This window comes from Lupinus angustifolius, chromosome LG02 (genome assembly GCF_001865875.1).
Source record: "Lupinus angustifolius cultivar Tanjil chromosome LG02, LupAngTanjil_v1.0, whole genome shotgun sequence".
NCBI classification, from domain to species: Eukaryota; Viridiplantae; Streptophyta; class Magnoliopsida; order Fabales; family Fabaceae; genus Lupinus; species Lupinus angustifolius.
In genome coordinates this window covers 8,792,539-8,860,077 of record NC_032010.1, presented here as the reverse complement: position 1 = coordinate 8,860,077, position 67,539 = coordinate 8,792,539, and the positions used below count along the sequence as shown (strand labels likewise).

General features: G+C 33.4%; 6 protein-coding genes across 10 annotated transcripts; 2 read left to right on the top strand and 4 right to left on the bottom strand.

Annotated features, from left to right (window-relative positions):
- On the top strand, positions 14,623-16,858 carry LOC109335190 (uncharacterized protein At2g39795, mitochondrial). Its single transcript, XM_019571300.1, has 3 exons — positions 14,623-14,892; positions 15,042-15,367; positions 16,048-16,858. Exons 1-3 carry the CDS (start codon positions 14,689-14,691, stop codon positions 16,205-16,207), a joined length of 690 nt encoding a protein of 229 aa, XP_019426845.1. The 5' UTR covers positions 14,623-14,688; the 3' UTR covers positions 16,208-16,858.
- On the bottom strand, positions 18,083-29,769 carry LOC109335198 (nifU-like protein 2, chloroplastic). Its single transcript, XM_019571312.1, has 5 exons — positions 29,757-29,769; positions 20,847-20,995; positions 20,662-20,743; positions 19,453-19,763; positions 18,083-18,500 (listed from the first exon to the last, which is right to left on the bottom strand). The coding sequence occupies exons 2-5, from the start codon at positions 20,913-20,915 to the stop codon at positions 18,312-18,314; spliced, it is 651 nt and encodes a 216-aa protein (XP_019426857.1). The 5' UTR covers positions 20,916-20,995; positions 29,757-29,769; the 3' UTR covers positions 18,083-18,311.
- Positions 22,772-25,839, bottom strand: LOC109335172 (glutamyl-tRNA reductase-binding protein, chloroplastic). The gene is made up of 5 exons (XM_019571276.1): positions 25,393-25,839; positions 25,049-25,129; positions 24,332-24,436; positions 24,034-24,183; positions 22,772-23,126 (listed from the first exon to the last, which is right to left on the bottom strand). Exons 1-5 carry the CDS (start codon positions 25,765-25,767, stop codon positions 22,896-22,898), a joined length of 942 nt encoding a protein of 313 aa, XP_019426821.1. The 5' UTR covers positions 25,768-25,839; the 3' UTR covers positions 22,772-22,895.
- On the top strand, positions 30,040-39,974 carry LOC109335180. Its single transcript, XM_019571289.1, has 8 exons — positions 30,040-30,229; positions 30,319-30,502; positions 31,764-31,826; positions 31,939-32,081; positions 32,557-32,594; positions 32,669-32,714; positions 38,879-39,043; positions 39,440-39,974. The coding sequence occupies exons 1-8, from the start codon at positions 30,112-30,114 to the stop codon at positions 39,610-39,612; spliced, it is 930 nt and encodes a 309-aa protein (XP_019426834.1). The 5' UTR covers positions 30,040-30,111; the 3' UTR covers positions 39,613-39,974.
- Positions 40,913-45,377, bottom strand: LOC109335155 (snRNA-activating protein complex subunit). 3 transcript variants are annotated; one of them, XM_019571246.1, is made up of 7 exons: positions 44,757-45,368; positions 43,628-43,716; positions 43,460-43,547; positions 42,680-42,778; positions 42,448-42,573; positions 42,111-42,371; positions 40,913-41,385 (listed from the first exon to the last, which is right to left on the bottom strand). In XM_019571246.1, exons 1-7 carry the CDS (start codon positions 45,126-45,128, stop codon positions 41,101-41,103), a joined length of 1,320 nt encoding a protein of 439 aa, XP_019426791.1. In that variant the 5' UTR covers positions 45,129-45,368; the 3' UTR covers positions 40,913-41,100. The 3 variants fall into 3 exon arrangements, with proteins under 3 accessions (XP_019426791.1, XP_019426800.1, XP_019426809.1); XM_019571255.1 differs by having other exon boundaries at positions 42,680-42,775; positions 44,757-45,367; XM_019571264.1 differs by lacking the exon at positions 40,913-41,385 and adding an exon at positions 41,503-42,030 and having other exon boundaries at positions 44,757-45,377.
- LOC109335139 (D-3-phosphoglycerate dehydrogenase 2, chloroplastic-like) lies at positions 48,008-52,321 on the bottom strand. 3 transcript variants are annotated; one of them, XR_002106181.1, is made up of 8 exons: positions 51,815-52,321; positions 51,382-51,601; positions 50,399-50,775; positions 49,875-49,985; positions 49,672-49,767; positions 49,208-49,513; positions 48,305-48,730; positions 48,008-48,264 (listed from the first exon to the last, which is right to left on the bottom strand). XR_002106181.1 is itself a non-coding variant. In XM_019571228.1 (7 exons), exons 1-7 carry the CDS (start codon positions 52,208-52,210, stop codon positions 48,365-48,367), a joined length of 1,872 nt encoding a protein of 623 aa, XP_019426773.1. In that variant the 5' UTR covers positions 52,211-52,321; the 3' UTR covers positions 48,008-48,364. The 3 variants fall into 3 exon arrangements, 1 of the variants encoding a protein (XP_019426773.1); XR_002106180.1 differs by having other exon boundaries at positions 48,008-48,249; XM_019571228.1 differs by having other exon boundaries at positions 48,008-48,730.

Here is a 67,539-nt window from a genome sequence, read left to right as displayed (position 1 = left end):
AATTGAGTGTTCACAGCTGCCCCTCTTTACTTATTGCTTACTATATAGCAACCAAACTGAGGTTTGTGTGTTATCATAGTAAGTAACTAGTAAAGAAATGAATGCTAATTTGTCAAGGCCGAGACAAATGATCATAACTCGACCTTAGAAACGAGGACACTGGTCGGGTACTGTCGGAACTCGGAAATTCACATCATGCTCGGGGTCCTGGAAAGATTGATTGAAAGCACATCAGGCTTGGGGTCCTGGTAAGCATAATTTTAAAACGAGAACGCAGGTCGGGTACTGCCAGAACTCGGAAATTCACATCAGGCTCGGGGTCCTGGAAAGATTGATTGAAAGCACATCAGGCTTGGGGTCCTGGTAAGCATAATTTTAAAACGAGAACGCAGGTCGGGTACTGCCGGAACTCGAGACAATAAAAGTAAATGCGATGTCTAAGTCTGACAATATTTTTTTCAAGAACTTTCTAGCGTCTGAGTCTAGCAACGTCATAACATTTCGGCGTTTGAGTCCGACAATGTTTTTTCATTTAAGAACGTTCTAGCGTCTGAGTCTAGCAACGTCATAACATTTCGGCGTTTGAGTCCGACAATGTTTTTTCATTTAAGAACGTTCTAGCGTCTGAGTCTAGCAACGTCATAACATTTCGGCGTCTGAGTCCGACAATGTTTTAGTGTGGAAAGTAATATGATTGACCACCTGCGATGGTTATACAAGAATGATGCATGCTTTGTACGTACGAGAGTATGTCTTTGACTTGATTTAGTGATATGTATGTATGTCTTGAGTGATGTATGAAATTTGGTTTAGTTTGCATGACGTAGTGATGTATGACCTTCGGTTATGTTTACATGTTGAAGTGGTGTATGAACCAGAATTATTGAATTGGTAGCTCGAAATGACATTGAGTTTTTTTTGTTTGAAAATTTGGATTTGAATTTTTGATTCAGTTGTACTCGAAACTGCTCTCCAGCACCCTTAAAACTTCTCAGTTTCACAACCTTTTTATGATTGGCTTTAGTTGACATATTTGTTGATGATTTTCTTGCTCTTTGATATGACTTTGATCCTTTGAAGAACTGCCCCAATTTATGGTAAGTGAATCAATTAAATGCCTCAGTGTCTTGTCAAGAGTTTATTGGAAGAGTCAGATCGTCCAATAAACTGCCCCAGTATCTTGATGAGAATTTTTCTAAATAGAGGTTATGACTCTCACTTCAAAAAACTACCCTGGTTTGCATGGTTGAGAATATACAATAATGAATTTTCACTTGAGGGTGTTCATTTCTTTTCCTTAATTTTTGCCCAGAATACCTAGTGTAGGTACCTGTCAGGAATTCTCTCATTTTATTATGATACTAAGTCGTCATTGAAGGTTTTCGACTTATCATTGCTCTCCTTTTTTAGGCCACCCTTGCGGGTTTTCAACCTAACGCTCTTTTTCTTTTTTGCTTGTTTTTTTTTCCAGCTAATTTTGAACACCCTCAAGTGAACATCATAAGTGCATGAAAGTATGAGTCACCCTTGAAGATCTCGCCTCTTCTTGGTTGAGGCATTTTGGACTGACCCATGATAAGCGACTTCAACCTTGCCCCAAGTATAGGTTTCTTGGTACTTTCATTCGAGGAATGAGATCAACCACCATAAACTGCCCCAGTTTGGATTGACATTCGTTCTTCTGATTCCCACCTGAGTGTATTTTTCCTATGCACAACTCCTTAAAAATAAATACTAAAAGCAATGATCATGCAAATTTGATTTTTGTGTGTTGATGTGATGGTTGTGATGATGATGAGAGATTGAGATTTAATCCAATGCATTAAAATGAGATATTTTCATCAAAACTTTATGCTATTTATTGGAGTCAGCGTTTCTCTGCCCTAGTACATTTCTTAGGCAAATCATATCTTCAACAAGGTCTTTTGAGCTTGCATCGTGGCTTGGCTAAGGATTTTCAAGAAAAAGAAGGATAAGGCTCAAAATGTGTTTCCCAAACCCCTTTCTTCATTCTTCTTTCTCCATTCTCCTATTTTCAACGATTTTCTGACATGACATTCAGGTACTAAGATTTTGTTGGATTTTTGTGATGTAATAGGTGAAGGCCTAATATTTAGGCGATAATCTTCCCGAGAGGTATTTGAATTGTTCCTTTTTGCGATCATTAATAGTGCACTTTATTGGCCCTAACTTTTGCCTGAGATTTTTATTAAGGGTTCTCAGCGGGTCTTTTGTATATTTTTCCTTTTGTTTTTTTATTTTTATTTTTTTTATGTTATTTCGCACTTTGACCGATGAACTTTTTTATTTGAATTGCTTAGGATTTTTTTTACCCTCAAGTTAGATTTGGAAATGGTAGAGTATATTTATTTCTTAATAATTAAATGTCAAGAAAAACAGTTGAGATACTACCCTGCCCAAGGTTGTTGATATTTTGCGGGTTTTTTAGAAAAAATCTCCTTTCATAAAGCCTAGAGCTCAAATGGGTGACTATGGATATCTTCATAGTGTTTGGGATTATCAAAGATGGCTTGTGTCATCAGAAAAATCTGCCTAAGAATTTGCACCATTATGGGTCTTACATTTGCATCATCCTCCATTTCATTTAAATCATTGAATCAAATATATCACATTAATGCATGAAATTTTGTTTTTGATTTTTTTGTTGTTGTTGTTGTTGTTGGAATGAGATTTGTGGAATGAAGTATGAGATGGTAAATTCGCATGATCAATGCATTAGTATGTTCTTCTGAAAAATATATGCAATCAAAAATCAACTTTCTTCTTGAAATGGAGACATGGGATCTCGTTGTTTGATGACGCCAAGCCTTTGAGAGAGCAGTAGGGGTTTCAAAATATGATCTGACTCATGAGTTCCTCGAGGACTGCCAACTCTGACTTGATTCTCTCGATTTGATTATGTCATGAGTCTTTATTGAGGACGATTGTTATAAGGGTGCTTAGAAGCAATGGTGATGTGACTTTATTTGGGTTTGTTGAGGAAAATGTATTTTATTTGTGTTAGGATGGTTTTTTGAGAGTTGTGATGGTGCATGGTATTGAAAGACATTGTAAGGATATAAATTTTGATATGAGTATGAGGCTTAGGAGTATGGATTTTGGTGGTGTATGCAATTGTGTATTGAAATGCATGGTATGCTATTGCATGAAAATGCAAATGATTTTTTGCTTTGTTTTTTAGTCAGTGATGAAAGTGCATGAATCACTTTATTTTTACTTCTTAGATAATGTATGATGTGTGAAATGCAATATGTGATAGTGCATGAAATGCAATGTTTGAGTGATTTTTTTATGATGAATCCATGCATGAGTAGAGGATATATTTTTTGTATGATTAGATGAGTGAATGTTTGATTTCTTGTATGAATGTTGGAATGTTGACTTTTTTATGAATGTTTGAATGATGCATGATATATTTTTTTGTTTTTTGATGAATATTTGAGTGATGAAATTTTATTTTCTGCTTTTTGATTTTCTGAATGTATGTATGAATGCGTGAATGAATGATTTACGAATTTTAAATTTTATGAATTTATGTATCAATGGATGAACGAATGAGTGAATGATATTTTGACTTTTGACTCATTATATGAATGGACGAATGTTTGAATGATATAACTTTTGGAATGATGTATATTTTGATGAATGTATGAATTGTGCATGTATAGATGAATGATTTTTTTTTATTTTTTTTTATGAACTTTTTTAATGATGTATATTTCGTTGAATGTATGAGTGCATGACATGCATGAACTTGATATAGTGGTGCTAATGCATTTTGAATGCCCCTAGAGTGTGATACCTTATTTAGGGGAAATATAGCCTTAGTTACAATATAATAAAATATCATGATGAATTTGACACCTATTATATTGTTTAGGCCAATTCTTGAGTTAAATGATAAAGTTGTGAGCTTATTCAGATGAAAGAGAACACATCCCTAGGGCCATGAGCCCATTGATAGGAATGGAAAAAAAAATTATCCCTAGGGCACTTAGCCGATGCTAGGGAATGAAAAATTATCCCTAGGGCGCTTAGCTCATGGTAAGGAATAGAAATTATTTAGGCATCCTTATGACACAAGGACGTCAAAGTGCAATGACATCCTCGAAACATTCAAGCACGAGGACTTTTTAGGGACAAAAGTCCCAATTTATAAATTGTGAAGGATAAAGTTTGGGTTATGCTTCTCGTGTCCTAAAGAAGGTACACTTATAAGGTTCTGGATAGTCTAAAGGTCACAACCCTATGGTGAGGGTACTAAGTCTTGATTAATGTGGACACGGTAAGAACTTCAGACTCCTAGGTCATCAGATCGCATCCAATCTCGAAAGAAAGGAAACCAAATATCATGGGCTATAAACGAGCAGGATCGAGCCCTCCAAGCCGCTAACTCAGGATACCGGGAACGATCTGGGTGGTCCATTCCGCCAATACCATATATGACTCGAAGTCATTTACCAGTAAAGCATATGTCCCTTCTATCTCAAATCCTAATCACTAATACCCGGGTCAGGGCATATGTGTGTGCAAACTCAAGTGTACAACGTTAGTGTGTGAGGAAGCATACAAACCTTAAAAAAAATTCCCACCCCCAATAAGCTGCAAAAAATAATCAGAAGAACTTGCAAATAATAAACAAGATAGTTTTAGATAATAATTCAACGTTCTAAAGAAAGAACACAAAATAGAAACAAACAAACAAAAGGGTATTTAAGTCCATGTTATTAGCGGTTCTAGGCCTGACTCTCTTACGGGTTTTCCCCAGTGGAGTCGTCAGCTATCGCGACCCGCTTTTCGGTTGGAAGACCGGCTATACGACTTATGAAGAGGCGAACTTGATTTCTACCCCTTCCGATTGATTTGGAGTCGCCACTACGTTTTTTGCGGTTAAAACGTAGAAAACTCTATAGTAAGCCCAATTAGGATAAAATGGTCTTTAGACAGAGATTCTGAGCTCAGGAGTCGATTACGGATCGAGGAAGGTATTAGCACCCCATTCGCCCGTATTAAAACGGTACCCTCGTTAATAACATGGACTTTTATACCCTTAACAATTATTTATTTAGAATTATTAATTTTTGTTATTGAGCCTGACAATATTGACTTTGGTCCTACGTACCCCTATTAAGGGGATCAAGGCTTACGTAGTTCTAGTTCAAAAATTGTTTTTACTTTGGTTGATTGTTAATGATTTGGAAAATACCGATAGGTTTTAGAAGTATTAGTTTATTGAATTGGTTAATATGCAATTGTTTTGATTTAATGAGACTAATAGTTTAGACACGGTGTTGGTCGTAGACCTTCTCCTCATTTTCAGAAGAGTTAGAGACGACTCGAACCATGACCTTACTATAAAAATCCCATAAAAATCCCATAACGCCACGTTCAGCTACCTTTCCATTTGTAGCATTTGTGATACTGCCATCTTAATATTATGTAGAATATAGATTATGAATTACTTCCAAGAGTCTAGTCACTGTTTTCTTTTGATCCATATCAACAGCAGTTTCGAAGGCCTCCATAGAACATTTGTAAATGGTTGGTGAATGAGGGACAATACATTCCTTCATGGGATTGATTTATTTGAGAGTTTTAAGCATTTCGACGCATATGATCATTTGTTTGCTACTTTACTTTTTTGAATATGCAAGTAGTCCATTATTTTCTTGCCACACTAAGACCATGGATTAATGGGTATAGATTGCCATTCATATAAAAATGTGAAGACTCACGTTTTGACTCTAACAACCTTGTGAGCAAAATTTATTCCCTAATCTAATCCGAAACAAAGTTCAGTGAATTACAAGTTCTTCATAAAAAATCATATTTAAACATCTTCATGTCTAATGCTTGTGTTGAAAAATCATTACCTAAATTAATTTAATCAAGGATAACGTGTTTGCAGTTTAAAACAAGACTATGATCGGTCTGATGAGCATAAAAAAAAGATAAAATCTTTAACAAATTAAGTGTTTATTGATCAGGGAAAACTCTTATGAGTCAACCGATGCGAGGAGACTACGAAACTAGGCCAGACAAAATTGAGTGTTCACAATTGAGAAGAAAGCAACTTAAAAAGCGACCATCTCTCATGTAATTTTATTAATAATCCTTTTTGTAATGGACATAATCTAATTACTTTTATCATTGATTTTTTTTTATTATTTATAGAAAATAAAGGATTAGTTAATTTCTAAAAAATCATAAAAAGGTTTGTTAATTATTAGTTATATTAAAGGGATTTTGATCTCTTTTTTGTTATTTATTAAGAAAAAGTTTGTTAATTAATTGCTAAAAAGGATCATTTTATTATTAGTTATTTATTCCCATATAAAAATTATTTATTTATTTTATTTGTGTGATTGAATCTCTGTTTGATATTAAAAAATTACATTTTTATTTACTAAATGGTGTTGATTTTATAACATGTAAATAGAAACATAATGCAAAAAGAGAAGAAAAGTAAAACCTGGTGAGAGCAATGATCTAGTGAAAACAAATGCAGATGGAAAAACCATGTGTCTACTCCTTAATGGCTTGAAAATGATGCAGTGTTGACTGGGACACGTATCGATGTTGGACTGGTTGAAAGAAGGATGCACCGAGCCAGTTGTAGGCACGTCCGTAGGGAACAATGCAGTGCAATTGGGTGCAGTGTAATTGGGACATGTTTCGCCTTGTGATTGGACAGAGTGGAGTCAACATGATGACAGAAAAAAGTATGCAGAATCCATGATTCTGGATTACTGTCAAAATGAATGCGTAGAGCCAAAAGTGCTCTCATACATATTAGATCTCTAAGCTTTGCGCTTTCTCTCTCCAACGTGTTTTCTCAAACAAAATGCATTCTCACAGTGTGTTTCAGTGTTTCTAGTGTATTTACAATGTAGTTTTTTGTTTAACCTAAGCTCTATTTATAATAAAAATTATGGCAACCAAATTGCTAAAATTAAGATATTTGATCTCTCAACCTGATCACTTAAATCGAGGAGACTAACCAACCGATTTGACCACCTAATTATGTCTTTACTTTTTAAATTCAAATGAGGTTTCTAAAAGGAATATACTTAGCATTTTCATTTAATTACCTTAATAAATCCGAAAAGTATTATAAAAAATCTATAAAAATATTTTTATTCATTTAATATTATAATTTCGAAAAATACTAAAATAAATTTATTTTATTAATTATTTTTTAGGGACAAATGTATGAGTTTCTAGAAGCTATCTTTTATTACATTTTTTATTCATTTTTGAAAATCATTTTTTTGGGAATTCAGTTGTTTTAAATTTAAATTTTGGTCAACCTAGTCATTTAGATTTAGGAACCTTAACATAACATGTTTATTATTATTTTTTAATTTTGGTTAACATAATCACTTAAATTTATGAACCTTAACAACATTGATTTGACCTTCTTATTTTGGCTTTGTTATTTTGGTTAACCTAATCGCTTAGATTTAGGAATCTTAACAACTGGTTTAGTATTATTATTTTTAGAAAACCATCTTCGGAATTCTATTATGAATAATCAATTCCAGGCTCTTCCAAGGCAAATGGAGCAAATGAGAACTGATTAGGAAAGGCATCTAGATGTCCAACAAAATGGTTATTCAAGTGGCTATGAAAGTGATAGAGGAAAGCGGTCTAAAGGAGGAAGGCATAAAGAAGGATGACATAGGGAAAATGGGTGTGATGATGATAGCTTTGAGGGGGTCAAAATCAAAGTCTCTTCTTAAGGAGTGATCTAGAGGCTTATTTGGAGTGGGAGTTGAAAATGGAGGAGGTGTTTGATTGACACAATTATGATGAAGGAAAGAAAGTGAAGGTGGCAGCCCTTAAATTCAAGGAGTATGCATTTGTGTGGTGAGATCAGTTTCAAAAATAAAGAAGGAAGTGTGGGGCAAAACTAATTGATACTTGAGAGGATATGAAGGTTGTGACAAGGTGGAGATTTGTCCCAAATTCCTATCAAATATATATTCACAACAAACTACAAAAACTCACTCAATGTACCAAAGTGTGGATGAGTACTTTAAGGAGATGGAGTTAGCCTTACTCAGGTCAAATTTTCATGAGGATCGTGAGGCTACTATGACACAGTTTCTTCATGGCTTGAACCAAGATATTCAAGATATTCAAGATATAGTGGGGTTACAAAACTATGTGGAGCTTGAAGACTTGGTGCAAGAAGCAATCAGGATGGAAGAACAACTTAAGATGAGGAAGTCTAAATTTTCCTCAACTTCAACATCAAAGTTTCTATCTTCATATCAGAAGGACAAGAAAAATAAGGTGGTTGCACCAAGCAAGGAGGTCGTGAGCACCACTCAAGGAAAGAAACCCATGGAGATAACAACAATGAGTCGTGATATCAAATGCTTCAAGTGTCTAGGCCATAGGCATATTGCTTCTCAGTATCCAACCAAGAGAATAATTATAGACATGAATGGTGTGGTGGAGTCTTAATCTGAGTCTTCAAGTGGAGAGGAAAGTGAAGGATATGTATTCATGCTAGATGGTGATTTACTTATTTTTCTATTTTTGCATTTTTTTTTTATGTTTTTATGTCTTTTGTGCTTTTGATATGTGTTAGTGTGCAGGTTTTGAGCTTAACTTGTTGGACTGAGTACAATCCAAGCTTCTCATGGGGGTGAATTTGGCCAAATTTTGGAGCTTAGCAATATGTATAGTATTTTTTTTCCATTTTATTTGATATTGATAAAATGCATGGGTTGTTTTACTGAGAATTTTGGCTTGTAAATGTGATTAACTACATGACTTGACTTGTATATTGCATGAAGAGTTAAATGATTAAGGAATGACATGTTTATTGATAATGTAAGTTTACTCTAATTGTGATAAAGCATACTTAGTCACCATAGTTTTATGAACTTTAAAATGATAACATGAAGTTGCCTTAAATTAGGAGGTTGTATGAGTAAGTTGAATGTTATGAGTATTGAGCTATAAACTTTGCATGAATTTTTTTGAAAATTGTAATAACTTGAATCGTTGATTTTGTTTGCATCTCTAAATAATCTAAATCGATAGAAAAATATGGATATGATCAAGGAATTGTTTGATTACACCCACTTGGCCTAAACATGTCCCAAATAACATTATTATCATTTGTTAGCCACTTTGAGCCTAAATTATTTATTAATTGCAACCTTGAGCTAGTAATGAAAGTTATTATCTAGTCCTAATTCTAGTACGATGAGAGAGCTAAGTGTTACAATTATAATCAAGTTAGGGAGAGAAGAAATAATGTATGAAAAAATGAAAAAAGAAGTGGTTGAACCACCACTCATTTTATGAGTCATAAATAAAAACTCTACGAAAAGAGTAATATAAAAAGATTAGTGATAGAGTAATGAAAATAAAATGGAAAAAAAAAAAAGGAACTTGTAGTACAAGAAGAAGTGATACATGAAGTTAGAATTTGCTCTCTTATCCTACTAGAACCTCTTTGTGTTCAGAAAAACCATATCTTTTGTAGCTCAACCACATTACAACCCATGAAAAGACCTTAGTGATCCATATTCTATATCATTTTTGATTAATCGTGAGATAATATAAAAATTGACTTTGTTGCTTGTTTATTGCATGTTTATAAGAGAGATATATTATCAAACACTTGAGAGTTCATACTTCCTAATTTATTGGCATATGAATTGTGTAAATAGTGGAGTTTCAAATGGATTATGTAGTTATGAATGACTTGCATGTATTAGATATCATACTATATTTGAACTTGAAACTCCTTGGTGCGTTTTGTCTAATTGTGTGAACAACATGTTCTTTAAATGTATGTCATGATAATTAATGTGAAAGTCTAATTTGAAAAATCTCAAGTATGTTTTTGAAAAAAAAAAACTTAGTTTGGACTCTTGTTTGGGGGACAAACAAGGTTCTAAGTTGGGGATAGTTTGATAAGTGTCAATTTGATCATATTTTATACACTTTTTTTTATGGCACTTTAACTACTTAATCAACTCAAATGAATGAAATTATACTAATATATATTAAAACTTTTTTAATTGCTCAAATCTCACCTTTGGAGTGTTTTGTAGGTATAATCCAAAGGAATAATTGCAAAAAGAGAAATTCCAAGAACGATTGATATATTGTTGGATCATTCTTTCACTGTTGGACCGAGCTAAAATTTTGATATATTGTTTGTAACTGATAGAGCTTCAATGTGAATGGTTGGATTGTTGAAATGAGCCAAATGCATTGAGCTAAGCTCAATTTTCCGCACTCAGCGCATCTAGCATCAAAATCAGCAATTTGCTATTTTTCTGTATGCACTTAAAGCATATACTTACACTAAGCGCAATGGGTAATGCACTAAGCACACAAAGGTGTGCCTAACGCAAGTGGTTGTGTTGAAAGGTCATCATAAGCCAGCTGGAGGTGTGCTGAGCGCATAAGACAACACCAGAACACTATTTAAGGACTTCCAACTCAAAACAAAGGACATACACTTTGTAATATTTATTCTCAACTTGCATAAATCAACAAGTAGTATATTTTCTAGACATAGACTTGTATTATTTTTCATTTCACACACTTCACGTTTTGGTATCTAGACATGAAACTAATGTGATTTTATAACTCTCAAACTGAATAACATGTTTTACTAGACATAGAGATGTGCTTGAAGATTCATAAAACTGAATTTTATCATTGTAGTTACTAGACATAGATCTAATTTTGGTAAAGTACTAGTATAGACCAAGATATTGACAGCTAGCATAATTAAGGTGTTGCATTTTTACTCAAATTACATGTTTGTATCACTAGACATAGGGACATGATTTTGTAAGTCATATTGCTTATTATTATGTATCAAAGTCACTAGACATAAGTCTTTCTTGCATAAGTTGCTAAATTGACTAAGACATTAGCTTTAGTAATTTTGAAGTCCATTGTATGGTATAATCATTACTAAATGAATTTGCCTTAAGAATCAGGTGTGCACAGATAGTAAGTGTGAAGTTCAATCCCAACTCTCTTTATCATATCATTACAATTTCGATTTATTTGTGTCATCAAACAAACAAACTCTTTGAATCATAGCTTAAAATAATAAGCTTTAATTGAAATGCTAGTATCTAGCAAGTCCTTGTGGATATGACAACCCCTTACTCTATACTTGTTTGCAACACGGAAGTTATATTTTTACACCTATTAGTCGATTAACAATGTTCTCAAATCACTTTCATGCACTTTGACCGCAAGGTTGTACTATCTCTTTTATCTCCAAAGCAAGTGGATGAGGGTCAAAAGAAATTGAGAGAACAATTGGAGCAGGAGAGAAAAGAAATTGAGATAAAAAGGGAAAATAAAGAGTGAAAAAGAATAAAACAATATTGAGAGAAAAAAAAGATCAACCAAGATGAAAAAGACAGAAAAGAGAGTTTTCTTACAACAAAGAGTGAGGTTAAAATTATCTTGGTCCCGAGGCAGCCCCTATACCTACTCCATTGTAGGAAATTTAGTTTAAATGGTAACACTTCTAATGATCATTATTTGTCTAGTTTTGTGAAGAAGTTTGTACGGGAATTTGGAGATGTCTTTTCTAAGGAGGTATCACATATTCATCCTCGTTAAAGAGTGAATTATTTGCCTATCGATTCTTTGTTGGATTGCCTAGGACAAGATATGATTTTTTCTTTAAATAAGTGCACAAAGATGGTGATAATGACTCTTCTTGAATGACGAATTTACTCAAAAAAGAAAGGGATGATATGAGCCAAATGGAGCCCAATGTTGATCAAAAAATCATACAAGATCTTGGAGGCTTAATGACTAGGATACGGACAAAGAAGATACAACAAGCGTTCGGCCAATTTTTTAGTTAGATTGCTTTTTAGTTCTCTTGTATCAAACTAAATATGAATTTTTTTAGTTAGATTGCGTCTTAGATGGGAACGGTTTTATTTATTCATCTATGTATTTTGGAACTCAATGTATGAATGAAATAATTTTGTTTTTATGAATTATTCTTGTTGTTTGTAATGCTTACTATGTGGTTGACAAATTGCTTAGTATGTTTTAAGAAGTGAACCAAGTGAAGAAATTTCGGTTCCATAGTCCAATGCATGTTATTCATTCTTTTTGCATAACACTATATGTAGTTGTATGCTTAATTGTTGCAATGATTTCTTATGTTTATATTTCTGCTAGATATAGAGTCATATTTCCACTAAAAAGGTCTCAAACTAAATAATGTATGTTACTAGATATAAGATATGCTTGAAGGTTCATAAAACTAAAATTTATCATTATAGTTGCTAGACATAGACCTATATTATTAGTGTTAGTATAGACCAAGACATTTGTGACTAACACAATTGAGGTGTGCACTAATCTCGTCTCATATGCATAGTTGCTAGAAATATAGGTATGTGTGTGAGTCATAATATTTGATCTTGTGAGTAAAGTTTCTAGACATATGACTTTATAACATGAGTTGATAAACTTACTAAAGGATTAGTTCTTACCGAATTTGAGGTCCAATATTGTGTGGAGTCATGTTTGTTTTGTTTGATTGATTGTATGCCCATTTTATTAAAATGAATAGTGAGTCAATTCCATATCTAACTTCCAACATTTTTATCATTGAATTATCACAACCAAACCAACAACTTGAAAACCTATTTGAAAAAACAATCTTAGAATAGTAATTTGATTTTAAGAGGCTAAGTTAACAGGCCCTTGTGGATATGACAACTCCTTACTTTTATACTTGTTTATGACACTATAGGAAGTTTTTATACTCAGTGTTGGGTTAGAAAAATGACGTCGTTGCTCGGGATTTGCTTCTAAACTGTAGCATTGATACTTAGATTACTTTTTTAAGCATTTTAATTTATGCATTATTTTTTTTTTCTATTTTTTCCTACTGAGTACTAATTGTTTTTGAGAATTTTTGTTTGTCTAACGTATAAGGTTTAGCATGGATAATGAAACATTTAACAATGATTCACTAGTTAATGATGAGCTTCTAGCCCAAAATTGGATACTCTTATTGTAATTAAAAATGCTCACTTGGCAGATGGCTATGTTCCAACTAAGGGTGGCTTGTGAAGTCTACTATGGTGATCATTCGACCATAAATTCCCCAACACCATTTTTGAGGGAAATGCATTACATGGAGGATCCTTACCTATGAAGAACTCACAAGGTGTAAGACACCCTCCAGAAATTCATATAGCTAACCATGGAGAATCAGAGGAGGACTAATGTTTCATTGAGAAATTTGGAAACTCAAGTAGGTGTCATAACTTCGCACTTGAGTCAATTCCAAGTTTCTTAATCAGAGGAACTACCTACCGCACTGGTAAATGTTGAGCACCAACCTTCTGCTCTAGAGGTTGAAGAACCAAAAGGTAAAAGTATAGAGATAAGATCAATTATCACCAATGAATTGGTTAGCTCATGCATGTTAGGTAGTTACTTAGAGCACAAAATTAGTGCCAATAAACACATCAATGGCAATCATCCTCCCTTAAGAGAGTTAGTAACTCAACACTTGAGTCTTAGGGGTGTTAATAAAATGATAAATATGATCAAGCCTAGTGACTTTTGCCAGAGACAATTAAACATTGTGAAGCAATAGTATCGACATATCAATATCATATTGCATTGGTTGATTCAGCTTTGTGATCTCTAACGGTCACAAAGTAACGTCAAACTAATGACATTAAAGAGACGCTTGATAGGAGGCAACCCATCATTTAAAATTTCTTCAATTTAAATTTGTGTATTGTTGTTTAAAATTTGTGATGATGAAACTCTACAAGACCATGTACCACAGAGCTAAGACTGATGCACCAAGGAGAGGAAAATGACACACGAAGCTTGTTTGGTGCGAGCACCATTGTGCCGAGCGCATGTAAGCACACTCAACGCAAATCTCATCACGTTGGGCGGAAACGATGCACTAAGCGTACAATATACTTCCTATGATCATTGATGGAGAGATACCGAAGAAACCAAAGAGACTTGCACATAATCTTCATGATTTGGAGAAGACGTATGATAAGGTGTCTATAGAGGTTTTGTGGAAAACTCTAGAGAAAAAAATGTTTGAATTACCTACTTTCAAGCAATCAATAATATGTATAATAGGACCCGTAACCAAGGTGATTTGAGAGGGGGGTTAATATGCTTCATCGTGGTAGTTTTTATTGGTACTACCAAGGTTATTTCTTACCTTTTTTGGTAAGGAACTAATTCCTTTCGGGGTTTGTGGTTGTCTCTTCTAACAAATGTCGCTCCTTGGAATTGAACCTTCGATCTTAGAGATCCAGTGGAGCCTTAAGATTAAATGGAGGTTTGGCAATAGGGAAATAAAAAATATGTAGTTTGGACTAAAGATTGATCAATGGTTGGTTAGATGAATTTCATTATTTATAAACATTTGCATAAAATTAATTGTTTTTATTAATCTATGTCATTTCATAATCTTTTTTGTTGAAAGATATATACAATTTTAAACTAATTTTAAGACCATATAATAAAACATTTAATACGTAAAGATTTAGATTTATAAGCATCCATCATTTGTCTGTAGTTTTGTACTTAGGATCCTCAGGTGGAAAAAAAAACCCTTTCTTTCCTTCCTTCCTACATTACTTCGAATCTGAAACAATGGCTGGTACTGTTATTCGAAGTGCTGCTCAAAACTTGAAATCGAATTATTCTCCCTCCTCATTTCTTACAATCCTTAAGAACGGAACAACAACAAGAAGTTATGCTTCAAATGTAATGACCAAATCGCCCTTTGATTCTAACATTTTACGAATCCTCCGTAACGAGATTGATTACTACTCCGAATACCTTCCTCCACCTCAGGTATCTCTTTTCCGATTATCAATAACTCTTTATTTCCATTAAGTCCCTCACATATTATTATTTTAAAATTGGAGTCGAATATTATCTTGTAAGGTAGACTCGGCGTAACGATAAGGTTGTTGTTAATAATAGTGTGTGTGTTTATGCAGCCTATTAAATTCAAATCATTTCGGGTCGAAGAGCGGCCGAGTGAGCAGGTGATTACAATTAGGGGGAAGTTTGGGGAGAGGGAAGATATCAAAATTCAAGCTACCATGTATGATGGGTATCAACATGTTCCTGTGGTTGAAGATGATAGTTCTAAACTAAGTTTACGACTTCACCTAAGTCTACTTGTTGATATATCAAAGGGTGAATGTGGCAATGACTTACAATTCGTTTGCTCAGCATGGCCAGATTCTTTAGATGTTGAGAAAGTCTACGTATTAAGGCGTCCTCACATGCCGCGTATGCCTTATCTCGGACCTAATTTCAGGTTTTGTTTGTTGATTTATCGGCTGAAAATTGCATATTTATATTTTAACAAGGGAAAAAAGTCTTAAAGAAAACCCTATAACATTGCAAAATCTGTGATTGAGTCATTGGATTTCAAAATACTGCAAAAAAGAGCATGAACACGAGTTTGGGTGTATAGGAGTCCTTCACTGTTCAAAAGTTCCCCTGGAACTTTGCGTGGTATATGATTTAGATCTTGAACTTCAAGTCATGTGTAGAAAGGACCCAAAACTTTGCTATGGACATGACATTTTACATTCAATTTTAATGTTCTAGACGTTGAATGGCTATTTTGCACCCAAACCAAAGTTCAATGTCCTTTTTGTACATTTTTTTTAATTTAGGGATTAAATCAGCCATCACAAGAGGGTGAGCCTCGGCGCAACAGAAGGTTGTTTGCCGTGTGACTTGGAGGTCATGGGTTTAAATCTTGGAAACAACTTATTCGCTTGTGGGGTAATTATGTTTACCCTCTCTAGGCTCTATTAGGTCGGAGCCTCGTGTATTAGGCTACCCATTAAATCATTCATCATGCTTAGTTTAGGGGGTGTAGTTGGAGTTTTACCTTTTAACTGTGATTTTAATAATAAAAGCTTGTATCAGAGCCCAAACTTTCTGGAAGTTGTTCAGTTCATCAATGCTTTCAGTTGTTGATTTCAGGAATCTGAATGCTAAGATTCAGGAAAAGTTCCGCGAGTACTTGGATGCAAGGGGAGTAAATAATGAACTCTCTGCTTTCTTACACGAGTATATGATGAACAAGGATAGAATTGAACTCCTACGATGGATGGATGGTCTCAAGTATTTTATGGAAAAGTAGACTGGTGAAGTTTGCAACTAAAATTGCTGCGAACACGAAGTTTTGCCTTTGTAGGACTTCATTTTTAATCTAAATTCATTTTATTTGTAATATTTAGCATCAGTTTCCCCATTTGATGCAAATATGCCACAATAATTTTATTAAATAGGAGGCGAGGGTAGTAAATAATGAATTCTCTGTTTTCTTACATGATAATATGATGAATGAGGATAGAATCATACAATTCAGCATCTATGGTGGATGGATAGTTTCAACTTTCAAGCGTTTCTGTGAAACAATAGACAGGTAAGCTTGGCGACTAAGAGTTGATGTGAACATTTCTAAGTGTTGCCATTGTAGGAATTTATTTCTCCGTAGAAACTCATTTGACTTGTTGTATTTCCATCATTTTCTTTATTTGATGCAATCATGCAGAACAGTGGAACCAGAAGACACTGTTTCCGAGTGCAGAACATAAGTTGATTTGATTTCCCCCCTTTAATTTGTGTTATTTTGCTGTAACTTTTCTTACAATAATAATGGTTTGCCAAGAGCTTCCGGGGTGTGAACACTCTCTTGCCCTTAACAAAGGTTCTTTCTCCCTTGAACAATAGGAATCCTATATATGTGGTGTGGTTTTGGATGCATTTTGTTATGGTGATTTTAGCAGAAGAAATTTGTCAGAAAATTTAGACAAATTTATGAATTTGTTTGAGTTGAGCAATGGTAGCAAGGCTGTGTAATCTGTAATCTGATGCCATCTGGGCCACAAAGCCAGCACTAGTTCCTACATGTTCACTTTTTTAATTAGCAGATGCAATAATATGGTTAGGGTGAAGTTGCCCCTTAAACCATATATTCTCTAGTGATCTTCCCTTCAAAGTATTCAACTTTTTTTTCTCTTTCCAATTCATTCGTGAATCAAAATTTACAGGCTAGAAGCAAGGACTTCTTTTGCACAATGTTTGATGTTCAGAACTGTTTACAGATATTCATAACAAATATTCAGAACTGTTTTTGCAGCTCCTCTGAATCATCATCATCATCATAATCGACTGAAGCTGGTCCTCAATGTTCCTCGGATTTACAGATAGTCATAATCAAGGAAATCATGGTTGTTTGTTATCACCAATGATACGAATAATAAAAAGTTAGAGATATTTCCATGTACCCGGATTTGCATACAAGCTGCACTTGCCTACATTGCTTTTGTTGTTTGCTTCCAGATGTGTGTTTCTAACTTCAAATGTTGAAGTAAACATGTGTAACTGTTATTACCTATCAAATGAGTAATAATTTATAATTAAACTTCACTTCACTTCATTCATTTAATAAACACATGTTATAGATATATATTATATCTTGAAGAGTGCAGGATTGTAGCTCTTGTTTGTCAGAATTTGCAATTTATTTTAAGACATCGCATGGATGAGATTCAAACATTGGCCTCTGCTTCTACTAAATTGTAAAAAAAAAAACCTTTCCTTCTCCCACTACAAAAAATGTTGACTTCAACTTTTCCAACATCATTCATTCATGTTACACAACTTGCTTAAATTTGTGGTGTTGAATAAATGTTAGTTGAACGAAACAGTGCATGAATTTCAATCAAGGTGATTTGAAATGGGGGATTAATATGTTTTACATTTTGATGGTTTGGCTATCCACAAATTTAAGAGTTGTTCCAAGTCCTTCTGAGTTCAGATAACTTCTTTTTAATTGGATAGGAATGAAATCACATGGCATGACAAAACCTATAATTCATGTTTGATTTGTGAATTTTGACATTATATTCAAGATCCAATATATCTATGAAATTCCTTGAATCTAGTCAATGTAAAGCAGGTAACCACTATAAAAGTATCATGTATATATAACCACAATAACAATATCATGTAAAGCAGGTAACCACTATAAAAATATCATGTATATATTACAAGAAACAACTGAATGGTAGTTTCACTACAATTGCATAAGCTCTATCCCACTGTAAAAGCATTTCAATTTTCAATATTGAATTTACAAAAGAGGATGTTATCCTGTAGCTACATATACACTATTTGCAGTAGTGTTTCAAGAAAAATTACAAGAAGGGCATACTTTTATTTTGTTTGAAACCAAAATATCATAGAAGTTGAACTGCTGCTATGGCAGGTATCTTTTCTCGCAATTTTTGAGTAACTGCAACACGCACAGTCATGACACTAGCAGCTGGACCTGTGATTCGGACCTTCACTATCGGCTCATCAATGCCTACCAATTCAAGAGATCCATCAGCAGCCCCAACCAGGTATGGCCTTATTTCCTCTAGAACCTGAAACAGTTAGTAAATAGTAAACTCTATGAACATTTTATAATAATATTACAGAAATTTATACAAACATATACTCATGAAGACAAAAATGGAACATGCTGTGCAATTCACAATGGCAATTGTAATTCAACTAGCTGAGAATGAAGTTAGTCTTCATATGATTTTCTTTCCTTCTTGAGAGGTACCAAGTGCACTAAAACAAGACCCTAAGAGAGCTACTTCTTGCCATTCATAAATAAGAATGCCGCATACAGGCATATATACTTTGATTGATCTTAGACAAGTGACAAGTCTAAGTATCCATAATCCTATAAAAACAACCAAATAGAGAATAACATTCTAAGTTAAACTTACATAATTGGACAAGACATCTTTAACAGAAATGCATGGGCTTGATATTGAGTAAAACTCCAACAATAAAAGCTAGCACTCGATCTCAAATCCCATCTCATCAAGTAAACAGTGTACAAATTAGAGTAACAGCCAAGGGAAAAGCCTTATGAGCGTTTAACTTTGTTCATGGATAAAGGAGAGGTTTATTTTCTGTTACAAGTAACTTTGTACTTTTTGCATTGAGGGTCTTAATGTGCGTAATTTTTTACTGAAATTAAGTAACAAATCATTTCAGTTCCAGTATAATCCATTGATGTGTAAGTTCTTCCAAAATGGTTTAATTTTGACAAATGGTCACCATCAATCACGACAATGATGATAAAATAACATAATAGTTAATAGAAGTAGTCATATTCTGTGTCCATCTCTAGGCATTTTCTGTGTATCAATGTGTGCATGTATGTTGCCATTGCCAATTGAGCAAAAGGAAAAATACTCTACAATTTGTTTCAACAGACAACCTAAAAAGGAATATTGTACTCCAAGTATGAGTCATGAAGAATAAGGAGTCAAGTACACTACTCATAGCAGCATAATCATAATGTTAAACAGAACTAACCTTCTCTATATTTTCTTCATTTAGCTCAAGACCAGTTTCTTGATCAGATATTGGTTCCACTGCCACTATTTCAGGGATTTTTTCCATCAATCGACGCTCAATGCCCATTTTCATTGTCGTAACAGAACTAGGACAGGAGCCACATGCACCCTGTAGCTTCAACCGCACAACATTGCCATCAATTTCATGTAAAGCCACATTTCCCCCATCTGAAATGAGATATGGTCGAATTTCGTCCAAAACACTTTCTACATTCTCTGCAGTTAATGGCAATTCCACAGCTGGATTTGGAGTAGCAACAGCCTTCACAACTGTACAGACATAATGAGAACAATATGTTTAAAAAAAGGAAAAAGAAAATCTCAAACTAGATTTAGAATCGGAGGAAGCTATATTGATAAACTAAGGCCTTGATGCTGAGTGAATAAAGCGTTATCATTTATATAAATGCTAAAATAGCTGATAAATAAATACTTGGTTAATGTGTAAATATTGAAATGAGTGAAATAAAGATAGAAAAAGAGAGCAAAATAATCAAATTAATATATCAAATTACGATTTTCAATTCTTGCTTCTTCCCAAAGGGGGTCTGGAAATGGATTGATTTGAACTTGAACATGCATTTAACAAACAAAACGATGTATACTTTTGGTCCCTATACATGATGCTCATAATAAACTCCATTTGTATGTGTAAATGTATTTATTTTTGGTCTCTATATGTATAACTAATTTTCAATTTAGTTCTTACCATTTAATGTCATTATTTTTTTGGTACTACCAAGGGTATCCCCTTACATTTTGGGTAAGGAACTAATCCTTTTCGGGGTACATGATTGTCCCTCCCAACAAATATCGCTTCCAGAAATCAAACCCTTGACCTTTTGGTCATCCTGGGGATGCAGCGGGACCTTACACCGCTAGAACAACCTCCTGTGACAATTATTTGCGATTTGAACCCTATACTAACTCCCATAACCTATGTCAATCATAACAACAATAAGTGTACATATAGGGGCTGAATTAAAATTTCTTCTTAGCATATGAGGACAAACTAAAAAATGAACATCGTTATAGTGACCAAAAGTGTACCGTGACCTATAATAAATAAACAAATTCAACCTAGAACTTTGAAGAAGAAGAAATTCATGAAAATTTACAAATTTGAATAAAATTGGAGAAAGAAAACAAGATTAACTAACTAACTAACCAAATCGGCGAGAAGCGTGGAACACCAGATTATTACTTCTGATAATCCTGAAACCAACGTGGCTACCAAAAAAACTTATAGCCTGCAATTGATTATTCATTCATATTCGAAAATAATTGCAGAATTAGATTATATTTAGATTATTTTGAATTAAAACATGAAAAATGAAATGAAGGGGGCAAAACCTTTTTGGAGGTGGAAGGAGAAGATGAAGGAGGTTGAATGGGTCTGCAATTGAGCACCACACCTTGCATTGCTTTTGTTGAATTTTATGAATTTCTTTTGAATTGAACTCAACTAATTAGATTGATTGATCAAATTAGGGTTTGGTTCTCTCTGTCTCTCTCTCTCGTTCTTCTAATTTTATAATAATGACTGCTTTTTTATTTGGTTGGTTTGCTGCTTTTAACTCATTGTCATGGTCAAAGTAAGTAAGCTTCATGACAAACAAAATAGTTTTATTAATATCGTACTTGTATGACAAACCGATTATGATATTGATATAATAGCATATAAGTGAAATTAGATATACATATATAATATATTAACATTAATATTGACAAATCAATAAGAAACTAATAATTTTTTTATTTTTATTAAAAAATTAATTTTAAATAAAAATCGGTTAATATGACTGGTCGGTTCAATTGAAAACTAGCCAGTAGTATGACTGGTTTCGACCGACATGATTGCATCACTAGTATAATTAGTGTAGTGTATCCGTATTGGGATCGGTTCACTGATTTACTGGTTGAACCGACGGGCACGAACCAGTTTTTACAACAATGTCATAAGTGCTTAGAAATGTAATTTTAAATTATTTATCAACAAATTTCTCTATCACCATTTGGTGGTCTACTAGATTTTCAAAATGACCAAAATGCTAGTGATTGATTTTTTAGAGTGATACTTGTTAGATGAGATAATCACATGTACTCGATGATTAGTTTTTACTATAAAATGTGAGGAGATAACTTGGTTAAACTTCTCTATCAAATATGTGTGTGAAGAGGAGAAAATAAGATAATTTATTGAGGAAGTTCAACTAATTATGTTTATATATTTGGGAACATTGAGTGGTTAATAAAATATTAACAGAGCAAGGATTACAAATTGCATCCTAATCTCCTTCATTTAATTATTAGGCAATGTGCATAGGATTTGAAACATTTCCAACATTCTTAGTATGAGTTGAATACTTAAATCTTTTGTTTTACTTTTTTACCTCTCAATATCTATTATATTTTCCTTTATTAATTTTTCAAGAAGAATAAGATGACAAAAAAAGTAAATTAAATAAAGTATACGGACAGAACCCTACATAAATCGTTAACAAATAATAATTAAATTATACTCACTTCCAGTTTTATTATACAACATTTTAATCTATATAATTGGGTAATTATGTTATACTCAAGTTCCTTCAAATTCCATAATATTGTATTCTACCTTATTTGTATCAAAACACTCACCCAATTAATTAACCACTAGATTTTCCTTCCAATTTAGCCTTAGATTTAGATGAAAAACTAGTGGTTGTATAAAATAAACAAATAATAGAGGTAAATGTTACCATGATATAAAGTAGTACTGATATTGATGATAGGCTCAGAAATATCACTCGTAGATACTTATGGCTTAACTAATAACTTGTAAACTCTTTTACATTCTTATTTTAGGTTTAAATATGGTTTTGTCCCAATATTTTTATGGGTTGTGCTAATTTTAATCCCATTATTTTTTTAAGTATTTAGTGACTTGGACGAACATATAAGTATTTAATTAAAGTATGGAGTATGATTCAATTATTGTCATGTATATAAAAATGCTTTCATGAAGATGTTTCATCCACATTTGGGGGTAACATTTTTTCTGCAATCACAGTAATGATTTTCTTCCAAAATCATGTCATTTTCCCCTCAATTAAATAGAACATTAACGTGTACTACTCAAATGATGAGATAATTGAAGCAAAGATCAGGGTCTTGGTCTATAAATGAAAGAAGAAAGGTAGAACAAGACAATGGGAATAACAAATAAAAGGGTTGAGAAATTAGTTGTGCCAGTGGGGTTGAGGTTTTTGTGAAGTTTACTTCTTTTGTACTTTGTGTTGAGTTAATCAACCCAACCAAGCCAAATACAAATACAACTTCTTAAGCACATTTGAAGAAGATTGAAGAATTGGCAAAGTATACAAACAAAATACAACTTCAGCAGCAGCAGCAGCATCATCATCATGACTTTATGTGCTTCAATTGTTTAATCTTCTCAAAGTCTAGAGGATGAAAGTTTCTTTCAACCTCCCAAGCCAGTTGTGACATACAATTAAATGTTGACTTGGCACCTTTTTCATCACTCACTTCTCGTGGGAAAGGGATGCGAACCTCAAATATGCCTTTTTGAGGCGAGAACAAACGCATGTCGAACCCCAACCGATCCACCCATATCAACTTTGCTTCTGAGACCTTCAATGTGAAATCAAACAAATTGCAAGTTAGCACAACTAATTCACTGGACACCAATATTCTTTATTTGAGTAAATCTAAAGAAGCATCAACTTTCTTGAGATTTGTATTTTAATAGAATTCAAGGAAGGGTTTGGGATAAGTTGAACATAATTCTTCTTGTACGGCTTTGTGGTGGTGGCTACAACTTATTCTAATAGAATTCAACTTATTTGTGTCATCAATCTCACTATTATTTCCAGTTCAATAAATTCAACAGGAAAATTGGAATGAATGAGAATAAGAATACAAAAGGAAGGGTTTGGAATTAGGAAGGTTCCAATTTGTTGATGAAGAGAAAATCAACATACAGAAGCAAAGCTTCAAAACATGAATTCAACAATGGAAGGTTAAGTCTGCAAACACGAGAAAGTAAACACTGAACTGAAACACATGATCCACTCTGTTTCTATCTCCTAATCCGAGTCGTACACTTCTATTTTAATTATTATTGTTTTTTTACTTAAACACACAACCTCTGCCATCTCAACCCAGTGATTGCACTCTCACTCACTGGAATTAGCCACTAAACAAAGCCAAAAGCCACCAAGAAACTCAACATACTTTGGGTGGTGGCTTGATGCCATTGCCAAACCTTTGCGAATCCTATATAAATGGAGGGTATAAAGAAAATAAAAGGGATAAACTCTTGCTGTTAGTGGCATGCATGGAAGAGACAAAAACACAGTAGCTTATAGGCGGGACACATTGGTTTAAGGGAAAGCGACTCTCTAAGAAATAGGAACCTAGGAAAGTGTGACATTCAAATTAAACCTGCTCCTCTTCAAAAGAAGAAAGAAAAACAATATATGATCCTTGATAGTAAATTGCAGTGTGAAAGTAAAACAAATATAATTTAGGTGCAAACCTGGAAACTCAAATCTACAAACACATTACAGAAGCGAGTTAGGTCTTCCATATTGTTGGAGTTAATCTCACTGACTAACTTGTCTGCAAAGTCTCGAAGAGGATCAGGTTGAGCATTTTTGTAATCTGAAGAGGTGACCCATACACCATCCTGGAACACATGGACAAAGGGCATAGCATTATATAATATCCTAACTTCCGAGATTAATGACGATTATTAACAGCAAAAACAAACCTACAAGTACTATGCTTCAAGAAACTAACTATGACGTGATTAAATAAAAAAAAGGCTGTCTCACCTCCTGGAAATCTTCCAACTGCAGCACTCGATCTACATTAACTGTGTAAATAACATCTTCATCAACTTGTTCTCCAAACCTCTTGTTCCACAATGATATAAGCCGCTGCTTAAGGGCAGTGAATGACATATAAGGATGAGTAGATATTTGGTTAAACAACAAGTCTACAACCAAACCCTTTCCACTAAACGGAGTCAACTACATAGATTTAACAACATCCATAATATCATATCGTAAATCATATTTGTAGACAAACCATTTTAAACTAAATCGTACCTAATGGTTTCAACTTTCAATTATATTTTTTCTAGGTCTCTCTACCTCTAACTATTGAGCTACCATCAATCAGATCAAATGACTAAAGGTGAAACTGTACCATCTTTTTCTACAACAGGTGCTACATTTACTTTCTCTCGAGAGTGTAATATCTATCCACAGTCAGTATAAAGATTTATACACTTTCAGTGAATTATCCACCATTCATTTTTATTAATACTTTAATTCAAGAGCCAAACATAACATTGTCAGTGACGTGTAACAAATTTCTACACTCTTAGTGTATATATCTTTTTCTCTTGTCTCGAATGTATTCATTCCGAATCACACATAACATTCTCATATTCACTAGATTAATATTATCTTGTTAGCTAAAAAAAGTATGATGGCCTGTAAATTCATAACATATAATATAAATGACAAAAGAAGAAAAGAAACAACCTTAATTGTGACAGTGTCTTCTGGTTTGGCCAGTGTTCCTTGAAGTGTACACTGTGGAGTGCGCAATCCAGATTGGTTTAACTGATGAAACACAAAGTCAAATTAGACAACAAAATACAATAAATTCATTCATTCGTTCATTCACCAACAAGGTGTTGGTCTGGTGTAAGGTCTGCTAGATCCTCAGGATGACAACAAATGTCAAAGGTTCGATTGTTGGAAGCCACACTAAGGACAGTCTTGCACCCGGAAGAGATTAGTTCATTTACTCAAAAAGGGTGAGGTATCCCGTTGGTAATACCAAAATTCATTCATTCATATAACTATTTAGATCATAACCTTACCTGAACATGAAAGGTGGAAGGGGTATGAAGAGATAAGGGTATGGTGTTATGATTAGAGTTGAATTTGAATAAAGGGGTTCCTTGTTGAGGATCAACAGCAAAACGAACACCAATACCAAGTGGAAAACCTTCTTTGGTTAAAGTTGAAAGCGTTCCCACTTTTGATAATTCCATAATTGTTCTTGAAACTTCTGCAGGGAATGGCTTGTGAATGTTGTTATTATTCTTCAATTCCAAATGGGTATCCTCTGATAACGTTGAAACGGAACATCTTGGAACTCTAATTGAAAAATTACCATTCTTGCGTTTACTACTAAGGATTGGTGCAGTTGAAGCAAAATGGGGTATTTGAAGAAGAAGAACCATTTGTTTCATTTGATTCGAAACACAAAGAAGACGCAGAAGAAAAGAATGTAATGGATAAATGAATGAATGATGATAGTGATTAGTATTGGTTTGTTTGATTTCATCATCTACTATCTCCTATATATAAATTGATTAGGTGAGTGATTTTACAATATTAGTCATTATGTAATTTTTATATTAGAAGGTCAATTTTGTTTATCCAATATTTTTATTCATTGCTATAGATGATTTTATTATTATTATTCCATTTTTTTCAATATTCTCACTCCATCCTTTTTAGCATTTTCACTTTTTTAACTTTCTTCAATTTTTTATTTTATTATTCTAATTTCATATATTATAATATTATTTTTTTGTACTATTAAGAGTATTATCATCTTTTGAGTAAGAATCAAATTATAGATTAATTCTCAAACCAACTTTTAATAACATTACACAATTACAAAATTTTAATGTAAACTATATGATTAAAAAATTATTAACATATGCAGTTTTATGTATAATTTTGTAAGGATCTATACAAATTTTTAATATCACACTTATTAATTATCATTCCTTAGAATTCAGATGAATGTATATTATATACTCATTTATTACTCAAGTAAGTGTATATCACTAATTCTCATCTTTATATATCAAATTTCATCTCATAATCATAACCTTCTTCATATTCACTATCTCATTTTTAAGTCATTTTCTAACTCTATCCTACATATAAATTCAAGTGCCAAATTTCCATTCCTCACTCAACCTTTGGAAAACAAGTAAGTTTATGCAACATCTTAATATGAAGTTCCAAGTTACACATATTGTATGTGTTTATTTCTTATATTTTGTACATTCTTCATCTTTCTTATATTTATAATTGTATATTTATGTATTTACTTTTCCATTTTTATATATTTTCCAGAATATCCGATCTACAGTTATATGTTTTGTTTACTTTTTTCACAACTTGTTCATGTTTAATTTTTCATAAATAATTTTTTTTACAAACTGAAGAACTCACGAGTAAGAAATATGAGAATGTGATAGATACGCTTCTCGTCGTATGTTGTTTCAAAAAACGTAAATAACACTTTGTATTGATGCACATTTAAATAAGTTTTTCCTAACCTTTTTTTGTTGTCGATAAAACTAATTTACAAAAATATAAGATTAATTATTCATGTAACTTTTATTTATTAATACAAATTGTATTTATTAAGTTTTGTAATAGTTTAAGATTATAATTTATTAGGCTCACCCTAAGGTGTGAACTACTAGTTAGTTTATATAGATGGAAACTTTGTTATATATTTGAATGATTAAAAAAACTCGAACGTCATTTGTTCAATTTTGACCGGGAGTCACTAATAAGTTGATGTTGTATTGAGAAGTCGTAACATATCAATACGACTTCTGTTTGACACTATAAACAATTTCAAATAAAACACGTGTCATGATGGGTCACCACAACTTTTGCATGAACCAAGTTTTTTATTTTATTTTGCAACTCATAAGTCATGATGTGCCAACACGACTTCTGAGTGGCACAAATTTATTTCATTTTCTCATTCAGAAGTCAGGTTGGGCAAACATAACTAATGAGTGACCCAATTTTATTATTTCTAACTCAAAAGTCGTGTTAGGTCATCATGATTCCTGAATAGCTCATTTTAAGTTTTAGATAACTAAATGAAAATGACATAAAAAAATAAAAAATGAGAATGTGATAGATACACTTCCTGTCATATGTCGTTTCACAAAATGTAAACGGTACCCCGTATTTGTGCATATTTAAACAAGTTTTCCTAAGTTTTTTTTTTATAAAACTCATTTCAAAAGATATAAAATTATTTATTGGTTAACTTTTACTATTTTTTAATACAAAATATATTTACTAGTTTTTGTAATAGTTTGAGATTATATTTTATTAGGATCAGCCTAACTTGTTAACTGCTAGTTAGTTTGCACGAATGCGACTAGTGTTATATATTTGTATGATTAAATTTCTTCAAATCTTACATGTTCAATTTAGACTAGAACCGCTAATACATGAAGTTATGTTGTATTGAGAAGTCATGGTAGATCAAAATGATTTATATGAGGCCTATTATTTGTTTAGAAAGGGAAATAAATGTTGTTTTGCATGTTATGACTTCCATGTGACATTACAAATAATTTCAAAGAACACACAAGTCTGATGTGTCATAACAACTTTAGAGTGACCAGAGTTTTTTTATTTTGCAACTCACAAGTCATGACGGGCCAACACAAATTCTAAGTGACACAATTTATTTTCATTTTCCAAGTCATAAGTCGTGTTGGGCCTACATGACTTATGAGTGGTCCAAATTTATCATTTATAACTCAGAAGTTGTGTTGATTCATCACGACTTCTTAATGACACATTTTAAATTTTAGATAACTATACTAAAAAGACAAATAAAATAAAGAAAGAAATATAAGGATGTAAAAAATACGCTTCTCGATATATGTTGTTTCACAAAACGTAAAAACACTCCATAGTGGTGTATGCTTAAATAAATTTTTCCTAAGTTTTTCTTTGATAAAACTCATTTCAAAAGATATAAGATTATTTATGTAGTTTTTACTATGTATTAATTTTTGTAATAATTTGATATTATATTTTATTAGGCTCGACCTAATTTGTGAACTACTACTTAGTTCACAACAAATGTGAACTACTACTTAGTTCACAACAAATGTGAACTTTGATATATATCTCAATCATTAAATTTCTACAAATCTCATATGTCCAAATTTGACCGGGAGTCGCTATAGATGAAGTTAATATTATATTGAGAAGTAGTGATGGACCAATATGACTTCTCTATGGGCTTATTATTTGTTTACAACGACACACAAATGTTTTGTTTGCTCATCACGACTTTTGTCTGACACTATAAATAATTTCAAACAACACACAAGTCATGAACGATCACCACCATTTCTTTGTGGGTTAAGTTTTTTTTTCTATTTTGCAACTACTAGTTGTGATGGGCCAACACGACTTCGATGTCACACAATTTATTTTCATTTCCCAATCAGAAGTCATATTGTGCCTAAACGACTTATGAGTAATCCAACTTTATCATTTCTAACTCAGAAGTCGTGTTGGGTTATCATGACTTTTGACGACCTATTTTAAATTTTGGATAACTATCGTAAAACGACGTAATAAAAGAAAGAAAGAAATATGAGAATGTCATAGATACACTTTCCTGTCGTATGTCATTTCACAAAACATAAACAACAATCCATATTGGTGCATTTTTAAATAAGTTTTTCCTAAGTTTTTTTGGTAAAATTCATTTGAAAAGATATAAGATAATTTATTGATTTAACTTCTATTATTTATTAATACAAAAATTATATTTATTAACTTTTGTAATAGTTTGAGATTATATATTATTAGGTTCAACCTAACTTGTGAATTAGTAATTAGTTCACACGGATGCGAACTTTGTTATATATGTGTATAATTAAATTTCTTTAAATCTCACCTGTTCAATTTTGTCTAAGAATCGTTAGTACATAAAGTTGGTGTTGTATTGATAAGTCATGATAGACCAACATGTTTTATGGCTAGGCCTATTATTTTTTATAACATCACACAAGTATCATGTTTGTCCATCATGACTTTTACCTGACACTACAATTAATTTCAAACTATAAATGTAAGTCATGATGGGTCACCACAACTTATGTGTGGTCTAAGTCTTTTATTTACTTGTAACTTAGAAGTCGTGATGAGTCAACATGACTTTTAAGTGACAAAAATGTTATTTTATTTTTCGAGTCAGAAGTCGTATTAGACTTACATAATTTATGAGTGACCCAATTTTATGATTTCTAACTCAAAAGTCATGTTGCGCCAACTTCTATCTGTTGTTTGAAATTATTTGAAGTATCACAAAAAAGTCTTGATAGATCAATATGACTTCTCAATGACATTGTAAAAAAAAAAGATAGAAGTTGTGATTTGTCATGACTTCTCTATAAAACTTTAACTCAGTATTTCCAGTCAAAATTGAAGAAATTTAATTAGATAGACGTGAAATTTAATTATTTGCAAGTTATTGTAAGCGATTTTATTATGAGAGATAATTTATTTTCTCCATTTAGCGAAAATATGATATATATACTATTTTGTTTAATTTTAAAAATATTTTTATAAAAAATAATTACATGTTATAATCTTATTTTATTAACGGGAAGATATAACTCATCTTCTTACTACTTTTTTTGGGGTACTATACCCTTATACGGGGAAGAGGAGATACTTTGTGTATATGGATGTGGTAAAGTAGCACTGAGATTGAGTGAGTTTGTTCTGTATTCCATCCGATGGAGACAAGAACAATCACCCTAACATCACCAAGTTGGTGTTATTGGCTAGACAAGCAGAACCACCACCACCCAACTCAGACTCATTTCCTCAATCTTCATTCTCCACACTTCAATGGTCACGATCTAATTACACCACATTTTGCTTCTTCATTTTACTATTACCCAAATCAAATTAAACCCCAAAGTTTCATTCTTTCTTTGCAGGATTGCGTGTATCTCGAAGCAATAATAATCAACTTGTTTCTGGTTGGGACGATAAGCCATTTGAAATACTTGAAAATGGTAAAAAAGCTTATTTGGATGAACAAGATGTTATCACTTTTCTTGACCCTCCTAAGGATTTGATCCCTTTAGACCCTTCTTCTTATAATCCTGCTTCATATCTTTGGTAATTACTACTCAATCTCCTTCATTTGCTTCCTCATCTTTTCAATTATAGGATTATGATTATTTTTTAAGTGATTATACATAGGCAGCTTATGTCAACAACTTATTTCATCAGCTTATAAGAATACCTTTAAAAAAATAGCTTATGAACTCTCTATAAACTCTTTCGGAGAAACATCTACTGTCCCAAATATATTCCATTTCATGTGGCTGAAAACATATTGAAGTTAAAAGTTAAATAATTAAGTGTTTTTTTACCAATCATATAAGTGACACACTTTATGGGACCAAAGATGTGCTACCAAACTATTTCTACCTTATTCCTATAAGCTTCTCAAATAATCGTATGAAACTAAGCTATTATTGTATTACTTAAAAGAAAGTTTATTAATTAAGTTGTAAGTCCAAGTGGCAAGGAACTTTGGTCTCAGAGAACTTATATAGAGCTATTTCCATAAGCTTATCAGATTAGCTTAACAACTCACTATAAACTCTTTCTACCTTGTTTCAATAAGCTTATCAGGGAGGTTAGGAAATAAGCTCTATTTAGCCTATTTCAAAAGAGCTTATTGGTTAATTTTTTAATTACGTTGTTTATTTCAAGTGCTTAGACACTCCTTTCTTTGTATAAATATAATGTGAATGTGATTATTGAACGAAACACTTTATTTATTTGGTTACTCTCACTCACTTGTTGCTTGCTCTTTTGTTAGATGGATTTGTTGGGTGTTTGGAAGAGCATACAAAGAGCTCATTATGTTCACAAGCTTATGAAAACAGCTTATTTTTATAATCTTATGAAAATAAGCTCATTTTAGTATATTCCAAAAAAGACTATCAAATGAATAAGTGCTTAATTAAGCTGTTTAATCAAATGCTCCCTTATTTCTTTAGCATCTTGTCTCTCTGTATAATATAATGTAATTCACTGAACAAAACAATTCTCTGTCTGAATCAAATTCGGAACTTGGAAGGTCCCTTTTAAAATATGACGAAAGGATGTAAAGATGCAGATAATTTTGAAAAGTAGATCATGAAAAGGGAAACAGTGACTTTATATAATTCAATTGTGCCCATTTAATGCCTCTCTGCTTATGTTAAGATTCAAATACTCTGAATAATATAAGCTAGTTTAATGTATCTAGGTTCTTGGTTTGGTGATGTTTTAATTGTAACAATGATAGTTCTTAAATTTAAAGAAACCCTTCTCCCCCTCCCTTCTCTTACATAGACTCACTCATTCTCTTCACCTGTATGTTCAGGAAAAAAATTGAAGATATTCCCGAGGAAAGGCGCCATCGACTGCTGCTATTATTAAAACCTAGGTCTTTTCCTTGCTCCTTTTTTGTTAATGCTAATGCAGGTGAAGCTTAAATTTATGTGCCATATTGATCTAATCTGTGTAGAAATATTGGTCTCTTTGGGAGACTTGTGCAGACTTATATCAATGGCCTGGCAGATAGCTGGAACACGGTACGAGAATTCAAAGTTAGTAAAGAAAAGTGCATCTACATTGTTGTCCAACTCCAACAATGACGCTGTGATGAAACTTGAATATTATAACTGCCGTACAAGTGGAGGTTAGTAAAGTGATTCACCGTTGTTATTGGTATTTAATCATACTTAAGATCAATACAGTTAATGTGTTCTGTACCGAGATTAGGGAGCATATTGTATGAATACAAAAAGGCAGTTCCATTAAAGACCGTTTATTTATAAGCTAGTTTGTTTCCTGGTATCATTTAGACTTCAGTCGAAGTGGTCAAAATTCCCTCCCATCTCTTGTTCATGAGCCATCATACCAAAGGTTTTTCCAATTTGATTTTACTGGAATCATAAAATTCGTTAAATTGAATTGGTAATGTTTCTTTCCTTGCAACTTTGACCTGCCTTCTTTGGTAGCTTCCTTTTCCCAACTTCTGCCTGTCGTACCTCAATTTTCTCAATTTGGGTTGAAAATATTTGCCATGGTTTCGTGGGTATTAACATTTCATTTTTAACATGCCTTCAACTTTAGAAGCTAAGGTTATTAATAACATTGTAATTTTTTAATAGGACCAATGCCAATTTCCTGGATAAATTCCTTCAGGAAGGTAAACTTTAAAAGCTTTTTGCACTTGTGAAGTATATTTGAAGACTTTGGTTGACTGTATTTCTACTTTTTAAGGCCATATTTTCTTCCAAGGATGGGAAGGCTTATGGACGACTCATTGGTAAGTTTCTTATACTATTTACTCATTTAGTGAAGTATGCCTATCAATATTTTCAACACTACTGATACCACCATATATATATATATATCCAAATTCCTGCAATATTGTAGTTTCTGTTGTTTTTTCGAAGTTTTTTTTATCACCAATAAAAAACAATTACTAGTAAAAGAGAGTACAAGGGGTATCTAACCCTTACGAAGATAAAAAAAATTACATAAAGAGACCTTGTGTACAATCTAAACTATCCAAACATCCATATCCTTCACCATCCTAATTTCTCATGACAGGATGCTGGTTGTGTATCTCAATCTTTCAAGTTGTGTCCATCCACCCACCCACCCATCCTCTATAGTTTAACCAGCCCCAAGACAATACCTGAATGCTCTCAAAGATCTGAGAAACATTTGTAGAGTTCCTACAGTGCCATAACACTCAGAAAATAGCAAAAAAACAAAACTTTCCATCACTCACATCCCTCTTTAGAAGGCCATAAGCCTCCGAGCTGCCAAAACAGTGTATCACTTTTCTGAGGAATAGCTGAAACACCCCGAACCACATAATACACATAAGGTAGATGAATCTTCCCTCAAAGCTCCTCTTCTTTGTAAGTTGACTCGTGTTTAAACTCTTTTGCATCATCCTCCATGAAAATGTGGTCACCTTCTTATGCATCACTTTATTCCAAATCTGATGGAGCAAAGCAGTATCCACCTGGTTTGATTGCTCTGACAGCCTAACAGGAAATTGCAAACCTGTTTAACCGTATTAGTTCCAGATTTACAGCCCTTCCATATCCAACAATCTGTTTTTCACTATAATAAAAGAACATTAGATAACATAGATAAATGCTCACCCTCCAAAACCTTCTTCCATTGAAATAGCTCCCTTCTCCAAGTCAGTTTTCATCTCCTACTCTCATTTCCCCCCAATCATCCTTGTTACAAACATTTTCCAGCTTCTGGTTTGAAACATTAACCCACAGCATCTCCTTTTCTTGTGTCATTTTCCACTTCCATCTGCTTAGTATTGCTAAATTCATCTTCTCCAAGTTATTGATCCCCAATCCCCATCTTTCCTTCTGCATATTATATCCCAACATACACATTCCATCCTTTTGTGATCCACCCCACTTCCCCAAAGAAACCTCCTTTTAAGTATTTCTGGAGTTACTATTACTTTCTTGGAGCTTTGTAAATAGAGAACATATATATAGGTACTTGCTAGAACTGTATTCAGCAAGGTTAATCTTCCACCAAGGGAATCAGCCTTGTTTTTCCATGGTATTGGCTTGTTTCTCATCATTTGGGTTCTTGGCTGCCATGTTGAAACACGCCTGTAATTTGCACTCACGGGCAACCCAAGTATTTGTTTTAGCCAATCACCCATACTTCCCAGCCTATTCTGGATATGTGTTTATTCACATTAGACTGGTCTTGAAAAAATTGAACTTTAGACCAACACTGTCTCAAAGCATCTAAAGAATGCATTTGAACATCTTAATATTCTGTTCCGTTGCTTCCCAAACGGCACTATGTCATCTGCAAATTGTAAGTGCATGTCTCAATCTTCCCTCTTCTCACCTCATCTCCTTTTAGTACCCCCTGCTTCTTTGCATTCTCAAGTAGACCATGTAGTCCCTCAGTAGCTATTATAAATAAGAAGGGAGATAGAGGATCTCTGTTAGAACTGGTATCAAATCAGAATGTAGAAACAGAAAATAGAAGAAGAATAGATACAAGATCAATGTGATCTTGATCAGTAACTTGTATTATTGCTGAAAATGTGTATACAATGATGAAGAACTCCTTCCACAAGAGAGTAACTTCCCTACCTGATTTCCTAAATCAGTTCCCAATTACAACTTCTCCAAAAACTACTTCTTACAAGCTTTCCCTCCTCTATTTATACAACTAATACACTAATCTAACTAACTAGTAAGGGTATTCAAGGAATTCCCTCTTTATTTATTCAAACAACTCCTAACAACAAATCTCTTTTCTACTACCCTATGCCTACCCTATCAATACCCCACTCTAAAAGAATCACCTTGTCCTCAAGGGGAAGGAGAATTTTGTATCCAGATTGGTTATCTAATGGATGAAATAAATCATCTAAGTAGGCATCTCCTGGAGGGTCACTAAATTTGTTCAACTCATTTCCTTCTACCTGATGCGTTAACTTCATTGTCTTGACAAAACCATTATCTTGACCTCTTGGTCCAAAAGCAAATGATTTATTACCAATATTGATAGAATTGTGTCTTCCTCCAAGCTTATTAGCCACCACCCCTAGTTGTGGGGGCCCAACTTTTCCACTCATCGTGACTCCCTGAAGGTCTTTAGCTTTCGAAATCTCATTATCCCCCGTTGTTGATGAAGTGACAGATTGTACACAATTAACAATAACTGAAAGACTTTCCTCCTCCTTTGCATGAACAGAAGGAGAGTTAACACTTGAGCATGGATTTTCAGATGATAATTTCAAAGGGATGCTCTGATTCGTAGCTTCTTCCAAACTCTTATTCTCCATTTGATTTTTTTGTTCTATCAACAAGACTTTCTGCATAATTTCAGATAAGGAATGTAAATCATACATTTTTACCTCTGCTTGTAGTTCCTTCTTGAGCCCATTCAAGAATATTCCTTTCACCAATTCTTGATCTATAATCCTCAAGGTCCCATCGTACTTTTCGAATTCCTCCACAAACTCCTTTACGGTTCCCCCCTGTTTCAAAGACAGCAGTATCTCGAACGGATTCTGCATCATCGAAGGTTGAAATCTCCGAATTACTGCCACCTTGAACCCTTCCCAAGAAGGCCTAGGAGTACATCTTTTCCACCATTGGAACCAGTTTAAAGCCTTCCCTTCCACTTGCATCTTCTCATCTTTCGATAATTCTTTCAACTGAAAGTACCTTTCCAACCGGTGAGTCCACTCGAATGCGTCATCGCCAGCAAAAATTGCAATCTCCCACTTCTGCCATTTCTCCCGCCGGTGCGCATCCTTATCACGTTCTTGTTTCCAACTATCACTGTCTCGTGCCATATTTCGTGTAGACACCATTAACTAACAACCAATCCCGAATTCTCAACAAGAATTCAGACAAATCCCAATCTGAAATTTTTTCTTTTCTTTTTTTTTTTTTTTTTTTAATTTCCGCCAAAACTTCACAAATTCCTAATTTCTGAATCTAAATTTCAGAATTTCAAATCTTGGAATGCTTCGTCTTCTTCTCCTACTGTAATTCAACTATTTCCAACATCCAAACCTTAGCATTCAGATTCTGACTTCGTCCTCTCCACGTCACCACTCAATCGTCTTCTTCTTCGCACAAACCCTAGCCTCACGAATTTGCTTGTGTCTTCTCTATGTCACAAAAATCAGATTTTTGTTTCCTCTTCAATCAATTTCTACTTCTGCGATTTCCTGTATTATCCCTCCACAAGTGCGATTCGTAGCCCTAGCAGCAGAATTGGTGGATCTCACTTCCCTCAGGCACCAAGATTGGTGCTCTGTTACCAGTGTTAGAACTGGTATCAAATCAGAATGTAGAAACAGAAAATAGAAGAAGAATAGATGCAAGATCAATGTGATCTTGATCAGTAACTTGTATTGAAAATGTGTATACAATGATGAAGAACTCCTTCCACAAGAGAGTAACTTCCCTAACTGATTTCCTAAATCAGTTCCCAATTACAAGAACTTTGGCTAGAAGTTTGTACATACAGACAATGAGTGATATGGGTCTATATTCTTCCCAGTTCACAGGATTGTCAACTTTTGGAATTAAATTCACAAACGATGCATTGCTTCCTTTCACCAAGTTACCTTTTACAAAGAAGTCTTCTAAGAAATCTTTTATATCCCTTTTCATAAAATTCCAGCATCTGTTTATAAAGAGAACATTATAGCTATTCAGTCCCGGCCTATTTGAACTGTCACAGTCCTTTAGAGAAATTTCAACCTCATCATCCTCCAACCACTTAATCAACCTGAAGCTATCCTCGTCACCAATTTTGTTGATCGACAATGGCACAAAAACAGGTCTTCTCCACCTCTTTATATCTCTGAAGAGGCACTTCTCTTCTTTAACTGCTTTAGGCTCTAATCTATCTTCCGTTTAATTCTATCGCCTAGATACAATTGTTTCTTATTCTTGACTGCATGCATTTGTGGAAGAAATGAGAATGCAGAATTTTCACCCCCTTCCTTGAACCACCTTATTCCCGATTTCTGTTTTAGCAGGCTGGCCCGTCCTTGCATATGGCACCACAATTCCCCTTGATCTTCCAACTGATGGCTTGAACTCCATCTCAAAGGTATCCACTCCCCACAATTCCAACCAATGCCCTTGTTATTCAATTCTAATTTAAACTCCCATGTTGCTACAAAATCAATATTTTCCTTCCTCACCAACTGACTAACCTCACTCCTTTTATGACACCCCTTGATCCCTCTCACATTGTATGAAAAATATATCCTCCTTTTTTCTTCTACATTCCTCAACCTTCATTCTTTCATTGACAATTTTGTCTATTTTCTCCATCTCCATTAATTCCCTCTATTTCATCTTCATTTCCTTCTGCCACCACACTATTCTTTTTTCCGATTCCCACATATCCGTTGCATTTTGTAATTTCTATTATTAGCCTCGAAAAGAGGTTGGGAAAGGGGAATCAAACCTGACTGGTAATGGTTTTTCTTGTTGGGTATATTCAAGTGTGAAGTCTCACATTGTATATAAGGGGATGAGTGGAAGAATTTATAAGTGGAAAAGACTCATGAAACCATTGCCTTAAGGTTTTGGTTGAAGACGTGGTTTTTCATGATAGCTCTTTACTCTTCTATGACCTGGTAAAAATGTGACTCCCTGGTGGTTGGAGGCTCCTCAGTCTCAGATGCATCCAACAAGTGGTATCATAGTTGATGGTTCAGCTGGACATGGTGGACTTAAGGGGAGCATAATGGTAAGTGTGTGACACCTACATTTGAGAGGGAGATTGTTGTGTATATTCAAGTGTGAAATCTCATAATGGATACGAGGAGATGAGTGGAAGAATTTATAAGTGCAAAAGACTCATGAAACCATTGTCTTAAGGTTTTAGTTCAAAACATGGTCTCTTACAATACCTTTTCACTCTTCCCATGACCTAGTAACAATGGAACTCCCTGGTGGTTGGAGCCTCCGCTATCGCGGACGTGTCCAACAAATATTGGATTTCTGGGGTCCAACATCTCCTTTGTAATTGATGGGACTTGACTTCTCCTTTTTGGGGTCCAACTTAGCTAAACTGCCTGGTCACGGGTTTGATTCTCAGGATAGCACGGTAGGTGCTGAGAGGGGGATTGTCCTGCCTTGGAAAGGCCCAGTGGGGCCGGAGTCAAATCAAACAGTGCCACTAGTTGGTAAGGCTTAAGGAAATAAAGTTGCACCTTGGCTAACAGTTATAGCTTTTGGTCTAAGTGGTAAGCGATATCCTTAAACACTTCTGGCTGCCATCGGGATTGACTCCCTTTATTATCCTCTTCTTTGCCGGTAGATTTTACACTCCTCTTGTGGCATCAAAGGTATTTTCTTTTTATGCTTTCCATGCCTGGCCAATTCCTTTCGAAGTTTTTTCTAAAGGATATTTTGACAACTAAACTCTGTACTTATTAGGAACTCTGATATTTCTAGTTTCCTGCAGTACCTGGATTGTCCGTATTAATCCAAAATGTTAAAATTATGCTTTTTAGATGCACAATACTTACACAGAGAAGGAAGGGATTTAAAGAAACTAATTGATCCCAAATATTGAACCAGTAATCCCTTCTCATTGTCCAAAAAGTAAAAAAATCTAACCATTTATATTGTCACGCAAGCGTTAATTGTTTAGTGGTTACTGTTTATTAGTTCCTTAAATTGTGGTTTCTGAATCATAATGCTTCAATCAATGATCTTGATCAGTATAGAACTATAGAAGAAAATTGAAGAGGTTGTATAGTCATGTTGAATTTCATTCATATGCCCGTGTATTGTGGTTCAACTAAGTCTCTTTGAAGAATTCCATTGTGCTACTTGGCTTGTTTTTTGTATCTCATGGCTGCATCGTGTTTCATTGTTCCAAGTTTAAATTCGCTCCTACTTACTATTAACATATTTTACGAATTTCACAACAACCCAGGTGGATCGGTTTTCGATGCATTTACCAACTCTTTTACCCCTTTATATTTTACCGTGAGGCAACTTAAGGAAGTGATGTCAACTGAGCAACCTTGTGATTTAGCGTATGAATTTGGAGATGGACTATATGATATCAAAGAACTTCCACAAGGCTTTCCAAGACCAAGTAAGGGCTATCTTATTTCGTTCATAAAGCACTAATAATACTCTTGATTGTAAAGCTCATATCTAATATTGTTTAGATTAAACTATACTCTTGGTCGCTATACATGACGCCCCTTTTTAACTTGGTCCCTATATGTGATTTTTTTACCTTTCAATTCACTTCTTATTATGTACAATTTTTTTCAATTTGGTCTTTAATAGTATTTATTTGTATTAAGGATAATATCCTATAAAAAAACTATTAGCTACAGTTACTCTAATCCTCATTGAAAATCTGTTGATCTGGGCAAGCTTTTTTTTATTGTTTCGTACATACATGCAGAATGGTCATGCCATTGTTTAAAGTCATGGCTTACCCCAATTTCATTTAATATCTATTTTTTTCCGGTTTTTGCAGATAAACATATTTATCCTTTCAACGACCATCTTGTTATATATGTTCGGTATCTAGGTCCGGGGGTTTTGGTGGGGCAAGCATGGCAAGAAGGAAAGAAGTTAGAGCAAGTTCCCCGAAAATTATGTGACGATATTTTAATGGTGAAGGATTACACTTTGTTACAAGATCAGTGAAGAAAGTTTATGAATCTATTAAGTGGTGATGTGTGGAAAGAGAAGCTTACTAGGCATGCATGAGTGAAATATGACTCCACTTCATGTTATGCTGTTTTTGTACAAAGGAATTGAGTGTAGGCCTAGTTGAGAGAATGGCACTTTTGATGTGGTGTTACATAATAGGTAGTGGTAACATAAGATGAACTGAGAAGTATCTGCTACATTATTGAGCATAGTAATGTTTAATATCTTCATGCAAACTCAATTTAGTTTGTACTTTGTAGGCATTAAATATTAGGATAAGAATTCTTAAAAGATTGAACACTCTGAAGTACTGTTTTTCACTTTTTCTCTTTAAAATCCAAGTATAGTTCTTACGAGCAATTTGCATTTCGTTTTCCTCACTAATATAACACTGTAGTTGCTGCTTACACTACAATCATTTATGGTCTATTAGTATGAAAAAAAACTTGAGTGTCAAAGGTGGTCCTCATGGATATAAGATACATTGTGGGATTGTTGGAGGATGGGAGCCCAAGATTGATCAACTAACTAAATATTATAGACCTTAAATATAAATTTATGAATGATATAGTGACAGTGTAAAAAACTCTTATATTGTCGGTGCATACCTTTTTATCTCAATTTTATACTCTATTCTCTAAACTTGTTATTTCACCTAAGTAATGTGTACAAGAAGGGTCCAAAGGATTGAATCGTAATTGAAGATGTTGTATACTAAACTGAATGAATAATTCAACAGGAAGAAGACAATAGGAGAAACTGAGTACAGCAATATTTTCAACAGTATTAGAGTTTCTAAAAATGAGTTAACTACTAAATTATAGTGATCAATGTATGAAAAAGTAAAGAGGTAAAGAAATGAATCAATCACCCTTTTCTATACCAATACCAATATATAAAGGGAAAACTTGGGAGAGGTTTATCCTTTTTTGTCATTGATTTTAACTTTTCCTTATAAAGAATTAATGGACAAAAAGGCAATTTATTGACATAATGATAGTTGTTTTAGGGAATGCCATGGTACCAGATGAGGAGGCAAATGATAAAAAGGTTGTACATGTTACCAATGAGGGTGTTTTGGGCATAGAAGAGGACTGTGTTGTGAAAGAAAGCAATTCTAGCCAATGAGTAAACAATGGTTAAAGGGAAAACGTTGCTTCCTCACTCCTCAATTTCCAAAACTAAATTCAAATTAGCCAATGATTTTTCCTGTCTTTCTTCTTCTTCTAAGACTATTAAATGCTGGAAGCATAACTCTTATTCTTTATCTAGTGGCACTGAGGAAAAGAAATGATTCAATCCAATCACATAATGACTCAGAGATTAACAAAGTTGAGGGTATCAAAACAATTCTTAAAATGCCAAAACTTGTCCTATATTGCATTAACAACCAACAGGTAACAAGTAGCAGAGAATAATGTTTAATCCTAGGCTAACTAACAACAACTTATTAAACATTCTTCCTAGGCTAACTAACAACAACTAATCATGGTTATAATCATACTCTTTATAGCCATGATGCAATGGAGAGCCATCCTCATCAAGGTGAAGTAGGGCGAAACATTCCTCACAAAAGAAACAAGGGTTTTTTGGCGTCCATTTGTCATCCACTGTCACCTTTGTAGCTCTGAATATATTGCAAACACTACATTTCTGAAAAATCAACTTCCGTTGAAAAGTGGTTATTGGATAAACAGCCCGATTATGCATATCATCAGGATGAAGTAACCTCATATCTCGTATTACTAAGGTATGGTTGCAGTCACCCTGCAGATACAGGCAGAGAAGAAGAAGAAAGCCATATCGTCAAGTTCTAACAACTTAAAGCAAAACTGCACACGTAAAACTTACTGTTATAAATAAGAAAACACCATGTCAACCTGGATTCAGATAGCCAGGGGTAGGCGATATGAAAATATCATCCAACCTAGTTGGGACTCCACAAATGCGATGCATTTTACCTTCACTACGGCTTAAAAAAACCATATCTCCTTTTAATTTATATATCATTCATTGATGATTTGATGGCCTTGTGCTCTACTTAAACCAACTTGCAATTCACTGACCTTATTTTAACAAAAGTTTAATTGGAAATTGTAACCGTCACAAATAAGTGCAGATAAATAGATATTGGCTTTAGAAATTCTTCCACCATCAACCCTAGAAAAGAACTTGCATATATTATCTCCCTTGTGTCACTGCTAATCCACCTATGAATAGTCACCATTTACAGAAATTTTCTTTCTTCTCCAAAAAACTGACAACCTACGTATAGCATCAGTCTTGGAGGCTAAATCATGTTATTTCAAGTTACCCCTCTTAACTTGAAAGCATTATATTGTTGTGAAGTTACACAACCTCTGTGAAACTTTCCCGTCATTTACCACACCTAGTTTTGTGAGCAATGACCTCCTTGAAAGCATAATAAGAAAAATAAAAAAATACGAAGAAGTCAACAGCCAAATAATAATTCAGACACAATAAGAAATTACCTGATGACAATAGAGGTATCCAGCACCAAGTCGAATTCGTAAGTCACAAAAATGTATCTTGTGCATCTCCCCCGACGTGAAGTGAGGCAAGTCTGGTGCAGATACTTCTCCCATGATTGATTTTTGTTTCTGCTGTACTTCCCCATTCATAATATACTCCCATTTCTTTTGTGCCTCATCCTTGGAGTTTTGAAGCCAATCCAGTATAGGTCTGGAATAGTCAATAGCAGACGGATCCCTCAAATCATTGTAGAATACATCCTGTAAAGAAGTCACTTCTTGTCAGATTAAATGAAGAAATAATCACATTATTACAAGAGCAGATAAAGATACTTACTTCAATGAGAAAATAACCAGAAGGGTCGTTCTGCTCAGCTTTTTGCATCACATGGTCCATTGAGCAATAGATCTTGTCCCTTAAAGCACTAAGAGTTTGTCCTCCAAGAACTAACAACTCCTGGGTCTACCAAAACAAAAAGCAGAGAGGTCCAACTTGTTACCTATTTTATGGTTGATCAGAAATTGGATACTGAATTTTGTTGTCATTAAATCAGCATGGCACTGGATACCTTGACACGCTTTCGAACATTATGGTAAACCTCAACAGATAAAACAACCTCTGGATGCAGCACAGGTATCTGTTCCTGAAGGTTCACTGTGTTGACCTGCTAAACATCAAACCAGAAGAGTAGCTAGGAATATAAACATGAAGGGGGATGCATACAAACTCAGTTTTGCTTTTAACATATCTTTATAATTATAGCATTAATATTGAGCAAATCCTGGAACAAATATAATAGATTGAATACTGAGGAAACCCAGGAAGTACCACTATCAGCTTTGCTATCATTCAACAAAATGATAAAAACAACTTAAGATAGAAGGATGAGGGTGGCCCAATGCACAAGACTCCCATCTATGAGGTCTGGGGAGGGTAGATGTACACAACCTTAACCCCCACAAGTGGAGAGGCTGTTACCAAGATCTGAACCTGTGCCCTCTTGGCCACTAAGCAACAACCTTACTGTTGTGCTGCGGCTCATCCTCCAACTTAAGATAGTAGTGAAATGGATAAAATTTGTAACAATATAAAAAAGACTAAAATGTACCAATAAAAGGAACCCTTAATTTAATGCCAATTTGATTTCTAATGGTCTTAAATAATTTTAGTTGGCTGTAAAGTTCCCCACATTGTAAAGTTCTCCAACAGATAGAGGAATAAAGTGTAGCAAGACAAAAAGCCAAAATTTTAGAAGGCGTCATATAAGATGATACAGCTTAAATAATTTTTGAAGTTGAAGCAGGCAATTTTATATGCAGTAATAATCAGATGAGAATAAGAATGCAACCTTTCTAATGGAACTCGTAGACCTAAGGGATCTCATCCTTTCAACTCTTGTAGAACTTTGAGCTGATTCAGTGATCTTGCAAGAAGGACTAAACCACAAAGACAAGATACCTGAAATCAGATATTATATAGAAAATGGAATAATCACATAAATATTCATAATACGAACTTAAATGAATTAAGTCTGACTGCCTCCTTGTCTTCTTCCTGCTTATGTTTAATTCTCACAATTTGCTCCACCTTTTCTAGACAACCACTCTGGAAAATTGCATGAGAGACTGGATATTAAAGAGAAATATTTGATGTTCATACTTAACTTAAAACATGCTTTAGGATTTTTTTAATTTGTGGTAAAAATAATTAATGATTTTGTTTACTCTGCACATAGGTTGAATTATATCTGATCTGGTGACATATATTGATTCTTTGGTCTGAGTTATTTGTAGAGACCGAGAATGGTGAATCACTATTAGATGATGGAAATGAGTTTCACACAAAATTATAGCTAGGAATGGGCATGGTTTTGTCTCGCATGAAAAATCAATGTTTTGGTTTTCCGAAACCAAACTAGTTGTAGTTCTAAAACAGGTTTCAGAACCAGTTTTAGGGATTTTAGAACCAGACCATTCTCAAAACCAGCTAATAAGGAATTCGCTCTAGACATAATTTCAGAATCCATTTCCAAAACCGTTTTGAAAATCTAATTGAGATGCTTTGTTAAAATAATGTTGTCATGCATAAGAATTTATCTATTTCTATCTACATGGTCCTAACCATTAAACTATATCTGATGCAGTGCACCAGAATGGAATCATGTTAAAATAAAGCTTAAAGCCATTTTCGATCATTGAACTGCATCTCAGGTAGTGGAACTAAAATAATTAGTCACAGCATTATCTGATGTTCACAACTTGGCACCAACCATATTATACATAACACCATTTAAATTGCGGACCGCATCAACTGACGCAGCTGCAATATTGCGGTTTTGCGGTGACCACCGCAATATACTGCAATTGTGGTGTGACTCCGAATTACAGTGATGCGGCTGCATTGGACCGCATTTGAACAGCATCAAACCACATCGAATTCAAAAATATTTTTTAATAACAAAATAATTCACACCGCAGTCAGTGCAATCTGCATCGCAACGGCCGCAATGACCATACTCGCGGTAAACACAACAGTCACCGCAATTTTCAAACACTGATAACAACACAAATAAAGTTCAATAAAATTTATTGTTCAAGAGGAATATGAAATGAAACATAATGAGTTATTTAAGGAGTTAGAAATACTTGAAGAATGGCATTATTTGATCCTTTTCTCTTTCTCTTTCTTCTTGAGTTCTTGTCATTGGATTGGTCCAAAAGTGGTGGGTGATTTTCGTTGTTCTCCCTATCATGAAAGAGTTGCTTCAAAGTCATATCCATTAAGTCATGGTCTGTGAAGACTTTAAGGTCATGAACCGAGAGATCATCATGATGATGATGATTAAGTAGTTCTTGGTCTAGATCCTGAAGTAGATAGAGAAGAGAAGAGTGAAAATGGTTGAGGGTAGTGGAAGGAGAAAGCATGTTAGGAATATAAATGGGTCCACCCCTTGGAATTGAGACATCACATTCACTTGAATCTGGAATTGAAGACTCTATTGCACCCTCTTCCTCCATTTAGATAGATACACAGTTAGGAATTAGGGTTTGAAAATCCAACAATTATATGCATAACACAGCGAAGTTATGAGTATGGAGGTTGCACAGAAAACAGAACATGTTTTTGTGTATATTAATCCTTGAACAAGACGAGAATACAACAATAAAGGCACATAGGTTTCAGAAGATGGTTTCTACAGTGTTTGGTGCTTTTGTGATTTCAGAAGATGATTTATTGCACGTCTGTGTTGGGATTTTATTGTGTTTGTTGATATGAGTTTTGTTGGTAATATTTGAAGAGAAAAGAAAAGGAATGTATACTAATAAATGAATAGCTGAGCATGTGCGGATTGTGCATTATTATACTAATGAGAAAAAAAACAAGACAAAAACAACATTGTCCTAATTTGACTTCTAACCAAATCCTAATGCTTTTTTTTTTCTTTTGTATCTTAGCTACTCTTTATCTCTAAATTGAACCCTTAAGATTTATATTATTAGATTAATAGGACATTATATTAAAATAATGTATGAGGAGGATAAATGTTGAAGATAAAAATATATACACATTGTATCATCAATATTTCATTATTATTATTAACATTTAAAAAAAATCATATGAATGATTGATGATAAAATAAATGGGTATAAATCTTTATATTATTGATGCGCAGATATTATTGTGAATGAAAAGCATGGAAAAGAAAATATAGCTACCTGGATTGTGGATAATACCCGTAATGGGTCACATTCGAATGTGTTGGAGGCCAAGGTCTGTTGAGTCCACATAGGGGCCCATAGCGGAGAATAAGAAGAATAAGAATAAGGGCAAGATACAAACAACATCGAAAGAATCAGAGAGATTGAGAAGAAGAATGGCGTCAAGTGGAGCAGTGCCGTTTTGGAGAGCAGCAGGGATGACATACATAACATATTCAAACATATGTGCTAATTTGGTTAGAAATTGTCTCAAAGAACCTCTCAAATCTCAATCTATTAACCGTGAGAAGGTTCATTTCTCCTTTTCCAAATGGGTCGATGGAAAGCCTCAAAACCCAAGTATCTCTCTCTCTCTCTCTCTCTGTCTTTTTATTAATATTGCATCTTGATCTACATCATTATTGGATTGCACAATGTTTCTTATTACCCTCTAATTTGATCTGTTTTGTTCTGATTACTTTTTCACTTGTTTTTTCATCAGCTATTCGTTCAGACACCCCTAATTGATTTCGGATCATTGGAACCTTTGCTTCCGCTCTTTATCACTCCTTTGTGTTTTTATGTCTATGCCATTTTGGATTAGCATGCCTAATCTTGTAATAATTTTACTTTAAACTACTTATGCTTTAAGCTCCTTTTCATATGAGAATCTTCACCAACTAAGTTTAGTTGGGTCATAGATTTATTGAATAAGTTCATTTAGCAACATTCATTCCTATTCCTAAGATAAACTTAAATATGTGTTGTAACAAGGGAATTCAATGCTTGCATGTTTGATGCAGTATCAATCTCAAACATGACATTTGGATCACATTTGAGGATGCATCAATATATAAAGCAAAGTTAAAATAAAAAATAGACCAAAATTCTCCGGGGCTCATTCAATAATGAATGATGATACCAACAAGACATTGATCTAGTGGTGTAAGGTCCCGTTACATCCTAGAAAGAGGTCTTCAATTCTTGGGAGGGATAGCTACACATCCTGAAAGATATTAATTGTTTAGACATAGAGTCAGTAGATATCATTGATAGTACCTAAAAATAATGAATGATGATGGAACAGTAAGTGAGATTATGCTAATTGGCACTTGAAATTTGTTATCTATATTTTGTATTGCCCAGTCACTATTCATGTCAATTGTCAAATTGTAGGATGCAAAAATATTTGTATGCATAATGCCCCACACACAGTTTCTGGTGCATCATGTGTAATTGCCCCCACAGGCAAATGGCACTATTGCATATATTGCATATTTATAGTTACCCAATTGCCAACTGGGAAGGTTTTTCCTTTATACAAGAGAAAAGTGTGACCATGTCCAATTCAACAGTAAAACTCACTTTCATGGACTAGGAAGCACTAGTAACTAGTGATGAAATTGAACCCAACAAAGTGGGAATGAATATTAGCCACTTCATCATTGGAGAGTTTGTTCTGTCTAGGAAGCCCATTACTCAATTACATAGCTGCCTTAATACATAGTTTGGCTGAGGGATTTTTCACTATCAGACCTGGATAAATGGTTAGTTGAGTTTCTGAGGCAAAACAAGAGAAATCTCTCAACCCATTGTTGCAAATCTGATGCATGCCTCCTCTGGTATGATCCCAAAGAACTGGATATCAAGTTGCTCTATTCATTCATGGCAGAACCCATAATACTTTTCCAGAATGATTATATGTATAGATACAGTAATACAACAGTTAAAACTTAATTTTACAGGAAGATCTCAACCATAACTTATTATCCTCTAGATTTATTCTTAACCCACTTTTCATTTTTCCTACACGGTGGAAGTCTCATGCACCGAACTGTGTCCTCTTTTTATCAGTACAAATATAATCAACTACTCAATAAGACACTCAAAGGGTAATTTGATGCATGGTCAAAAAGGGTAAAAATATGTTGTAATGAGTATGGTAATGGTAGTGGAATAGGGAAGCATGGCTATTGTGATATACTTATTTCTTCACATCCTATTTAATTTGTGCAGTGATATTATAGTAAGCACCACTGCACCACCATAATATGTTATGCCAAATGCTACAAATTTAAAGAACTAAAAAAATGTCACAGCTAGCAGTAGATTTAGACAATGTTAATCTTGCTTAATATATCAAAAGCTTCTTGCCAACAATAATAACACCAATCAATTACAAGAGACAAACAACAATCATAACAATATCAAGTATTTATGTAAAGCTATAAACACAGGTTGAAACAATGGTATTGGCTAAAGGGCAAAACTAGTAGCAGATAAGTTCGCACTACTGGCTGATTTTGTTTCCAGCGACTTTTATTCTCAATCATCCCATACATATCCTCAAAATAGATAGTACATACTTTTGTTGTCCACTAAAATACCACTATAGCTATCATATATAAAAACATATCAAGATACACTGAAGTGCAAATGCACTTTATACAGTAACAAAATACAAATTTGCCAAAACTTATGTTCTTTTTCTCTCTCTTTTCAATCAATGGCTATTTTACTTTTATAAAGTTCACTGATTCAAATCCATGTAGCAATTAGAGCTTGAGAAATACAAACTCCTCAATGGCAGGAACAGCTCCTATCTTATCTAGAGCCTCTTTGTTTGGTTCTTCATCCACACCAATAGCCATAATAGCCTTTTTCCTAAGGGATGTCCTTCCCACACTCATGAAGCTCACATTCACATTTTCTTCACCCAATATATTGCCAACATGACCAATCATTCCTGGCTGATCTAACTGTCTGCATAAAATAAGGTTCCCTTCTAAGCTCACATCAACTCCAAAAGACCCTACACATGTGAGGTGTGGTACCCCATACTTCACTTTTCCTTCAATGCTTATTTGACCACCCTCTGAGACAGCACTAGCAAATTTGGACTCCACATTTGATATTTGTACCTGCAATAATGTTTTATGTTACACCAATTATGGAACACATTTGCTAACACTTTGAACTTTTTGATGTGATTAAATCTATAGAAAAGATAAAAGTGAGATATAAACAAATAGATGTATACTACAACTAGGTCATAAGCTACCTGAAAGCTACCTTATAAGCCAGGAGGTGAAAGATGATAAGCTAGCTAATTGGATCAAAACTGTTTGGTGATATGGATGATAGGTGTAAAATGACATAAACCCTTATACGAGCTTATCAAATATAGGGGTTTATGTCGTTATAAGCCCGTTTTTGATAAGATAAGAGTTGTTATTAAGTAGCTTATCAAATACGAGCTTTATTATAAGCTCGAATTGAAATAAGTCCTTTTACTAAACACCATCATATAGCTTATTTTTAGTTTAAATAAGTTAGTTGAGGAGACACAGTGGATATCAAATACAACATTGAAAAGTAAAATAACAGAAGTGTTGTACCTGGATTGAGTCAACAGGTTGCTCAGGAGATGAATCAACAACTACCCTTTCCTCACTTATGCGAATTCCTTTTTGCTTGGCAGTGAAATCAGCATTCACTAGGTTGATAATTGAATTTGATATTGGTTCAATGATACCTTTAGTGATCATGGCTCTTAGAAGTCTAGTGTCCAAGTCATCAGGGTCCCTTGCTGATCTATAAACTACTTTCACTGATTTGATTCCGCTTCCTCCGGACACCAACTGTACAGCTAGCCTACCTAACTTCTCAGCTAGCAACACATATGGAGCAAGTTCTGATAGCACCTGATCCCAACAACACCAAACTAGTTATGTTATTTCTCAAACAATTTTGTACATCACCTTATGCTGTTTATTACTATGCCATGTAATGAAAATGATTGTCATAAGGACTAAATTAAAATGATTATCATTTATAGGAACAAAGAATATACAATGTTTACCTCAGGAGCAACCATTGGAGCATTGACAGCAGTTGCTGAAAGTTCACCATTCAATGCTCCAACCACAGCCTCTGCTATTTCAATAGCTACACCCTCCTGATGAGTCAATATTGAACTTGGTAAGAAGAAGAAGAAGAAGAAGATGCTATATGTTAAAGAACAGAATTAGTTTATTGAAAATAGGGGCTAAAAGAAAAACAAACCTGTGCTTCTTTTGTGCTAGCTCCAAGATGAGGTGTCACAGTCACATTCTCATGTTGCACTAGTTTACTGTCTTTGGATGGAGGCTCCTCAGTGAAGACATCAAGAGCTGCCTGCTCCATATGCAAATTGTAACAAAAACTTAGTCATTTGAGATACATATTAAGGTTATATTTGGATATTTAAGGATAGGTGGAACATAATGGAAAACAGAACAAAGTTACAACAGCAATGTTTTGATATTGTAGGATGGAATGGAGTGAATAATAAGTCAGTATCTGCAATCCTACTTTAAACAATTTAATCCAATGGAGCCTACTATTATTCCATTTCAATCCCCTCCATTCAATCAGTCCAAACATATTCTAGATAACACAAAGACTCTAAATTGCAATCCACAACCGTAATTGCAGTAGGAGTTTTTGCAGTCTCCAAAACTGCATTCTCTGCATTTTATATAACAATGTAGACAACTGAATGAGAAAACAGTAATAACTAAACAAAAATTGGAGTAAAAGGGGTTAACCTGAGCAACAATGCCACTATCAAGGGCTTTGACTAATGCATCTTCATCAATGACTCCTCCTCTAGCAACATTGACAATGCGAACTCCCTTCTTCATCTTTGCGAAAGTGTCATCATTGAGTATCTTATTAGTAGTTGGAGTGAGTGGCATATGGAGTGAGATGAAATCTGCAGTGGTGATGGCTTGATCAAAGGACACTAATTCGACACCAATAGCGCGTGCTCTATCAGCTGGAGCATAAGGGTCATGTGAAATCACATTCATGCCTAACCCTTTTGCGCGCCTTGCTACTTCAGATCCAACTTTTCCAAATCCCATCACTGCTAATGTCTTCCCAACCATAGAAACTCCTACATACTTGCTTCTTTGCCATTTTCCTGCAAAATTGTATCATCTTTGTCAATAAATTCACTCTCCACACATATTCAAAGGAGAGCAATAAACAGTAATAGTAGTAGAAATTGGGTATTTATTATCCTCTATTTTAATCCTTAGGCCACTTTAACAAGTTTCTCTCATGTGGTAAATTACAAAGTTATAGTTTTGTTGTTGAGTCTTTAGGTTTCTTATGCCACTTTAAAGCAAATCAATTCTCAACCTTTTACTGCTATAATTTTTCTAAACATTTTATCCCTTAATAAGTATATTAATTGTCATCTGCAAGCATTGTGAACCGAAAAGTAAAGAAATTTTTCTCTCAAAAATGTCCTATAAACACTGATAAGTTATGGTAGAGTATGGTCCCTAACAATTTTGACCAAGATCTTAAACAGTACCTAGCATTGGTTGTAGTTAGGTGATTATTAATGACTCTTGTTGATCAATGTCTGGTTACTACCTTAATCAAGGAATCAAAATATGAAAACATTTTTATGGAAACCACAAATTTATAAGATTTTAAATCATTAACTTAGATTCCAATTGAATAAAGATAATATGAATCTGATCTGAATTTTCACATAGAGACAGATAAAAGGGGTTACCAGATTTGATGGAGGCATCAGCCTGAGAAATATTCCGGGCCATGGCCGCGAGGAGAGCTATGCCATGCTCGGCGGCGGCGATGGTGTTGGCAGTGGGAGCATTAACAACAAGGCAACCAAACTCAGTAGCAGCTTGCAGATCCACATTGTCAATCCCAACACCTGCTCTTCCAACAACTTTCAACCTCCCTTTCCCTGCTTCAAACACCTCTCTTGTCACCTGCAACAAACACAAACATCTATCAAACATGTTCGGCCTTTGATGATTCATAAGAACCCTTTAGTCAGGACCTTGACATTATGACATTCACATACAATAAAAGAAGAGATCGAAGAATACCCCGTTCCATCAAACACGTTCTTATATTATAACTACAGATTTCTACAAAAGAATATATGTGAATACAAACAAGAGTGTGTTGTTGTTTGTTACCTTTGTCCCACTTCTCACAATCAATGCATCACATGCTGATATCTTTGTGCATAGATCTTGTTGTGAAAGGTCATAAACACATTCAACATTGCCATAACTACGTAAAACTTGAAGTCCTGCTTCTCCAAGTTTCTCGGAGACCAAGATGGTTGGTTTCGAAACCAAACTTCCAACATCCTTGGAGATGTTGGAAGCTCCTAAGACATCATTGGTTTGTGTTGGTTTAACTGTTTTCAAAACATTGTTGACCACAAAGGAACGTTTTTTTTTAGAAAGAGAGAGGATAATAGGATTGGTGTTGAATGAAACAAGAGAAGTCTTTATGGTGGGCTTTGAAATAGAAGAGGAAGATGAGGAGAATACAGGTTTGGTCAAAGTAGAGGTTGCCATGGACATGGATGCTTTCTTTCTTTCTTTTAGTTTGCTTAGTTAGATCTATCTCTCAATGTTCTTGTTTTGTTTCTCAAAAGCTGAAGGAGGAGGAGGGGTCTTTTATTATGACTAGGGAACAATTTTCATTCACACAAGACTTGGCTATATATATTGGACGACAATCTTGCTGTACCAAATTATATTCTGAGCCATCTGGAGGATCAATGGAAACATATTTATCTAAATTAAAATAATTAAATGTTTATTATTATTTATATTTTTCTTTTAATATTATTGATCTAATACTTAACATATTAGTTGAGACAACATATCTTTATATATATATATATAGTTGGGTTGGGATGTTAAAAAAGGGAGATGTTTCTTAGACTCAACATTCAGTTTTATCATGGGAAGATATTAATCCTAACTGTAATTTATGTGAAAAATAGGGGTTGAGATATCAGATGATATTCATTTAAGTAATGAATACTCATGGCAAAGTTTTTTAAATTTATTTTTGTCCAATCACAATGCCTAAGGTTGAGATTTTGTTTAAAGAGAACTAAACTTTGTATTTTAAACCACACAACCAACATTGATATTTATGCCAATTGTTTGAAGAATTAAATGACTACTTTTTTGTTAAAAATAATTGTGGTGGGTGGGTAAGAATTCTTCAATTCATAGAAAAGTGATTATGGAATATGGATGGTGAACATTGAGCTTAGGCACTAAACTACTTCATTTACGGAATATTTAATTTATTCTCCATAAAGCTGCTGCTTCTTACAAAACAAGAAAATAATGTATCTGAATTGGCTCTACAAATATGGTTTTCCACTCATCATAAATTAGTAACATGTCCTATATTCAAGTTCCTCTATTTCATAAATTGTGGTATACATTCAATAATCAATTCAGTAAACTCACCTCAATATTTTTACCTATTTTGAGTTGATTTTTGGAGAATTATGAAAGATATTTGTGAGATGACAATTAAGTCTTCTCTCTTTCTTCTCATACAAAACTCAACTCGAATACGAACTCTAAGTGTTAATGACCATCCTAATGGGTAAGACAACATAATTTTTCTTCTTTCAAGAATATAATATACAAGAATTAATTAGTCACTATTGATTTGTAAATATTTATTATAAAATCAACATATAATTAAAACTCATAATTTGATACCATCATCATGAAAACACCATAAAAAATCCCCTCGTTCAAACATTAGTGAGAGATGCCTTATTTTTGTTAATGACAAACAACTTTGGGCATAATCAGTGTCCATGCTATAAAAAAGTAAATAGTAGGGTCAGCAATAGACCAATCCAAAACTTAAATAAAATATCTCCATTCATCTAATTTTTTCAGGGTTGGTGAGATGAGAGTGTATTATTTATAGTTTGAACTAGGGAGGAACAATGACTTACCATATCCCCTAAGCTGATTTGTTCCAAATATAATATGATTGAGTTATATGAGATATAGGATTGAGATTAAATTCAAAAATTAGACCCAACTAAAATTGAGCAAGAAATAAATATGACTAGATCCCTTAATCACTTATTTAATACTTATATGTGTCTAAAAAAAAATAAGATGACCAACATTTAAAGTTTGATAAAACATTTTTTTTAACTAGTTCAATCTGAGTAGTCCGAATTGGAGCCATTGTGCATTTCCACCAAAAAAACATGTGCACTTTGGGTCTATGAGATTCATAATGCAATAATCATCTCTGTCCCATCTCTCACCCTCACTGACACTTGAATTTGGATTCAAGTGGAAGCATTTAATACTCTTCACACTCCTTATTAAACAGGCAGGAACTCTTACATTTATCAATTTAAAAATTAACAACTTGCTCAATTTTGTTTTCTCTCAATCAATCACCATGTTGGGCATGTGAACATCTAGTAGTATACTATTAAATACAATTTTAATTTAACTTTTATGTATCACAAGGGGAAAAAAAGGACAAATATATTTTAGCACCACTTACTTTATTTTTTGAAGGATTTAGAACCCACTAATATGAAGTCAATCAAATATTTTAAAAGTGGACATTTGATATGTTATTAAAGTGCAAAAATGTTACATTAACAACATAAAAATATACTTATGATTAGATTAATGAAATACACAATTTAATATATGATTTCGTGCTGGAGACTTATATGGTATGATTTAAGCTGTATAACTATTAGAAATCTTAATTTCATTTAGTCAAAGGTTTCATTTAAGAATATAAAATTCAGCTGTAATGAAATTTTTTGTGTGCAAGTGAAAGCATGTGAGCACTGAAATTGAAGAATGACGTTAGGAACAACTGACAAATTGATACTGTGAAATTTGGACATATAGGAAGGGAAAAAGAAAGAGACAACCACCAAGATCTCTATGAAACACGTTTATTATACTATAAAAAACTTTACTTTCATTAATGATGCCCCCTTATGAAAAAGGAGTAGCAAAGTGTAATTACAACTCTTACTATGTAAATGATTATGATTATTCCTATGGAGTGTATAGTTTGATCCTGCATGTATATACCAAATCTCTTTGAAACGGATAGCCAAACAAAAAAGGTACAATCCCTAGGTTAACATTGGCAGATAAGTCTTATCCTTTGTTGGATGTAAATTATTTTTTTGAATTCAGACTTAGATTTGAAGCTAATCTGATTTCAAATATTGTCTGGGCCAAATTTTAAATCTAAACCTAATTCTAAACCCAACTAAATATAATTGATATATAGTTTAAATAAAGTCTTTGCAATATTCCTTATTATTATAAATATATAATTTGACATATGAAATGATATATGTGTATATATTGTTAATTATGTATAATGAAAAATTAGACAATCAATAATATTTTTGACAAAAAAGATGACATTATTCTGTATGAATAAACGTACTTGCATGATCAATGAGTCATGATGAGATGTGCCGAATCATATTTATCCATTTCCTAACTTAAATATTGTTTAGATCTAACTTTTGAATTCAAACTTATATCTAAATCCGATAGAATCCAAATATATTTGGGTTGCATCATGGTCAAATCAAATTGATAAAGCAGGTATGATACATTCATCGTCAATTAGATAGCTAGTCATAATTAGTATTAGTATCCACCCAATACCACTACCAATGAGTGAGTGGTCACTAGTCAATAGTACAACTATATAAATATGTTAGATATTATTGATAAGCCTCCTACTTGGACTTTAAAGTAGAGATGGAAATCATATGTCCTAAATAATGTCTTACTTTATGTCCCAAGTCAATCAGAATACTTCATTTTATTTTTAAATTTTTTATTTTATCCACGTGTTAATATATGATTGGTTTGAGACATAGAATGAGACACAGTTGGAGACCAATAATCCCCTTCATAAAGTGGGACGTAAGGTTAGGTGAGGGCTGACCCCACAAACCGTGTATGTACAAATATATTTTTAAAAACAATAGGCTTTTCTAATTAGAATTTTAGAAACACGTACTATATAAAAAAAAATTAACCTTTTAATTTTCAATCTATTATATGTTTTATATCACTGATGAGATTCTTCATCTTCTTGCATATTTTCCTTTGTTTATTTGACTTATAGTTTAGGGGACCTTCTTTGTTAGTTTATCTTGATTTTTTTGGGATTAGGCCCGTTTATGTGTTTACAAATATAAAATAGCTTCATAATCCTCTTAATTATGAAAAGAGGTGTAAAAACAATTGTGTAGTAGAGGAGAAAAATAATGACCTTTATAAACTTATATTGTTAAATCTACATATACTTTTTAATCTTGTTTAGCTCTTTACTAGTTTTCTTATCAAAACCGGTATGCGCTGGCTGGTTCAACCGATTTAGATTTTAACACCGGTACAATATAATATTTATATTGGCCATGTAACTATATTGGTCAAAACTGGTCACAATGATCAATTTTCAATTGAACAATATCAATCATACCGATTAGTTCCATTTAAAATTATTTTTTTAATGAAAATAATTTATTTTTATCAAAAACTTGATATGGAGGATCAAAAACATATATGCTATATTTTTATACATCTAAAATATGATTTACCATATACATTTTTCAACATTAATATTAGTATAAAATATATGTACATCTAACTTCATCGATAATAATTTAACTGGTGAACCACCGAGTAAACCAACATACTACTATACCAGTACCCTGACTAGTTTGATAACTAATACGATATTATTCCATTGTTATCATGCTTTTTCTATCAGAATATTTCAAGACTTTAATATGACAAACATAATTTTGGTTTACTGATGCTGTAAAGTTTAATTCTTAGAGGTGAATCAAAGTTAGACTTCACAAATGATAGAGAATACTAGTACTTAATATCAAAATAAAGCTTACGCTTCCATATAAAGAAATTGAATAGCAATATAAAAGTGATCGTAATAAAAACAAAACTACTCCTTGTTATTGCAAATGATCATGTTACTTAGAATCTTGCTATCACATGGTACTTATTAAATTAAAGGAAAGGGTGTTTAGAGTTTGCAAAATGCTTTATTATCTAAAGATTCTAAAGGAAGAACGGTTTCAGCTTCTAACATTATAACTGATGCTCAATAATAAGTAGAAAGATCCCATATCATCATGGATTGATTTACCCTCTAAATTTGCTATTAAAAGGAATTATGAAACGATGCATCTTGCCATTGAATGATTTGCAAGACAAACTTGCTATTTATAGAAGAGGAAATCCAAGTCATTAACCAAAAACAGTTAAATAACCACCTAACCACTAGCTAACTATTAAGCATGGAAAAACTAACAAAGGCAAAGAAGAAAAGGGAAAGCTAACCCTAATCCATATAAACTATGTTCTACACATGTATATAGATTGTTGTAAATGGCTTGTAACAATTAAATATGACACCACATATGTATATTAGTGGCTAAGTCAAGAATATGTTACTCTTTCTTGACATTGTCAAAAAATGTGCAAACAGATTATAAACCATGTTATCCCCAAGATAAAACAATTCAGTTTTCTATTTCGTATTCTTATCGCATTGTAAGAACCAATATAATACACTCACAATATGAATACTAATGCCAATTCTCGAAAATACCTACAACATGACTACTAGTGTCAATTTTCGAATTTCTACATTTTCCATAATCTCGCTACTAGTGCTAGTTCTCAAAATTCTCATAATTTGACCGCCTATGCCAATTATAGTACCACATGAAGAAAGAGGGAGAAGGAGCCGAAAATGCTTCGACAAAGAGGATGTGAAGAAAAGATGAGGAAATGCTATCAACTACTACGAATTTATTGAATGAGGCAAGCCTCTATTTATCGGCGGAGACCCTCAACGACCATGTCGATTCGACGACCCATAAAAAAAGATCTCATCTCAAATGACCAAAAGATTTCACGATAAAGATGCAACCAACGGTCAAATTGACCAGATCTTCCTCTCATCCCTCAAAGCCGAAACCATATGGTGGTTGTGGTGCGTAGGTGTGGAGTCTTGATTGTGTGTGTCGTCACCGACCATAAAGCTCAATCCAATTCATGGATTGAAACTAGATGTGTCAAAATGGGAGGGCTCAATCGGCTCGACCCACCAAAGCTCGAAAATTTATAGGGTTTGTGTATCAATTTTGTTAGGTATCAGTGACATAATACACCTAGAAGGGGGGTTGAATAGGTGTCGCGGTTCCCACTTACCGCTATTTGCACCAATGCCCTATTCTGGATAATAACCCAATTAATCGATTAAAGCTATAACTTAATTGTTTAAGTCGCATAGAATTAGCAGCTGTTGAATGGCTCAATTACACAACCAATTACAAATTATACAAAAATGATATAGCAGATATATTTGAACACAACTGATCTTTATTTATCAGTAATACTATATTCAAAATATCAGATACAATAGGCAATTAAAAGCTACTTAAAACAGTAAAGAGATAAGGGAAAGAAATAGCCTCCAACAAGGTTTTTATACTAGTTCGTTTTACGGTCCACTAAAAAACTACATCCAGTCCTCCCCTCTGATCTGGGAGATTTTCTTCACTAAAATTGAAGCCAATTTATCTTACATACACACTTCCAATTACAAGACCTGGAACACTACCTTCTTGAATTCCCAGAACCTCTACCTTGGTTTGACCTTACCCAATCGCCTAGGAAAACCTTTCCTATGATCTAGCCCCAGCCAAGAGTATGTTCTAAACTCAAGACCTTCAGGTCTTGGTGAAGACTCTCTGATCTCTTTGGTGGTATGACACCAAGAGACGACTTTCCTTGTTACACAAATAACACAAAAAACAGAGTAATGTGAATCACAAAAAGCTCAAATATTAGAAGAAAGAAAAAGCTATAAACCCTATACAAATCTCACAATTACTTAGAATATGTATAAGATCATAATCATGAAGAACATGTAATTTCTACCCTTAAGAAATCTCTAAACAATAATGAAAGAATCATGCAAGAACAAGATAGGATGATGAACACATTTGATAATATGCAATGGATGACATGTTAATCCCAAAGCATAATACTATCTCACTCTAATCTTACATGCAATTCTCTCTGCCTATATGACATACAAAGAATATGAAAATATGCAACTTAGCAATTCTAATATGAATGAATGAATGTATTAATTCATATATGAAATCTTTTGAAAATACAGTTTATATAGAAAAGCTGTTTTGCACCCAATTAATCGATTATGTTGCCTGTTAATCGATTAATGGGCTGTTAGAGAGTAACTGAATTCTGTTTTTCAGTTATCTGTTGAAACTGTTAAAAACTGTTTTCACGTTAATCAATTAAAGCTTCATTTAATCGATTAACTGACATATTTTCAGTTAAGATGTTAATTGGTAAACTACCTATATGTTATGCTTATCAACTATACATGTTTTACCTTTTATGTTATGCCTAAAATACACAAATGACATGTATGATTAATACATGAACATATAATAAACTAGATGGCATGTCTCGTGTAAATGATATGATAGTTTTTAGACTTTGTGAGATTTGCATCTAAGTTTACCTAACCTAGAGTCAATAACTAAGACACATCTAAGACTCTAGTCTAGACATGAAGCTCTTGAATCTTTGACATGTTGATTTGTTGAGTTGTCTTTAAGCTTTCACTAAGTCCTTTGTCTTCATCAAAACACAGGCAAACTTAAGTGCTCTCTTGACACATTTCACTTTCAAATTTAAGTACTTTTTATTGAATCCAGACTTTTGAGTCCGGACCGACCAAACTATATTAAAACCATCTTTTTTGGGACTTTTGCTTGCTAATAAGCCTTAGGTAAAAATTATCTTACAAAATAACTTATATTAATTATATAATAAATATTGTGTTATGAAATGTGAATAAAAAATAGAGTGATGTCTAACATAAATTTTTAATAATTACAATACTGTTATAAAGTTAAGTATTATATATTTGTTCATATTTTGAATAATATCCTTTTAAGCACAATAACAAAATATTGTATCAAATCAAACAAGAAGACATTAAACCATATAAGTTTCACTTTTCATTTCATAATTGTGTATTTAATTAAATTTAACTTCTACAATAAAAACATAATAAAGAAAATAACTTTTACAACAAAAGTAAAAGACAACATAATTGTTTACCACAGAGTGCTCCACACAACCAAATTTAACATAATAGTTCACAATAAAAGTGTTGATAAATAACATAGAAAAGATCTTCATATAGAAAGTAAAGAATAAGGATCATATATTACGATAGTGATTATACTTTGAATATAGAATTCATTCTAAACTTGAGTCTATATTACCATTACTATAAACCAAAGTGATAATATTTTGATAGTATCCAAATATTTATATATTAAAGTGAGGTTATAAATTATATTATGTTAGAGAGTGAGAGTCCAAATAGAAATGAGAGATTTAACATGAGCTATGTTAAAAATCATATACGTGGACTTGACATTACGCCTTAACTCAAACACAAGGCAATAGATCTATAAGTTTTGTTGCATTGGACATACGAAATGTGTTAAAAAAGTTTTACATTAAAGAGTGATGCATACTATTTCATGAGCACAATATAATCCATAGGTTACAACTATGTTCAAAAGTATGATGTACATATTGTTAATATTTAACTTGCTAACATCTAACATACTAACATACTAATAATTCTTTCTTTTGGTATTCTTTTAATTATCATCACTCTATACTACTCTTGATCACAAAAATCCTTTCAGTATTACCCAATCGAGTAACGAAGTACTCATTGGAAAAAAGTTGAGTGTGACCGATTACACCAAGATGGTAACTAATTACTCAGTGTTGCTACATCCGCTTTCATATTCAAACTGAAAAAAGCTTCTTCCAAAATGAATCAATGCCTCTCGAATTGACTTCTACTCCTTGAAATTGGTATGATGGCTGATTGGAAGCCTATTTAAACCTCTCAATGATTCAGATTCGAAACACACAAATCACATACAACTTTCTTAAATATTTTTCAACAACTTGATTCAAATTTTATAATTTTCTTAAAAGTTGTTGAAGTGTCATGTATGGCATTAACCGTGGAGAATAGGCTGCTACATTACTTGATCACTTACATTCTGGTTTAGCACAACACTAATTATGCGCAACCAACTGTAAATTATTTGAAGTTAATGTTTGCTATTAAGGAAGGCATTTTGATAAGTTGGCCTGATGAGATTTTGAAAGTCATGTATGGCATTGCATCGTCTTCCTCAAGACTGCTAGCATATGGGATATTTATCTCCCGTGTGATTGATCACATTGGAATCGACACATCTGGTATGGAGATAATTGCTGTGAATCCCAGAGAGCATATGGTGCATGAGAATCTCATTCACAAGATGAGCATTTACGAATATGAAGGTGAATGAATGTATTAGGAGGACCATATGACTACCATAAATTTGGATGTACCTAATGAGGAAGAAGGTGGCGAGCAAGGTGAGAAAAACAAAGAGCAACAAAATGATGGGGCTTCTAATATGCCTTAAGGACCTTCATTTGGTTTGGCTCATCTGGATGCCATGGAACAACGCCTGATTGAGCGAATTGACTCGAGAATGCAATCCATGGAGGATAGGCTCATGGCGGAGTTTCGTAGACAAGAAGAAGATAACCAAAATCATTTTGAGCAACTTCACTTTCTGTTTAGCACCTTCAGTGGCTTTCCACAACTACCTCCTAGTTAGTCTAGCTTAGAGCATCTAGTGTGTCCTAGTTAGATTCTGTTTTAGGAGTTATGGTCTATGTCGTTTTGGTCGTTATGTTGTAATCGCAAACTTGTTAGTTTGTTTTGTGCTTTGAATTTGAATTGTACACGCATGACATGCTACTATTGTATTTTTGTGCTTTCACTTGAATTGTGTACTTTTTATCTTACTCTTGTAATCGTTTGATCAATGGAAGAATGAATGCTTAGTTGTTTTAAATCTGTTGCATTGATCCTATTGTGTGTAATATGTTAAAACAAATGGATATCAAGTTACATAAACATTATGCAAACAACATGTAATCTGCACTGTATTCTGTCATATCAGTAGTATTAATCAATTAAAAGTAGGCATAATCAATTAACTGTCATATAAATGCAATTCTATGTAAAATTGAATTATACTTAATCGATTAAGTAGAAATATAATCGACTTTAACAACAATAGAAATTGCATTGTTTTTCTTTCTTTTGGCAATAAGCTTTCATATATCACATTGCTTTTTGATCATGCCAAAAGGGGGAGAAAATTTGTTGTTTATGTTTTGCAGGAGTTGCAAGAGAAGAAAAGTTGAGGCTTCCACAAGCAAATGATAAATCACACTATGCTAAAATTGAGGGGGAGCAAGAGGGAGAAATGTGCATCAACTTAAAACAAGGAAATTACAAAACATAGTTGATTATCATCAAGCAGATCTAACAAAGAGTTGTTAGATCCAACAAGTGTTTGTCATCATCAAAGGGGGAGATTGAAGATGCAAGCATACATCAATGAGAAGATTGTGTATGCAAGCATGCATCACATAGATTTTGATGAATACAAAGGTTGATGAAAGACAAAATTTGATAAAGACATAGATAGACAACAAAGATTGTATATCAAGGACAAACTTGAAGAGATGAACAAATCAACAAACAATAAAGTCAACAACAAATTCAAGACTCAAGATTCACGTAAGATAAAACATTCAGGAAGATCTAGAGGCTAAGTGTTTTATATCTTTATTAGGTGCTTAGAAAAAGTATAGTCTAGGATGAACCCTAATGGAAGTCTCACAAGCTAAAATCAATCATAACTAAAATGATACTTACATGCATGCATACATACATAATTTACATGCATATGCTTACATACACAATCATATGATTTTGGATGCATTTAAAAAGAGTTTTAAATCATACATCATTCAAAGTCATGCATCATACTTTTACAAATCACGTAGGAGGTTCATATAACATTGAAATATATTTTTGTAAAACCAATAATCGATTATGAGATATTTTAGTCGATTAAGCATTGAGATCTTGGGAATCTGTTAATTGATTAAGTATGAGTTTAATTGATTAAGGGTTATTGCAATTTCTTGTTTCTTGCATTTTAAAGAATCATTAATCGATTAAGATTTAGTGATAATCGATTAACTGCAGCAGAAAAAAATTGTATATAAACATAAGTTTTTCATATTGCTACATAATATGGATGTTATCATACATTCATAGAAGTAAGAACACACACACGAAAAATAGATTTCACATTGTTCTGAAAATCATTACTCTTTCACTTTCATATCTTTAGAGAGATTTTCAAAGTGTTTTTTGTAAAAGAGAAAATGGAGAATATTTAGAAAGATCTTCGAAAGAGCTTCATTGTAAAATCTTTTATAAAAAGAAATCTTGTATCTCACGTTTTCTGTATTTTGAGTTGTGAGATTTGTTGAGAGGTTCTTAGATTCAAGAAGAGTGATTATTTTGCACACATAGGTGCATCAATATCTTGAAAGATTTTAGGCAAGGCATAAACATATTTTCTTGGGGTGTTTAGTATCACCATTGGAAGAGAATTGGTTTGGGAAAACCCTAGATGCGGTTAGTTAAGTGTCTTCACGAGAGCAAAAGGTCTTGGTTAGAGCGAAACAGAGGCTAGGGCTAGAGTCACGAAAGGTGTGAGTATCCGAGTAAGTGAGCTGAGTAGTCAAACCGAAGTGGGAGGCTCATCAGTTCTAAGAAAGGAACATCTTATTTCTTGTATTGGAAGTTTGTTTGTTAAAGAACATATAATTTCCATAGTGAAGAAAAATCTCCCAAGATTAAAAGGGGAGGCGTGGATGTAGTTTGCAAGTGGACCCACAAATGAACCAATATAAAAGTCGTGTCTCATTCTTCTCAACCCTTAACTCTTTGCATTCCATAATACATGATTTACTTAACTTGACATGCATATCATTATGAGTTGATTGCATATTCTGTTCTGTATATTTACTATTCTTAATCATCTAAAAGAAGTGCATATAAGTTTAGCTGAATCTTAGTAATCTTGGATATCAAAGAAAATTGTTTTCATAGAACAAGAATTGAATAATCGATTAGGTTGTTTAGTTAATCGATTATCCGCAAAACAAGTTAATCGATTATAGATAGTATTATTCGATTAAACAATATGTGAATTTGCATAATCTGTTTGTTTATCGAGCAACACTAATTGTGTACTATATCACCTATTCACCCATCTCGGTGAGCTATAGAGCTCTGTGGGACCCAAAAAAACTCGGATCGGTCAATAACTCAGTTAGGGCATTGAGTCAATGAGTCACTAGTTGGATCAGGGGTCAATGGTTAGACCGGCTGACTCCATTTACATTACAAATCTAAATGATTCATAATATTAGCTAACACTATTTAATAACTCAAATTTATGAATATTATATTATCATACCTAATTAAATAACCAGCGAAGAATTTTTTACTACTATGAAATGAACATTGTCAAAAAAACATATGTATTTTGCTTTAATTGCAACAAAAGTGTACATAAGTTTAAAATTTAATTAAAGAATGAAAATTTTGTTATAACATAAGTCACCAAATGATAAATATAACTAAAAATAAAAGTATTTGATTTTTTTCATCTCAAAACGATGTCGTTTTAGTTGTTTTTAATTTTTTTTGATTGACTTTGTCGTTCTAACCATTCGTGTCACCAATTTTAAGCTTAAACTGACAGAGTTGAACCAAGTCTATTATATTTTGATACAAAATCGGTTAGATGAGAGACTCAGACCAATCAGATATCGGTTCACAGTTGATTGGCCAGACATGCCAATTCGAGCCGAGTTTTATAACACTGGTCATATATCCGCCATTGTGCCTCAACTTGAAATGGTGGAAGATATGACCTTAGTTGCGTTCTCCTTTTATTCCTAACTAGTTTTTATTTATCAAAATGATCAATAGAATATATATAATGTTACCTTTGGACCTTCCTCTTCTAAATATTTTCATTTTCTAATAGTGATTGTTATAATTATGATTTTAATTATAAAGATATATTATTTATCACTACTTATCAAAATTGAATTTAATAATTTAATTATTATTTAATAATAATAATATTATTCTTTATAAAAAATTAATAAATTAATTACTATTTAATTATATAAATTTGTAAAATAATATAATATTCATGAAATACCCCTTGGTAGCCAACGAATGAGGGACACAATATGTGGATGTGCATGAAACATGAATGACATGTGTTGCATGTTCGTAGCCTCAAGTAGTTGCGGTTTGATGGCTACCGACGAACAAAGGCATAAAATTAGATATGGGAATCTGTATGTATTTTTTAGTCTGTTTTCAACGGGGGACTAGGGAGTCTATTTATAATTGAAAATGTGGTGTTTTGTGAAGGTGAATAAGCCAATTTTATAAAGAATACTAATAAGCATTGATAACCATTTTTCAAAAACTAATAGGATTCATTATCTCCTATTTAAAAATTTATAGAATTTATTCATTTTTAAATCAATAGATAACTCTTAACAACTGATTTGATTTACTCATTCTAAATAAATATATAATTCTTATCAATTGTTAGGATTTATTCATTTAAATCAATAGATAGTTATTTATAACCAATTGGATTTATTCCTTTAAATCAATATATAACTATTAACAACCAATAAAGTTTATTTATTTAAATAATAGATAATTCTTAATAACCTGTAGAATTTATTCATTTAAAAAGATCACTGACCTTTGAAATATTAATCCTTGGTCCTCTTCCTCTTTGGACTAGATAGAATTAGGTGTTTACAAATATTATATTGCAAATGGTTTCAATGAAGCGACGTTATGGTAGAAACTGGATACTTATCAAGCCATATGTTATATATTTTGACTCTTAATTCTATCCTTACCATAACTAGACTTGGTTCCTCACTTCCTCCTTTTTATATCCCAGCTTTAAAAATATCATGCCAAAAATAAGTTGAGACAATAACAGGCTTATTGCCTTAAGAAACCTAAATTAACTCTGTTTAGGACAAGAGTGGTTAGATGATCGATATGTTGGATAACAAAGGTTTAAGGTCACCTAGAAGGAAGGGGTGAATAGATATTGCGAGCACTAATGTCGCTTTTTCGATTAATGAGATATTCTGAAAAAATTTCAATTTAATTAATTATGTTGAGTCTTAATCAATTAAATACGACATGATTTAATTGATTAACCATAGGTTTTATCAATTAATCTGATTCTTTTTTTTCTTGAAAATGAATTTTCTTGCATAGAAAGTTAATAGCGATTTCAATCAATTTTAGATGCAATACTTAACAAACTTATGCCTAAGTAATATTATAGATTCAAAGCATGCCTAAGTAATATTATAGATTCAATAAGCAAAGTTCTAACTAAGGAAATTGTAAATTGACCGAAATTAAAGAGATAAAGGATGGAGAAAATTCAAGGTGATGATCTTTTATCGTGGTTCATTTGTAGGTCCACTTGCAAACTACATCTAAGCCTGTCATATGATCTTGAGAGATTTTTCTTCACTATTGGAATTCAATGTTTTACAAACACACTTCCAAAATGCAAGACTTCTTTCTTGTCCTCTAGAGATCCCTGAATGGTTTGACCCTCAACCCACTTTTTGTTGGTGCAGCGGAAGGGATCGTTATGTAGCGTTGGCCACAAACAATCAAATAAAGTGCATAGAATAATAAGAGAAGAAACAAGAGAATTTGGTAACGGGGTTCGGCTAATTGTACCTACGTCCCGGGAGCGCTAAGCGGCTACCAAAATATTATTAGAGAATAAGGATTACAAACCCTAGCACACCCATGGGCCCATATGTCCATGGGGTGTTTCTATTTGGTGCTTATATCTGGTGCACATTACAACAAAGGACTTGAGTCCAATATATAACATTGATACTCTACTCTATTCTAATACTAGGCAATGTGAGACTTCATATAATAATGTATTTCAAAAAATCCCAACAATCTCCACCTTGATTGAAATAGACGAATATCTCGCTCCTTAGGAAATCTACATAAGAATCTACACCTTAGCAAATATATGACTCCACCTTGCTCAATGTCTAATTCTCTTTAACTGCTCCCCTACAGCATAGACCTTCGGAGTATCCTTGACGATGTTACCAAGAGCCTAACTCTCCAAAATTGTAGTGGAGCTTCCCGTACCGCCATCAAATGGAACATGCCGCCTAGCCACCTATTGCTAGGAAGTCTTTCGATATATTGGAACATCTACCCAAAAGTTCACCTACAATCGTCATCTTCAATACTCAGTCAAACTGAACCTTGAAGCTTTCTTGGAAAGCCTCAACCGCTACCACCGTTGTCTACTCCGACAATCCTAGTTCAAAAAAACTATCATACTCCACTATAAGGAGTATACCCACACCATACATCTTGTGTCAATGCTAACTAATGTATGTGTCACATCCTTGTATCCAAGCCAATGCCCATGTCACACTCCTGCATCTCTACTAATGCTCATGTTATAACTTGCATCAAAGCCAATGCCCATGTTACACACTACATCAAAGTCAGTCAGCGCATCTGTGTTTTCGTGGATCTGCTAACAATTAACATCCTTCACTATGACGTCTCAGACACGCCATTAGGATATTCCACTTCACAGAACAAGAATTTCACTCAAAATGAATTTGAAATTAATCTCTAAAATTGTCAAGACTTGTTGTTATGAGCAAATGAAAAAAAATCAATTTTATATATAACTGTTTTTTGCTTGGTT

Excerpts from the sequence above, each read along its gene's own strand:
- LOC109335190 (XM_019571300.1), top strand. The coding sequence starts at position 14,689 with ATGGCTGGTACTGTTATTCGAAGTGCTGCTCAAAACTTGAAATCGAAT. Across the intron at positions 14,893-15,041 it reads AATACCTTCCTCCACCTCAG|CCTATTAAATTCAAATCATT; the intron begins GTATCTCTTTTC and ends GTGTTTATGCAG. Across the intron at positions 15,368-16,047 it reads TATCTCGGACCTAATTTCAG|GAATCTGAATGCTAAGATTC; the intron begins GTTTTGTTTGTT and ends TGTTGATTTCAG.
- LOC109335180 (XM_019571289.1), top strand. The coding sequence starts at position 30,112 with ATGGAGACAAGAACAATCACCCTAACATCACCAAGTTGGTGTTATTGG. Across the intron at positions 30,230-30,318 it reads TCATTCTCCACACTTCAATG|GATTGCGTGTATCTCGAAGC; the intron begins GTCACGATCTAA and ends CTTTCTTTGCAG. Across the intron at positions 31,827-31,938 it reads CTGCTATTATTAAAACCTAG|ACTTATATCAATGGCCTGGC; the intron begins GTCTTTTCCTTG and ends AGACTTGTGCAG.
- LOC109335172 (XM_019571276.1), bottom strand. The coding sequence starts at position 25,767 with ATGAAACAAATGGTTCTTCTTCTTCAAATACCCCATTTTGCTTCAACT. Across the intron at positions 24,437-25,048 it reads AAGACACTGTCACAATTAAG|CGGCTTATATCATTGTGGAA; the intron begins GTTGTTTCTTTT and ends GCCCTTAAGCAG. Across the intron at positions 23,127-24,033 it reads TTGTAGATTTGAGTTTCCAG|GTCTCAGAAGCAAAGTTGAT; the intron begins GTTTGCACCTAA and ends TTCACATTGAAG.
- LOC109335139 (XM_019571228.1), bottom strand. The coding sequence starts at position 52,210 with ATGTCCATGGCAACCTCTACTTTGACCAAACCTGTATTCTCCTCATCT. Across the intron at positions 51,602-51,814 it reads TTGTGAGAAGTGGGACAAAG|GTGACAAGAGAGGTGTTTGA; the intron begins GTAACAAACAAC and ends TGTTTGTTGCAG. Across the intron at positions 49,514-49,671 it reads CTCCAATGGTTGCTCCTGAG|GTGCTATCAGAACTTGCTCC; the intron begins GTAAACATTGTA and ends TGTTGGGATCAG.
- LOC109335155 (XM_019571246.1), bottom strand. The coding sequence starts at position 45,128 with ATGGAGGAAGAGGGTGCAATAGAGTCTTCAATTCCAGATTCAAGTGAA. Across the intron at positions 43,717-44,756 it reads CAAATAATGCCATTCTTCAA|AGTGGTTGTCTAGAAAAGGT; the intron begins GTATTTCTAACT and ends GCAATTTTCCAG. Across the intron at positions 41,386-42,110 it reads GATACCTCTATTGTCATCAG|GGTGACTGCAACCATACCTT; the intron begins GTAATTTCTTAT and ends CTGTATCTGCAG.
- LOC109335198 (XM_019571312.1), bottom strand. The coding sequence starts at position 20,915 with ATGCAAGGTGTGGTGCTCAATTGCAGACCCATTCAACCTCCTTCATCT. Across the intron at positions 19,764-20,661 it reads CCACGCTTCTCGCCGATTTG|TTGTGAAGGCTGTTGCTACT; the intron begins GTTAGTTAGTTA and ends ATGTCTGTACAG. Across the intron at positions 18,501-19,452 it reads ATGAAGAAAATATAGAGAAG|GTTCTAGAGGAAATAAGGCC; the intron begins GTTAGTTCTGTT and ends TAACTGTTTCAG.